The sequence below is a fragment of the Channa argus genome, chromosome 10, assembly GCF_033026475.1.
Source record: "Channa argus isolate prfri chromosome 10, Channa argus male v1.0, whole genome shotgun sequence".
In the NCBI taxonomy this organism is placed as follows: domain Eukaryota; kingdom Metazoa; phylum Chordata; class Actinopteri; order Anabantiformes; family Channidae; genus Channa; species Channa argus.
In genome coordinates, this window is record NC_090206.1 from 2,346,377 (window position 1) to 2,418,465 (window position 72,089).

The following is a 72,089-nucleotide window of genomic DNA, read 5'->3' on the forward strand; positions in this document are numbered from 1 at the left end:
CAGATTATCTTAGGAACGTGAAAAAGTTTCACTTTCAACTAAAGCAGCTGCTCCAAGTTCCCAAACACTTTCAGAGTTTTCTTAAAGAAGAGATGATGCAACACAGTGGTAAACATCCTTCTGTCCAAACGTTCTTTTTTCTCAACATTTGAACATTTTAGGTGTTGTTTTGTCTTCTATTTACAATCAAAGCCATGTTTTGAATGTTGTGCAAATCATCCTATTCTATTTTATTATTTACACAATGTCCAAACATTTTTGGAAAATGGATCGTCCGGTGTATTAAGATAAAACTCAACTGCCAAATCAATTTCTACTGATCATGGTTGGTTCCCAGCAGCTTCCAGGCTGTAGGTGCACAGGGTCCACGGTTCCTCACTGTTGAATCATTTCAGGTCCATATGAAGGACTGGAGATAATGTCAGCTTCATTGGTCTTCATGGGACAAACTTTCAATCTGTTTGTCTCAGAGATAATTTATGGGCGATGTTCCTGTAGGCCTCTGGAGATGGTGAAATGTTTGACCAGAATCCATTTAAAGGACGCCTTCACTGATTTTGAATTTGCTTTTGCTTTTGGCTCTAGTTTAGGTAGAAGATGCAAGTAAATGCCATTAAACATTCCTATATTCAAATATCTCTCTACTATTCTACTCTCTACTTCTATCTGTAAAATGCCTTCAGATGACATCACTTGGAGGAACCTTCACTTGAGATTAAGTCATCTCGCTGCTCATGAATTTGCAATCAACCTGCTTTTCCAGAGCTCCTCCAGATGATATCATCTGAACTACTAATGATGAAAAACTTCTTCGGGTGATGTCATATGGAGGAGTTTTTCAGCTAGAAGCAAAGAAATATTATCTGGTTTCTCATGTTGTCAGAGGAATAAGTCAAAGGGAAGTTTAAAAGCCCTGATGTACATTTACACTCTGAACTAAAGCCATAAAAAGCAGCTTTAAAAATTGATGAAGTTGCCCTTTAATCGTTGACCCAATGAGTGTTGGTGATCAAACTACAGTTATTATTAATACAAATATTTGTGGTTTATTAACTTAAGAATAATTTTTGCTCTTGAGTGCACGTTTCTACAGTCAAATTGAAGTCCACACATGTTTCAGACATTCAATGCACCGAACAAACCATTCTAATATCATGACAAATGGACTTTTCATCCCTTGGTTTAGCCTACTGTCCCTGAAGGTGCTGCTGCTACTGCTGATGTTCTGAAGACGTGGGGTGGGGGGGGCGACCAGAAGGAGGAGGAGGGAGGGATATCACCAGTTAATAACCCCAGCCCCCTCTGCCTGTCAGCATCATGATCGCACAATGTACCGGGACCCCTCCATCCGCGGAGCCGCATCGGGACGACTGTCCGCGGACAGAGTTGCCGCCCGCTGATGTTTGACGTTGCCTCCATCCAGTAGTTGATGCCTCTGAGCGCGGTGTGAAGCTGGAGCCGTGGCACCAAAATCCACTCACGCTGTCCAAAGACTGAACGCCTTCTCCGGCGCGTACTTTGCTCTGACACGTTCCTCCGAGGCTTCTCCTTCCGTTCATCTGGGGATTTGAAACTTAAGGGACTTTACCGTCTTGGACAGAGAACAAAAGGAGGACGCTTGGACGGACGGGGTCGCTCCGGTGAATGTAGCGGCAGGCTGGGAGTCTGTCTGCGGGGCGCACAGCGGTGCAGCTGGACCAGCCGAGAACGCACCAAGTCCCGTCCCACATCCCTGTTTCTACCCTCCCGGTGTCCCGAACACTTCGCATCCAACATGATCCTCGCGGGGACCGTGTTTGTCCTTTTCTTGTCAGGTATGTTCACTTCATTTGACCGTTTTAAGAAAAGTGAGAAATGTTTCATCTTTCTAAAAAAACACGTGAACAGAACATCGGGCTTTGTCTGGGGGTCGGGGGGCAACTTACAGTGAATGAGGACTGAGAGTCACACTCGTCTTCAGAGGAAAGACACTATTGTTGTCTCCTTTCTCCCAGGTGCCGTTTTTTTGGCTCATTTAATCAGTTTCAGGCTCTTGGATTCACACGTTATTCCTCCCAACTTTCAGCACAGAAGACCGTGACGTCATTTGTGGCTGTTAAAATCTATTTAAATGCCCAAATCTAATGAATGTCTGAATTATTCCGGTTTTGTCTGAGCTTGTGTGTCTGACCGAGCAATAAATCTCTTGGCTGTATTTTTTTTTTTTTTTTTTGTCTAAAACGCCACTAGGCTACGCCCTTCTAGCTCCAAGCCCTGAACTGAAACTTTAAAATGATGACTGAAACCGGAAACATGCTGACTGATGGTCATCAAAACCTCAGTGATGCTGCCCATTGTTTGGAGTAAAAGCCTTTTTGCTGCACGGAGACATAGACGCTCCATACAGTTCTGTGATTTTTAAAACTAAAACCAGATGCTCATTTTGCACATGGGCCCAATTTGCAGGTGAAAAAGGCACAAACATTTTAAAAATGTGAATTTTGTGAAGCAGATTTTTCCCAATAAAGTATAAGACGAGCTGAATGTTGGACGGGACGTGTTAAGGTAGATTTTCAAATGTTTTTTGTAGATTAGGATGAATAGAACAAAAACATCACCATGTAAAGACTTGATCTCAATTATATTTAAGCAGCTTGTCTCCAAACAAGCATTGGAAATAATTCAGGCAGATTCAGCATTTTTACAAGTAAAAATCGAGGGAATTTTTAAGGATTTTACGGTTGGGTTTTGTCTTTTGTGCCCACGTTTTAAACACCTTTCAGATCTCTTTCCAGCGGCACTGATGAGTTTTCTTGGTCATGGTGAATATAGAATTGCAATGGAGCATTTCATGCAAATTTCTTTTCTTCATTATAATGTCCTACGGGAAACCATTCCGTTATCCTGCATTAGAGCATTACATTTTTTTTTTTTTTATTATTTCTCATTGATCACTGTCTAATGAGCATTATCTTACTCCAACATTCTGTACAGTTTATGATGTGGGGATGTGGACATGTCTTCCTTGTGCGGAGATATTGCTAATGCTTTTATTACCAATTATTGTGGAAGCTTGGAATCTTCAGTTTGGTTGCTGCATGAATGTTCAAACACACACACAGACACACACACACACACAGAAACTGAACCGAAACTCTCAGTTCTACATGAAAAAGAATAGAAATTCTGTGTTGTCAGATGCATCACTTTACCGTTGGATGTGAGTGTGATACTGTCCTGAGGATGACCTTCTTAAGCGTAATCCTGCTTTTCATTGTGTGCTTTGTATAGAGTTTATGTGGTCAGGAGACTGTGTCTGAGCTCTAAACGCTTGTAAATGAAAAAAATAAATAAATAAAAAATGGCTGAACAGCACCACAAACACACTCTGAGAGAACTTCTCATTGAGTGGTTTATTGCACCATAGTGAGCTGTGGCCAGGGTTTTTCTGAGGTGTTGAGATTCAAAGGGATGTGAATGGAGTCTTACTGAAAAGAGGAGTTGGAGAATTAAAGAATGGTCCGAGGTTATTTATGATATATTTCTTACATGCGTCGGAGGTTGCGTACAGAAATATATTTATCAGAGCTGTACGAAGAAACAAAGGCTGATGTGTTGTTGCCTGGTGTTGGACGTAATCACATTAACCAAAAATGAAGCGCTGCACACACTGATTACAAAAAGTCATAATGGTCATACAGAAAAAAACTTGTTGTGATTAAAACAGTTCTTTTCCAGTAAAGAGGTTATGCAAATCTGATAAATCAGATAAGAGCAGCAGATAAAGAAAAGTGGGTTAACGACAGAAGTGCTTTAATCTTTAAACAGTGTTCAGGTGAAAAGTTCAAAGGAGACAAGCTGATAAATGTAAGAACGTCAATTTTGACCTGAGTTCAAAGTTTCCTTTTCCTGCTTGATGTTGCATTGTGTCAGAGTGTTGTTTGCTAACAGGGCTCCAGCGGGACGCTCCCATATGTGGCTGATGGGTTTAAGCTCCGATACTGTGTGTAGCTTAAAGCAGAGCTTCAGTCGGGTGCAGATACACAAGTTACGTGTGAATAGACGTCATGTTTCAGTGTCTGTATGGGGATTGTTAAAAATGTGATTCATTTAAAAAAATGATCAAAGTTTTTCTTTTAAGTTAAGGCCAGAGTGAGAAGTTATTCCCTAATAAACGTATTAATAAACCAGTTATACATCTCTGCTGCCAGTGCTGTTGAAAAGTCTTTTAAAGACTTTGTGTGTGGATCCTGTCCTCAATCCGGTTGGTTTGTTATCAACAGGCCAAAATTTCGACATTTGTTTATTATGTTTTTATAACTGTAAAAAGCTACAGATGTTCAAATGATTTTTGTAAGTAATAAGTTTACATCTTCTTACATTTCTTACATTAGTTGCACATGGAGTTCCTTGAATTCTGGTTATTTAAGTTTACTCTGCCTGTTGCCGTCACTCTCACTGGTAGAAAGACTGGGGTGTGTCTGACGCAGACACTAACCCAGTTGGATGGCTGCTGTGACATGAAATATATACTGATTGTCATTGCATAGTTGTGTATTTGTTATCCTCCTAAACAAATGGGAATATGTGTTATCAAAGCATCTTTTCAGAGCTAATCAAATTCCATTGTGTTTATGTGAGCGTGGTGTGTACTACAGCATGTACCCGCTGTCTTCATTAGCCATGTTAATGATTGTCCAGCTTGTCGTGACACTGTAATGTTGAGTGACAGCCTCATATATCTCCCTGTCTTTCTGCCTGAGGTTCACCCATGCACCCCCCCCCCCCCCCCCCCCCCCACTTCCCCACCCCTTCTCTCTTTCTCTCCCTCAAGGCTTTCAGGTCGTGTCTGATTTTCCTTTTTTTTTTCAATCTCAATCTAAATTCCCTCTCGGATTCAGCGGTGCGTCAGAATAAATTGTTCAAGTCGTTCAATGAGGAAGTGCAGTCAACCGTCGCCGGTGTGCAAACACATTTGGAGCGGCGGTGGTTGACGTCTTATCGGTTTGCAGGCAGGTGTGCACAGTTGTGTGTATTTTTAGGAGTGGGAACGTGTGTGACAGGGCTCATTTTGTGTAGACACTACTAGTGGGTCTAGACCTATATTGATACCGATACTTTGAGAGTGACGCTGCCACAGGGCATATTTACCTTCTCTTTTTTTTTTTTTTTTACACAGTTTTCCTATTAAGGATCTTAAAAACTTGCTTTCTCAATCTGGTTCTCAGTGAGAGTGATGCAGCCCTACGTAAACACTGTTTTCTGCCAGTTAAAGGCACATTAGATACGTTTTTCAGAGTCAAACACTTAATAAAGCTATTTTCCCAACGCTAGGAAAAATTATTGTTTCTTCTCTATTAATGATTGAGAAACACTTTGTCTAGTCTTTGTACATGTTTAAGGTTAGTGATTTGATACCTACTCTACCCTGTGTCACACAGTATTATTATATGTGTCAACTGGTTCCTTATTTTCATGCATTTCTACAATAATTCTATTGTAGATATCCAGAATATTCTAAAATGACGTTGCGGATATCTGACATGAAAAACCCATTACACGTGACTGGCAAATGCAGCATTAACTGCACTAGGAACAATGTCATTGTGGGTATCTGCAATGTCATTTTTTGGACTAGGAAGAATTCAATTACAGATATCTGCAACAGATATCCAGTCTGGCAAATCACATTAAAACCATTTTTCATATATTTTAAATTAATAGCCCCTGGCGATGTCAATATGACATAATGAGGTTATTTTTCTCCAAAACCTGGGCTGTGTCCATCATCACCCACTGTAAAGGGAACTAAGTAGTTCACTAAATAGTGAGCAGTCAATTGACATTTCGGTTTTCCTCCAGGTTTTCGCTCTATTTTCCTGCATTAATTTTACTCTCTACTTTTACAAACCTTCCAGGACTTGCTGCAGTGAAGCCTCCCCACAGCATGCTGCTGCCACCACCATGCTTCACAGTGGGGAAGGTCAGTTTTTGAGAGTGTGCAGTGATTAGTTTCCACCAAACAAAGTGCTAAATGTGATGATCAAAAAGGTCAACTTCAGTCTCATCAAAGCAAAGAATCTTCTTCCAGTTAAGAAGAGCTTTTCTCAAGAATGACTTTCTCTTTGCCATAAAACTCCAACTGGTGAAGAACCCAGTCAACAGTTGTTGTCTGTACAGTCTCTTCCCTCTCAGCTGCTGAAGCTCGTTACTCCTTCAGAGGAGTCAGAGATGCCTCCCTTACTAGTCTCTATGCACAGTCACTCAGTTTTTGACAGTCTTCTATAAATATTTGTATAGTCACTGTATGTTTGCACAGGCTGGACAACCTTCATCATAGGGAAAATATGGGCAAACAGATGTATTAATATATACTAAGCCATTTAAGACATTATCTCATTTAAACACATCTTCACTCACAGCAGACAAAGATATCAGGTGTTTTAAAGTGTGCGCTATCACACCATCATAACACACCCATCAGTGATGATTCTGCAACACTGTAGGTAGGTGTACTTTGAACAACAGGAAGTCCCTCCAGGACTTTGCGATGTTGCGATGTGTAAACTTTCGGTGCAAACTTTAAAACATCATCAAAGCATTTCAACATGCATCACAGTTTCTTTTGAACCTTTTTTGGAAAAAAATTAAGGCTTCAACAGTTGCAAAAAGGTTCGGCGAAATCCTGGAAGGACTGAACAGGCGTCTATCCAGTAGGCTGAGAAAGAGAGGGAGGAAAAATGTGTTATCTCTATTGATCTCCAGTGACAGACGATGACGTCTATGAAGAGCAATGAGGCCAGAGAAATGAGCATCATAAACCTTCTTTGCTGATAAGTGCAAAAAAAAAAAAGAAGCTGTTTGGAATAGCAGAGGTGATCATCCAGGGTCAGGGAGAGAGAGAGAGAGAGAGAGAGAGAGAGAGAGAGAGAGAGAGAGATGAAGGGAATTAGAAGTGTGTGAGGTGACCGAACTTGGTGAGAGAAGTGAGGAAATCCATCTTCCTTCTTCTGTCACATTTAATGAAAAATGAGCAACTTACCTGGCCTCCATCCACCTGGTTCCATCTAATGTGGGTGCAGAGGTGTGTACATGTGTGTTGTGTGTGGTTAGGAGTGTGAGTGTGTGATAGCGTTCTACTCAAAGGGAATGGTGTATCCAAGGGGGTAGTTTGGAGGTCTTCTGTGTGTTTTGTTGATAACTGGGATTTGGAACTCAAACACAGGCACGGCAGATGGTGTGTTGGCTTCTGCTTCCTTGGCTATGTGTGTGTTTTGTTTGTGTGTGTGTCTGTCAAGTGTGTGTACAAGCATTACACTTTGTTGTGTGTGTGTGTGTGTGTGTGTGTGTGTGTGTGTGTGTGTGTACATTGGTGTGTCCTTATCCAAACTCAATGTGGAACACGAGTCAGCGGTCCCTGAAGGTACCTCTGCTCTCTGTGGTCAGAGCCTGGACTGATCCCAGGTCAGTCGTGGCCTGACCTCAGGCCCATCTGCTATCATGATGACAGATGTGTCAGAGACTGGCTGTAGATCTGACGCTGGACCCACAATTCCCTCATACTGTTTTTGACAGCCCATCCTCCCTGTTGGCAGGAGGACCTCTGCCAGACATTTAGTTAAGTTCCACAAATGCAAAATATATTTGGATACACACATGTTCACATTACAGCCCTTAAGACTCAGTGTTTCTTTAAGTAAGAGCTGATATTTTTTGTGGTGATCGGTCACTTTCCTGCTTATGAAGTCACATGCATCTAGCTCCAGTGGGAACACTGTTGAGGTCCAGTTTGGCTTGAACAGAAGCTTCTGCATTAACGTTAACAATTTACAACTTCCACTGACCCATCTTTCCCACTTCATCATGTCTATCTTCCAACAAATACTGAATTTCACTCTTGTTTTGATGACTTTGTTAAAGTGTACCTGCGTTAAAGGGTTTTGGCTGCTTCGCCACATTAAAGCCTCAAAAGGACAATGTGTTATGAAAGGATAAAACGGTGGGATGAAACGTCATGATACCATCCTTTGTAACTATGTCACACATCTCTCTCCAATGTCACAATGAACATGACAAAAGAAAATCCAGTAACATGTACTTTACACCACTTTTCTCAAAGGCATTCACAGTGTTCAAAGTACTTGAAACATGATTAACATGACTAAATGCTGCGCAAACTCATGAAAATTCATGCAGAACACGTTGTACTGTGGCCAAAAGCCATTGATCTTTTTTTTTTAAGAACATTTTGTCTGCTACTCCAGAATAGAGTATATATGTCTCTGAAAATGAAAAGCCTTTCAGTAAGTGTTGTATCAAAACATCTTGGCTCAGTTCTGGTCATTGGAACCTTTTTTAAAGTTGGGGGCCCCAGGCAACCACTGCGTACCACCTACTCCACTCTCATCTAAGATGGCAACGTCCACCCTCTGATTGACTGAACACACCTGATCCAGGTGATCCAGTCATCAGCATCAGGACTGTTTGAAATTTTATCTACATAAGAAGATGTGTAGATATTAATGAATATATAACATACCATGTTTTTTCTTTGCTTTGAAACAAGGAGATGCAAACCGTCGTACCCAACTGTATATGTGACTTTGTTGCATAAAACATTAATGATTTTTTCCTCAGTTGTCCTCAAACGGTCTGTGATTAATCACGATTAAACGTTTTTTTGCTTCCTCCTCCTCTCAATCAAGCATAGAATGTGCAGTGCTAGACAGCAGCAGTAGCAGCAGCAGCAGCAGGAGCAGCTGTAGCTCTGTTTTTTTTTCCACAAACCCCACTGTCAGTGGTTTAACTCCCAGTCCCTCCTGCTTCCATGTTAAAGAGTCTTTGATCAAAAACTGAACCCCAAGTTGCTCCTGGTGGGTCAGGTGAGCACCTTTCATGGTTGCTCCAGTCAGTATGTGAATTCCAAGCACCATTTTAAAATTCAGACCACTTACCATTTGCACGCTCCTTGGCTCCCGTGTTTGCCGTGTGTTTGAGCGCCACCTGATGCCCCGACATGAGCCAATGCAGCAGTTTCTCTTCGTCGACACTAGTTCTTTCCCATCGGCTCCCTTAATGTCTGAAATCACAATCCCTGCAGTTATCAGCTCCCTTAACACACAGGGACACAGCAGGAGTTCCTTTGCAAAATGTAAAGATAAATGGGTGGCATTCATCACTGTCTGAGACCTTTGCAACCATTCAGACATTATCCATTATTTAGCTCTTTGATCATAATTACACTAATTACACCTCCTCTATTACCTCAGTTTTTCATAAACAAGGAAGTGAGCGAAATGTAGAGGCTTAGTAATTCAGAGTCTCTGAGTGTCTGTGAAATGTGATTAGAAATTTGCAGGTGACACAGTGACTTTTGTACAAATTACTCTGGTTTATTCGGAAGGAAGCAGAGTGCTGGGCTGTGGATGTGAAGCAGCAGGGAGGGGAACCAAAGCTCAGCTTATATTGTTGATTTTCTGCTAAGTGCTCCACATGCTCTTGTTCCCACATTCCTTTTTCTTCTTATTAAATTGGTTGACCTACCCTGGTGCTGCAGAGCTAATTTTACCAATATGATGAAGTTTTGGCTCTGTTAAAAGGTCACTCAGACTCCAATTATTGGCTCTCAACTTAAGCGTTTAGTAAGGAAGCACAGAATGGGGAGTCAGAGTCATGCTGTGATCTCTAGATGTCCTCTAACCACAGGCTGCAAACACAGAAAGTGTTTCTTCTGTTCCGATCTATCTTTCCCGTACGAGACCCTAAACTTAAGCCATCAGCAGTGAATGGACCGTTTTTGTTTAGACATCGGTCAAAGCTGCTCCACTGCTGCATGTTGTAGTTGGTGTTTCCGAGCTGAGATTGAAACTCCGTGACTCTAATGTTGTTAAATACAGTTGAGGTTGCTTGGTACCTGGCTTTTCAAGAGATTATAAGACGAGTAAGTGCTTTTGTTTGAGGTGGCTGTAGCTCAGATGATGAAGGCAGTTGCCTACGGACCAAAGGGTCAGTGGTTCAATCCCTGCTCCTGAGTTGAAACCCCAAGTCGGTCCCGGTGGGTCAGGTGAGCACCTTGCATGGCAGCCACTGCCATCGGTGTGTTAATGGGAATCAACATTGCAAAGTGCTTTGGATAAAAGTGCTATATAAGTGGCCATTTGTTTGCTCTGACTATAGTTAAAAATAATTAATGCTGTCACTTCATTTAGGCAAAGATCATCTATTATGATAATACTACATACAGATGTATGTTGAATCCTCTCCACACATTTGGTTAGCTGACAGGTTGCAACCTCTTTTGTCTCTGAAACCCATATTTATTTATCTTGTCCATCTGTCCCAGTTTCACACTCTCTGCTGTCAGAGTGTTAAAACTCTTAATATTTCTGTCGGTTTTAACTCATCACCATTGATAAGCTGTTTGTCAGGTTTGTCACTGGCTAATTTTTGCAAGTAAAGACGACATGAGATGAGTTAAACCCTGCGTCTTATCTCGTGCATTCATTTATTTTGTGGCATAGAAAACGTCACATTGGCCTTTGGAAACTCCTGCAGGTTGGACTATAACAACTAATCCCCTTAGATCAGAGTAACTCTGAAAGATTCCCCATAAATGGACTACAAATACAGGACTTAGACCAGAACCAGAGCCCGTTGAGTACAGTGTGAGGCTGGTTCTCTCTATGTTTAAACAGAATATCTGATGTTGTGACCACGTGACTGTCTCTTGTCCTCTAACGGCATTCACCTATTTACATCCATTCATGATCCAAACCACTTCCTGGGTTCTTTACGCTCTACTGTAGATCGCTGTCCTTTCTTAGTTTATCCATTCAGCCGTAGGTGCCGATGAGTTATTCCTTTCCATTTTTCTTAAGCGTACCCCAAAATGTGAAACGCATCACTTCCACTTCTCATCACAGTGCTGGAAAAACTTTCACCCAGAGAAATATTTCCTGTCCTATTTCTTCACCACAGCCAGCTCAGAGAGCAGAGTTTTTCTGTGCCAAATGTGAGGGGAAGATGTTTGTACAGGGAGAGAAAGAAGAGCTGATAACGGCCTCATGATAACAGGCAGTGTACAGCGTGTAGGATCCTGATCAGGTAAGTCCCTGAGACTGTGCAGCTGTAATATTAACAGTGGAATCACAGTGTGGATTAGCTGCTGTGCTGCTTGGTGCTAATCCAGCAGCTTTGACATTAAATGCTGTGATTGGAAATAAAGGCCGGGTGGAGCTAACACTGTTTGTTTATGGTAATTATGTTAGCAGCTCACAATTAAGGTAGTAATGACATATTGATGTTTAAATATACATTATGTTGACCTCTGTATGACATTTCGTTACAATAGCCCAGTATTAGATTTGTTTACCTGTCTGTTCATCCGTCCTTCCCACACAGTGGCTCATAATACTGTAAGACACTTTGGGAAATCACTTATATTAAAATAAAATTAACTAAATTCTAAACTAAGCTATTTTAATAAGGTATTTATTCTCAAAATGTGTTCGTACTGAACATAAGTCATTTTCCTCCTTGTATGATGATTGAGACATGTCATGAGACATGGCTGTACAGCTGGACATTTTAAATTATAAGGCAGCCAGCAGCATATTCATAAATGTTGAGTCCTACCCCTCATGTAGCCTGAGATAAGGAGACTTTTTTAACATGTTTAAATCACGGTTGTATTTCTCTTTCCAGTCGGTGTAACTGTGTGTATGTGGAAAGTACCCAGGCTCAGCACCACACCACTTCTGTTACTGTGGTTTCTCTATAATTTAATCAAGTGGACTTACAGTGAACTGAGTTGCCTCTCAAATTAGCTTCTGAGACACCGGCAACACCTTTTTAACCATTTTCACCCATTCTGAATTGTCTAGATACATTTTTCTAGAAACACCCCTAATTACAGCTATAATTGTAGGTAAATATTCTTGCACCCTTATACTTAGATAGATAAGAAGACTGTATCAAGCTGCCTGTAGAGCAAAGACCAGATACGAGGAATCCGCTAACATGGCTTAGACGGAAAATAAAATTATGTATCACCATTTCTATAGACAGATACTCATAGAAAGCAAAAATGTCCATTTTATAAAATGGACTAAGACACATGAGATGTGTGGCACATTCAGACCTGCCACTGTTCACATGCTGAAAGCCGTGGCTGTAGGCTTTATGCATGTGAGTTGTCCATTCATCTCCTTCTTGTCAGCCTGCTATTTAACAATTAGTCCACGGTCATGGTGTCCCTAGGACCTTGGTGTCCCTAGGATTTTGCAAAGTTCACTATAAGCAAATCCTCCCTGGGCAGGAAAATAAAATGTGTAGACCTAATCAAAAATAGCTAATAATAAAAAATTACAGAAGTATTTATGTTTAGCAAATCTGGGCTGATCTGTCACATTATCTCATCTAACATGTTCTATAGAAGGTAAAAAAAAAGATTTCTGTATTTAAATGGAAGAATAGGGCAGAGTATGTATTGACTGGGAGCTGACTTCCTTAAGCTTTAAAGTGATGCTGTTAGGTAGCCACAAAAAAGTTACATACATACATACAGCTATATACACTCACTGGCCACTTTATTAGGTACACCTCTACAATATAATACAATACAGTACAGCAGCTCTGCCATGAATTTTACTCTTACCGTGTTCTAATTTCTCTTAAAGTTTTTAAGTTGAAACTATCAGAAATGTAATAATTGTACTCTCTTAATGATTGAGGTCATGGTGGGTGGCGATGAAAACATTAAACATTCTTTTATGGAGATATTTCTACTCTCTGTTTGGTAACCACCAACAAACAGAGAGTAGAATTATCAGCTTTATCACCTACTCCATTAAAGAATGGATCCACAGCTACCATAAAAGCAAATGGCCGCTCTTATCTGTACAGCTGACGTACAGGTACATCTGTGTAAACGGGAGCACGTGTTTCTCTTGGGCGTGAGTCAGAACAAACGAAACCTGGATTGTTTGTTGAGACACGTGACCTGTGTTTTGTGGATCGAGTCATTGTTAAACCAACAAACTCCGTCTGACTGCTTCCTCAAAGCAGCTCTTCAGACTCTTCTCACGGTGCTGGTGTTCAGCAGATGGCACGCTGGATGTTCATGGTTTTCAATGGGAAAACAATGATAAACTCCACCAGTGCTGATGGAGAGTGCTGTCACCGACTGCAGACACACTGTGGCAACAAAAGTTTAATCCTCCCTTCTGCCGTCTACTGATGACAAAAAGATAAATGTACACGCCTCACTTTTGGTAGAATTTTCAAAACCCCTCGACATGTACTTCTCTTTACTTTCTGGAAAGATAAATTAGTGAAGAGCTTTTATCCTCAAGCTGAACATTTTGGAGTCTGGGAGGAGGAAGGCGTACTGCCAAACTTAGGTTTAGCTAAACAATTCCATTTCCAGGTTTGGCTTTTTTGTAGTCAGCCTGGCACTTGTGGCTTGGCACCGTACACACTACGGCTTGGCTTCCTGTGGGAAATTCTTGAAAAAAATTCTGAAAGAGACTCGTAAAGGCATTAACAAGGCAACAGAGCACTGAGCCTTACTGTGGTTCAGTGGGGGTTCCTGTCACACAGATCTGCAGCCAAAAACCTGAGAAGTGTTGGGTCTAGTTCTCTTTTTCAGGTAGAATATGTTACTTTGTAGTTCACCAGCACTGAGCTGGAAATAAAACCATAGAAAGCATTTTGCCCGTAAATTTAACTCGTTTGAAATAATGCAAACTACTATTTTTACTTAAAGGGTTGTTGTGGTTCACTCTATACCATTTTAGGATAAGAAATGTAAATAAGACGTCTATTTTTAAGTGGCTGATAACCAACAACTTTCCCACAAGCCCAAGACCTCCGTAGATTGAACCTCACCTTCCCGACATGTGCATTCTATCCTTTTCTATGCCAAGTTTCAGATTATATATTAAAAACCGATAACAGATGCTATAATTATAAAGGGAAAAAAAAAAAGAAAAGTTAATTTTATGCTTGGCTGAAGTTGGTGTATTTGGATAAAATTGAATAAATCATGGCACACATGAAGCCTGTGACTTAAGTCCATTTAAACTTCAGGCACATATGAAAACATCAGATTTGCATGGAGTGATGAGGACACTGAAACAAGGAATGGCTTCTACATGGTCTGCCATCATTTCTAGATGTGACTGGAGCACTTCTCACTGTAATTATCTTTTGTAATAACTTTTCCCATCACTGAACCAACCTCTAATAGCTGTAAAATGGTAGATGATAACGATTCACATAGCTCAGCATTTCCTTTGCTTCTCATTCCCTTCGAAAATGACCCATATGTTGCACCTCAACCAGCTGGACAACTCTACAAATCTCTGCTGGAACAAAGAAGCTATGTTTGGCTGTGGTCTGCTATGGTCAAGGCTCAGAGGACTTTGTTAGGGCTGGGTGTGGATTAAAAAGGCTACAATTAATGTTAAAGTCTTCCTGAGTTTTACCACAACTAACCCAAGGTTTGACAATGTCCATTGTCATAATTAAAAGAAGAACATTATTATACATTATTAACATTTAGTACATTGAACACATGTTGTATAGATTATTAAATAAGGAGTCATTTCATTTTTATATTCAGTGTATTTGATCAGATGTCAGTACATTGGTTTCTATTTGTAGCGCGCACATTTAGTTAACTTCTGTACAGTCACACTTTAATTACTTTTGCTTGAGTTATTCATAATTAAGTTACCAGTGCAGGTGGAGCTGCTGTGGGCTTCGGCTGCTGGAGGGACATCTTGTTTAGGTGAGCAAAAAGATGCAGTCCAGGAAGCAGAAGATCTTCATAGAGGAAGAGCCTACTACCTTAAGGGAGGATTGTAATTTCTGTTTTAGCTATTTTATGTCAGTTATTTAATGTAGTTGTATTGTATAATATCTTATTATGGCATTTAGTAGAGTATTGTTATTTTGTTCTGTATAAGGTCATTGTGAGGTTTTGTTTTTGTCTTTAATGGCGTGATCAGCCATTCTAAGTTTCCCTGTGTGTTCAGTCTGTGGGTTAGTTTGTTTAGAGATAATTTTGTTATATTCAGTTGAGTCCAGCTTGGTTTTGTTGGCCCCTTTTATGGGCCCAACTTTTTTGTCAAAAATCACCTGTTTCCTTTTGCCTGCTTGCTTCGCTGCCGCACAATCCACCTTTGTCCAGGTGAGAGTTATAGTTGCAATTATATTCTTAGATTTTTACAGATATTCACCCATCTATCAAATTATCCCAAGTCAGATCACGGTAGTCACCAGGGTAGTCTAGACCCAGTTCCCCTGCAATATTTATTAGCTCAACTACCAGCTAGACAGGCCCAGAAAACCCCAGATGGAAGGACTCTATCCTGGTCATATGCTCAAAGCACCTCAGCTGGATCCTTTCAACACGAAGGGGCAGTACATCTTTGCGTTTTTCACTCTGTACAAAATTTGTAAAGGCAGAAACATGCTTCTACATCGATACGTAAACTTCTAAGCGGACCTAAGTAAGGAAGGGACTTTTGGGTAATTGTAGGTCACGGAGGCTCGCAGAGTTCTCAATGTGCATACCTGCGTGTATGAACGTGCGTTGATGATCTGATTGGTTATTGTCATGGAGTTGGGAGACGGAATTGAAAAGGAAACGAAATGAAAAGAACAAAGCCAATAAAGAAACAGAAGAAAGACAGAGAGAGGTCAGAAGAATTCTTCAAGAAGGAATCTTCAATAAAACATGGTTTGCTAAATGTGAAACTGCATCCCTGTGGCCACGTGCATCTGCCCTGCAAGTTTAACAAATGCATATACAAACGTCTGCAAACGTAACCCGCAGATCTTTGCATATGATTTCTGGCCTAAGGCTTCTTACAAATAAACTTTTTTTGTTTCATATTAATCTTAAAACTATTAGTTCTTCTTTTTGGAATATTGTATCAGATTTATTGCACATACGTTCCCCATAGTGACCCACCAAAAAGACTGTCTCCTCAGGTATTTACTTTGTTCAAAACCCAAAGAAAGACCTTGTTTCCTCACTCCATGCTACTCGGGTGAACTGGAAATCATTCTGCTCTGCTCTCATGAAGGACTCCTTAGTTCTGTTATTTCTCGGAGCAAGGATCAAGGAGGCTCTCTGACAGAGACACAACGTGATTAGGACGTAATTGGACACGACTGATTAGACTGATCTGACGCAGCCAGCCTGTCCTTGGGTTTATTGTCTCTGGGGTTCAATTTCTCTGTAACCCAGTTTCTTATGTTTTCCTTTCTGTGCTAGAAACCAAATTATATATATATATATATATATATATATATATATATATATAGTCTCCTAGGAGTTAAATATACATGATATAATGTGTTAATTAGTGATCTTTAGAGGTGCCGCTAAGAGCAGTTTGTTACCTAATGGGCAACTTCGCTGATTTTCAATGTAAACCTCTATCTGACTTCTCTGTATTAAAATATATCTCTGCTTATAGCTGAAAAATGTCTCCAGATGACATCATCTTAACTCCTGATAACAGAAACTTCTCTTGATGATGTCGTCTGGACAGCATTTTTCAGCTAGAAGCAACGAAATAATTGTAATATTGTGAAACCAGAAGTTTAAAAGCATTAATATACAGTGCATTCAGAAAGTTTTCAGACCCTGTTCATTTAAAACAGATTGTTATTTTGTAGCCTAGATACAATGTAGATACTACAATCGTTCTTTTTTGTCTCATCAATCTACTCTCAGTAGCACATAATGACAAAGTGAAAACAGAATTTCAGAAATGTCTGTAAATGTATTCAAAAGAAAAAACTGAATAAGTACTCAGATACATACATAAATACTCAGACCCTGAGTATATTAGACGCAACAACTCTTCACATTTAACTCAGGTGCCTCCCATTTCTCTTCATTGTTACTAAGTTTGTACACCACCTGTGGTAAATCAAACTGAATATGATTTAGAAAGGCAGACACTTCTCTGTTTAAAGCTGACAAAACATACAGTATCAGAACAAAAAGCATGAGGTCAAAGGAACTGTCTGCAGAGCTCAGCAACAGGTCCAGGCACGGATCTGGGGAAAGCTACAAAAAGTTTTGCTGCACTGCAGGTTACCAAGAGCACAGTGGCCTCCTTAATTCTCAAAAATGGAAAAGGTTTGGCACAACCAAGACCCTTCCAAGAGCTGGTTGCTCGGCCAAACTGAACAATCGGGGTAAAAAGGCCCTGAGTAAAGAGAGGTGACCGAGAACCTGATGGACAAAGTTCCCAAAACACAACCATCACTGCAGCCCTCTACCGATCTGGGCTTTATGGCAGAGTGGCTACATGGAAGCCTACGCTCAGTCCAAACACATGAAAGCCTGCTTGGAGTTTGCAAAAAAGCACCTGAAGGAACTAGGCCCAGCTCAACGCCTGCCCAGTACCATCAATGCAGTCTAGCATGGTGGTGGCAGCATCATGCTGTCTGAGTGTTTTTTCAGAAGCAGGGAAACTGGTCATGGTCAAGGAAAAGCTGAATGGAGTAGGTACAGAGATAACGTAATCATAACAGAGATAATAATGAAAACCTGTTCCACAGTGCTCAGGACCTCAGATCGGGCCTCATACGTGAGGTTGTAAAGGGGTCTGCATACTTATGTACTTATGTGATATTTCAGTTTTTCCTTTTTGATAAATTTACAGAAATTTCAAAAATTCTGCTTTCACTTTATCATTATACAATACTGAGTGTACATTAATGAGAAAAAATTAATTTAAACAGCTTCAGTGTCATGTTGCAACTTATAACACAATAACAAAAAGTGAAGGGGTTCTGAAAAATTTCTTAATGTACTGTATGTATGTATTCCGAAGACTAGAACCATAGAAAGCCAGTTGAAATCCACTTTTAATACGCAGCTGGACCAGCTGTTTAATCTTTAAACTACTCTGCATGTGTACTTTAGGGAGGTAATGATCTTCTGCTAAAGTCTTATGTGGAGATGTTAAGATTTCTCACCTCTGTTCTAAAAGCTAGATTTTCCTTCAACATTTCCCTTTTGCACTGTGTTCAGTTAGACAACCCATTCACAAATGTAATCAGCTGACTTGATTCATCTATCCAAGCAGGCTGATCTCCATTCCAACAATTTTGTCGTTCACTTGACCCCCCCCCCCCCCCCCCGTGGGCTCAGTGGGACTTGGCTCATTCAGACAAACGATTGAACCATGTAAGTGAAAGAACAATTTAGCTTTGTCCGACATTGTGAAGCGGTAGATTGTTTCATTCTGAAGATGACTGAGATGAGCAAACACATAAAAATAAGACCACATGCGGTGCAGAGCTCTGCTCAGCCCTGAGTGTGGAAGAAATACCTGAAACAAAGTCTGTTTGCGCTGCCATGCATGTGCTGGAGTTGTAACATTATGTGTGTGACCTGGGCATGACACGACCCCATAGGGAGCTGCTATCATCAGAGAACATTGTGTGTGTGTGTGTGTCCTGGACACTGCAGGGGGTGGAAAATTAAGACTGGTTGCAGAAGTTTGACGAAGTGACAACTGGTGGTCAGAGAGATGGTTGAGATCAAGAGGCAGGCTGAGCGGTTGGTCTGAAGTGTGTACTGTGCGGGTGGTGCTGGGATGCAGTGCTCACACAAAGGCTGTTTGTTCAACCAACAATGTTTTATGTATGTGGTTAGTCTTTCATCAGCACACTCAGTATTCAATTTACATACTGTCTACTGATCCGGCACTGAATGTTAAGCTGTTTATGCTCTCTCAGCCACTTTATTCTGACACCGAGATGTGTGTGTGTGTGTGTGTGTGTGCATGTCTCAGACAGATTGCTTTGCCCCCTCCGCCCCCTCCCCTGTAGTTGTGCAGTATTGTGTTCTGGTAATAATGATGGGTTCTGTGCCTCCCAGTCTCCCTCCCAGCAGGACATGCACATAAAAGGGTCTTTCTCTGGGCAGCCATGCGTGTGTGTCTATGTGTTGTTTTTTTTGTGATTCTGTAGGCCTGTGTGTGTGTGTGTGTGTGTGTGTGCGTGTGTGCATACGTGTGCATCTTTGTGTGATTCTAAGAACATCATTTTCGGCAGCGCATGCTGATTGTGCCTCATACTGTGCGCGTGTCCAACCCATCAAGGTTCACATTGGTACGCTCGCTCTCGCTCTATCTCTCTCGCTCGCTCCTTTGCTCCCACTGCTCCCTTTTTCCATCTATCTTTCCGTTCCCCTATTTTTCCTCCCCGTATGACATTTCTGCTGTCCTCAGACAACTTCACTGCACTTCCCCTGTGCGTATCAGCTATTGGATTTTACCAGGGGAGCTACTCCTCTTTGCTATTGCAAATTGAAGCAGCCACACTTCACAAAACAATAGTTCCTCTCTGAGAAAACTTTGAGCTCCACACAATCCAAACGCAGTCTGTAATAAATAAAAAAAGAAATAAAAACAAGCCTACAGCATCTTACATGCTGGCTATCTCCGCTTCTAAGGGCATCTACTGTAGTGTACCACACAAGACGATAAGTGGAGTGTGACACTAATGACACTTCCTAAGTTGTCAAGTTTTTTGGCATATTACTCAGACACCTTTGAAATTACTATTGGAAACTCCAGGAGCCATAGGAACAACTTTGTATACAGAAAAACACTAAGTTCTGATCAGAGAAAACAAGCGCTGCGCAGCGCCAAGCAAGGTGCAACTTTGGGTTCAGGGTACTTTGGCAAGAGGGACTGAGAATTGAACCAATGACCCTGTGGTTTGTGGACAAGTGCATTACCAGCTGAGCTACAGTCACAAAGGGCTCCTTGGCATTGATTCTCCAAGTCTTTGGAACTCACATCATTCTTCCTAAAGATATTCCCCAACTTTGTGTTTTGATTATGGTGGTGGACAGTTATGTCTGTCCAAAAACTTTTGAGGTCCATGGACTTATAGCAGCTATAGCATAATTTACATCATTATAATACTTCAGTGACACCTTTACATCATAGGACAGGATTCATTTGTTCAGGTTTTTTATGTAACCTGTCACCTGTCTGTACATACAGTAGTGACTCTGAGTTTAACACAGATGACAATTTATAAAAACAAAGGTAATATAAGCCAATTTCCCATTCTTACAAAATCCACAAAATATGCAAATGAGAAGTTCACATCTAACAGCTTTACCTGATAATACTGATGCAGTGTCAAAGCTTGTGGCATCTCATAAATAGGCAAAAGGTGTAATTTCATGTCAAAATGGGATGAACACGGTTAATCCTTCTCTGATTGGCTGGAAAGATGAGCCTCACACAAAAAGATTTACTAGTCTGTTATAGGACACATCAACAGCACCTCTGTACACTAAGATATTTCTACTGTAAATGTAATCGAAAAAAGTCTGTGTGTGTGTGTATGTGGGCAACAGTGTGTGTGCAGTTCAGGTGAATAATTTACAAAAGCCAAATAATAATGTCCAAGATTGTTCAATATGTTAACAAAATGTAATGTAGATAAACACATTTTATATAACATACAAATCATTTGTTTCTTCTGAACAAGTTTCATTCTGTAATTTTAATTTGACTGGTTGCATCTTCAACACAGTTTGAGCTGAAACTAAAATCTCTTACCACTGTTTTGCACTTTGGTCACTATTATGCTGTAATTGTTCTATGTGGCCATAGTGGCCTCAGCAAAAGTTTCAAAAATGTTATCAGTTTATGATATATAAAAATGTTCCATGTTAGTATTATGAACGCAGCAACATTTCAAGGCAAATTTTTGATAGATTCCAAAATGCTACAATCAATATAAATGTGACTCCTGTTGACTTTATTGGTCTGTGTAGGATTCAGTAACAACAAAATATAGAAAATAACCATTTATCACCATTTATCCATGTAGTTGATCGACCAGTAGGGGTGAAGTAAAATCAGGGACACACAAACACACACACACACACAAAGAAAAAAACAATAGCAGGCCATCTTGACAGTGCTGACCTTTAAGTGGACCGAGAGTCAGAGGATGCTGTAGAGGAAGCTATTGTAGCTTTGCACCATTTGCTTTTATTGAACCTCCTCTGTTGAAGTGAAAACTGCTTCAGAAAGCAGTTTTCCCATCGCAGACAGCTATAAGCCAAAGTACAGATAGATTTTTTTTTTTAGAATAAACTCTTAGCTACTGAGCTGCGTGAAGGAGCATGTCTGCATACTGGCCTTTAGCACGATTGGCAGCTTACAGAGCTCAAAGTTTCCGGCCTCTGTACAGTTTAGCAGTTTGCCAGTCCTGTACTCACCACGACACTGTGAACGTCTTGAACCAACCATTTGTGTAATAAGGCTGATGTATTCCCACTATTTTTACCAGGAAGCTTCTGCTTAGCACCAAATTAATGTTTTACCACAACAAGTGTGCAAAGACTTCATACTACATTCGTGTTATTTCCTTCTATGTGCTCTTCTTTGACCTCTTTCATGTCTCTATGCCCCCGTTTCTCTTGTCTTCTCCCAGGTGTGTTGCCATACTCAGCGCCCATCTACAGCTTCCCTCCCTCCCCCACTGACTGCATTGAAGCTAGTCGGGTGTGCTTGGCAGACCCACGGTGCAAAACGTTGTACTGGGGCTTGGAGAAGTGTGCGGGTGTTGTGGCGGTGTCCCCACTCGGGGAGCAGGCGGTGGACGAGTGCCTGGAAAGACAGGATGCTCTGCTGGCTAAAAACCCTGCTCTGTTGGCCTGCAAGTGTCAGCGTGACTTTCGCAAGGAGGAACAGTGTCTACGCATATACTGGAGGCTTCGCCTGCTGCCAGGTGAGGCGAGACAGAGTGTGGGTGCATGTCCAAAGCTGAGTTTGGAATCGACAGTGTACTAATTCTGACACGACCCCTTAAACCTTTAGGTACTGAAATGTAAAGAGGCTGCAAACATTTTAAACAACTCCGATGTTTAAGCAGAGTTCAGCATTTCAGCACAGCTCTAATACATTTTAGCATTTATGAGTTCGTTATTGTGTTGCTTCAGTCTCACTGCTGATGAATGTGTGAATGACTGGGGGTGTTTGTTTTCTCGTAGGTTTGGAATATGTCTGACGTATGTGATGTTCAGCCTTTTCCTCTCCCAAGTAAAATAAAGCATTAGTTCAGCTGTCACTTCTCACTACGTAGCTGTTCAGCTAAAGTTATGGAGCCACACGTTCAACGATAAAGCTGGTATTATTTGATATTTTTTATTCTCAACAAATTTAATGAAAATGCCAAAGCCAGCAAGGCAGTAGTCTGTCTCAACATTTTCCAACTCCCTTAACCTGACGATTGCTCTGGAAGATTAAAAAAAAAAAGAAAAAGGAATATATATATAGTTCTTTTTTAAAATTTTTTATTAAAGGTGAGGTAATTTCTAAAAATGGATGGTTTTTAACAAACATCACTCAAACAGGAGAAGATAGAACATTTGTTCAGGACTATTTCCAGTGGCAGACAAATACACGTTTGGTGCTCTAGTGAGCAGGAGGAGTGAGTCCAAATAAACCAAAGTATGTGCATGTTAATGCTAATGTGAAGGCACATGTCAGACAGTGTGTCTCTCCGATGTGATTTTAATAGTTTATGGACAATAATACAGCTCTTTGGCACAGAGGAGGAAGATTTATCATGTTTTAGTGCTTGTTCAATGCTTGAGAGACATTTAGTGTTAGTTTGACTCTGCACATGGGAGTTGTTGACAAGAAGGAAAATATGAATAAAATAAATTGTGAGATTCCTTTAAAATAATATGTAAAGTTTTCATAATTTAATACAATACATTTAATACTTTTATGATTTACTGGTGATTTATTGTACTGAGATTTGACTGAGATTAGCCCCATTCATTTATTTATTGCGGAAAATTAATTAATTTTAAGTATTTGTATGGCAAAAGTACGTGAATCTACGCCCAGTGGCTTTCCTAGATCTGAGGACATCCCAGCCAAGAAGGGGGACTTTCCGAGGGTTTATAATTGGCGTACAATATAAGTGGCCCTGGCCTCTTCTGACCCCCCCCCCCCCCCCCCCCCAATGCCTTCAGTAAAGTAAAGGGTGACCCCCTTTGGAGCAATAACTATAAACTAAACATTCCCAATAACTGATTTTAGTACATTGCTTCTTACAGGACAGCATTTCTGTAGCTTATTCCAAATTAGTACATCTAACGGGGGCCTGGTGGCTCAATAAGTAGAGCATTGGGTTTCGGATGCAGAAGTTTGCAAGATCATATCCCACCCTACCAGGTGTAGCCCCGCCCAGCCACCAAGGGCCCCCCTGGTGCTGGTACTGAGCCCAGACAAAATGGGAGGGTTGTAGCAGGAAGGGCATCCAGCGTAAAAATCACACGCCAAATCAATTTGAGGAACACGTTGCATTGTGATGTGGCTACGAGCCGTTGATCTATTCCAAATGATTCCGTCTCTTCTGCTTGAAGCATTTTCTTTTTTTGGTTAGAACCATTGCGGGTTTAGGATGTTTGCCTTGCTGTATGATTCACTTTCTGTTGAGCTTCAGTCCACAAATAAATACCTTGAAATTTTCCTTGCAACAACTCAGAATTCATATCTCCATCATTTATTGCAAAGCAATATGATGCTCTGTCCACCACAATGTTTCACACATGGGCTTTTATAGTTACAGAGATAAAGATTTACAGAGTAAAGATTTTATAGTTCCACAGTATTTTTTTAAGATTTTCCACAATTAATAAATTCATACGTTTACTTGTGTTTATGTGTTTATTGGGTTCCTTTGATTGATTGATTGTTAAAGCGTGTGTCAAAATGTAATTGTGTTTTTTGGTCGTACATATTCAGAAATTGAGAGATTTCCAAAGCATTCACACACTTTCGTGTACCATTGCACATGTAGACAAACATCTACACTCAAATTCACAGCAGATTTACATACTACACTTATTAGTAGCTACTTTGCATCATTCACCTCCATAATTCAAACCTAAAATGGACCCAAATACCTAAGTTTTAACTATGTTTTAACAATAATTCCAAAACAGCTTCATGCAAATGTGAGGTACCGTCAAAAAGACCTCATTCTAAACACACACACACAGAGTAACAGGAGAATATGTGCCATACTGGTGTGATGTGTGCATTAGTAAGTGAGCTAACACTAGCCAGCGGACTCCTCCTCCCCTGTGGCCTATTAGTCAGCGGAGCATTAGTGTAATTACACACCCTTCAGTTCCTAACACTGCTAGGCTGCTCGAGCGTGTCATTACCATAAATATATAGCCTGGAATAGGATTTACATACATAAACACTTTACATGCCATTACATTCTTGATAGAGTTTGTACTTTGGAGTGTATTTAAATAATTTGCAGGAACAAACGGCTCGTCCATTAGTCAATCAAGGACATTCTATTGGGTTTCACATCTGGACAATGGTGACTTCCTATATAATCCTTAGTTTTGTTCACAACTTTTCTCTGTTGTCATGGAGCTGCCCAGCATCTCGAAAATTACATTTCAATAAGAACATAAAATGTTAGCCAAAGATTAATGTAGTGCACCTGAGCAATGAGAGTGGGCATTTATGGCTGTAAGCTACCGACTGATATAAGAGCTGCTAGACTTCACATGGAAAAAACAGGCTGATAGAGCACAAATGCTTGAAGATTCAGCGGAGCTTCAGTCTTTGAAGTGAGAGTGACAAACCTACTTTTAATAGCACTTGTTCTTTTTATTTTATCTAACATTTTCCTCAGTTAGACGAATGTCATACACTCTGTTGCTGATGTAAATGGTCTGCAAGTATAGTGCTTTTCTACCTATTGGTACTCAAAGCACTTTACACTGCTTCTTATTCAGCCATTCACACTCACATATGCAGCCGGCCAACGCACACTAGGAGCAACTAAGTTGGGACACGTTGACATGTGACCGGAGGAGCCGGGGATCGAACCAAAAACTGCAAGTTTGGTGGACATCCAGCGCCACAGTCACCCACATGTCACACGCATTTGTTCCCAAAGGATGAATGACTTTATCGACTTTAAGTACACGTTTCCCGCCGCAGTAGTTGCAGTAGAATGCAGTAGTTTAGTTTGTCCCTAAATACTTGCAAGTGACGATATCATTGCCATCAGCCTTTGCATTGCTAAGCATGACTGTGGAAGTTATATTTACATTGCTGCCTTATGCCCACAGCTACAGAGGCCGTGCACATTTATGCCATATCTACCAAAAATTGATGTGCAACTCCTCAAAATTTGCACAGGCTTCTGTGACTCATGGAGACAAGCAGGATTCATCATCTATCATCTTTGGCTGACTGGGATGTTTTTCCCTTCAACTTTCTGATGTTGTTGGAGGCTTGATAGCGAGGAAAACATCAAGCAAGTTGAAGAAAGGCTCCGTAATCTTTAAAACCATTGCTAGTTCAAAGCTTCAGCTCAACATGGCCGCCACTTTATCATAGTAAATGAAAGAATGGAAATAGGCAGAGGCCTGCTGTTCAGTAATGACACCAAGTGAACATTCCCACGGTCGCCTTGTACCACAAAGTAAATGAAAGAATGCAAACATACTGACTGTGTTATTTGTAATGCAGCGTAATGCAGCCTGACCATGTTGTGTACAGTACAATAGATCCTTCTAATGTGGCTGTGTGGCTATAAAAGCTGAAATCTGATGCTGAGCTATAAATGAAAATGCATTGTGGGTATCTTCATACAAGTTAGCAGACCATGGGGGGGTTGGACTCTTTCTCTTTTTTAATTAGCTTTCGCGAAACAAATGTTAATATAATGTAAATATAATACACAATGTTTCAAATTTACCGAACAAATTTGTACATAGATCATAAACTTTAGAGCAGCATCCTGGTGAGGACAGTTTAACTAATCGTCAAACTTCAACAACAAATCTTGCCTGTTCACAGAATCTGCTCATTGCTTTTGCTTTAAAAACACTGATCTTAACGTAGAGAGGTGCTGTTGACACCTCCTATGACAGATCATTGCATCTCGTGCAGCAGTGCAGACTCGTCTATTAGACCAATCAGAGAAGGTCAAAACTCAGTTTCAGAATGTATCGTAGTTCTCTGCAATGACCTTTATATTGGTGACCTAAAAGTCAATGTGTCATATTCACAAAGCCTCAATCTAAACCATTTCCATTGAGAAACATGATCATCTACTCCTGAATTTATGCTGGTGAAATCATTTACCTCTTTATACTTAGACTGAATCGGCTAATGATGTTAATATCAGCCACACTTCTTCAGCTGCAAGCTCCCTTAGCTCCTTAAAAGAGTGTGTTTACTGTGGTCAGTGGTGGCAGCTCCAACTTTTGCTTTTCCACTTTTCTGATGCATGGAGACGTAATCATTTGTCCTTAGTGAGAAATGATCCATCCTTGTACTCCTGGTCCACTGCTTTGTTCAGTATAGTCTTATCACAATCTCTGTAGTTCCTCCATAGTGTTCTCTAGCACCGTTCTAGACTGGTTCAGAGTTTAAAAATGCCTAGCTCTCTAAGAAAACCTGCTCAAAGATAGAAGTTCTTGTGGTGTGCCCCAAGGCTCAATCCCAGGCCCCATTATTCTCTGGTTAAAAAATATTTTGTTCAAATGAACTGAAAAAAAATGACCTGAAAGTTAGAAGGTAATTCGGACACATTTCTTCAAATCTAGTGTGCAGTTTTTCAAATTGTCACACTCAGAGCAGACATAGCCTTAAGTACAGTAGCAAGTAATATTATTTCTTTTATAGGACAACTGTAAAAACAGTATTCATTTATTCTTTTGGCCTCATTTCCAGGTTACATTGAACCTTTGTTAAGTGCGCTTTAAAGGCAATTTCATTGCTGTATTTCCTATTTTGCTGTCTTTCCTTTAATGTTTCTCTTATCTGCTATGGCTCAGATTGTAAATGATAACTCAATTGTTTGCCAATGTCTGTCTTCATTTTCTCCAGGGGAGCATGAGCTGGAAATTTCTCCCTATGATGACACACAAATTGATACTCGCATGGCCTCCTTAGTGGCAGGTAAAACACACTGGCACACACACACACACACACACACACACACACATGCGCACACACACACACACACACATTTTGTTAATTTGACTTTTCCTCATCTACTCAGCCTCATCTTTCACACAACTGGATGGTGAGAACCAGTGCCTAAGGGCAGCACAGGCCTGCGGCTTGTTTGAGAAGTGTGGCTCACTGCGATCAGAGTATGCCCTGGCCTGCACAAAGCAAGTTCCCGGGTCCAACCGATGCAACCAGCACAAGTGTCACCGGGCTCTCCGGCGGTTCCTGGAGCGGGTGCCTGAGGAGTACAGCCTGGGAGTCCTGTTCTGCCCCTGCACAAACACCCTGTGTGGGGAGAGAAGGAGGAAGACCATTGTTCCTTCCTGTTCCTATGAGGATACGGAGGGACTGCAACCAAACTGCCTCCACCTACAAAGCTTCTGTCGCAGAGACGACCTCTGCAGGTTAGACACACAAATGCCAGGCTGACTGTAAATTTCAGTCCTTCAAATGACTGTAATATTAGAAGGGGTGGTTTATTTACATATTTAACATAGAATTGATAGCAGTTGTATGTAACATTACGTCTATGCTTATGTGTCTATATATACGTTACAGTATTTTGTGTTATTGAATTAGTAATGCCATACCCTTAAATTTCCTTACATCTCACTGGTCGGTTTTATATGAGGGACTTTGGAAGGCTTGGGTGGTTTGTGGTGCTCAGGGAATGTTAACAGTTCTTAGTAACAGTTTTTCTAAAAACTATGTGGCTAATTGATCACCCAAAGAAATGTCCAATAGTTACAATCAATAATTTTCCACAGCATATAAAAGAACAGTGTTGATATGCTATTATTAATAGATATTTAATGTTGTGACAATTATCTAGCCTATGAAAATCTTTAACTATGTTTCATTCAAAATATGTTTCCGATCAGAGTCAGCACAGGTGTAAGAGTAAGTTTGTTCTCACAGTTATTTCATGGGCACACCAGCAAGTACCACAAAAGGATTCATCGGGAAACAGTCCTTATGAAATACTTTAGGTGGGAAGTTTGATGAGGCAGGAGCTATTTGCAGGGCTAGCTGGTGAGTTACTTTAGGGAAGTTGATGTCGCTTTCAGAAAGTCAGCAGAAGGTATGTTGTCCTGTTGTGTGTCAAAAAATAAGTACGTTGAAACAAATGACAAAATTGATTTGCTTTTGTCAGGAGATTTGCAGAAAGCAAATTTTACAGTTTTACAATGCTGGATGTTAAAAATTGTAGAAAGGATTGTCTCGCAAAAATGCAAACCAAGTCCCCAGTCGTGTATAAATGGAAAAAAGCTGTGTAGTAATGATGAAACTACAGAGTAAAGGCAAAATGTACCAAAATGTGTCATATTTGTTGAATTGAAATTTAAATGCACCCAACATACTGTACACACAAACCAAAGTAAGTTTCTGCCTATTTATGAATAATGTGTTATTTGTGTCACCAGGTCCAGACTGGCTGATTTCCTAAATAACTGCCAGCCCTCTCCTCTGACGACCAGCAGCTGTCTCAAAGACTCTGCAGGCCTCTGCCTTCGAGCCTACGCTGGACTCATTGGTAATGGGACAAGGGGAGGGGGAGGAAAAGGTGGAGGAAAAGTTGGGGATGCAAAAATTAGTAGTTGAGTTACATAATAGCAAAAGCCGCATTTTGCTTCCAGACATATCTTCCAGGAGATGTTTTGGCTCACTACGACATTTTAGAAATGCTAATACAGATTTTCCTGAAACCAGGCCCTGGGCGTTTGAACTATGGATTGCAACTTGGCAGACATTTTCACTTTTGATCAAAATCTGAAAACCAGGCATCAAGAAATGTTTTATCTATCAGTCAGGCGAATTCATTCCAAAGTTTGTTGAATTGTAAAGAAAAGAGATTTGTAAACTATATGATATCCAAAGCATATATGTAAGGAGTTCACTTAAATCCAAAACTACTAAAATGAAACATTTTAGAGCAAACAAGGACAGAGTTCAAGTTCAGAAGAAGAGCAAGAGATGACAGGATCATGAACACAGTGCCTGTCGATAGGGCTCCCTTTGCAATGTCAACTCTGACAAAGAGCAGAGCAGCCTCTGCTTACCTCAGAGTAAAGCAGGTCACATTTTACCTAGGTGTATGATGGGTAAAGAGATGAACAAAAATATACTAGTACACTTCCAAGAAATAATAACAACCCACATTTATCTCGGAAATACAGTGGATACCGAAAATGTCCGTCTTGTAATTCTGTAATCGCTCATTCAGCCTATTTCATTTGAGAAAAGTAGTCACTGCTGTTTGGCATTATTATGTGGACCACACTGAACCGGGACCAGAGAAAGCAAAGGAGGTGGAGCTGCTGAAGAGATTAGAAAGAAAAAGTGTAGACGAGCGCGTTACAGGTAAAAGCTACTGGCCATTTCTAAAGAGAGGAAAATTAACCCCGTGTTGAAGAGAACTATAGTGCAAATGGTAGAGAAAGAGCCAAGGACAACTTTTAAAGAGATAAAAGATGAGATCTAAGGTCCACATACATCAGTGTCTTATCACACCATCCATCGCCTTTTACATGACAGTGGACAGGATGGAGAACTTCATTGTTGTAAAGGGCTCAAAGACAGACAGACAGACAGACAGACAGACAGGCAGACAGACTGGGAGAATGTGCTTTAGACAAATGAGGCACAATTGGGGCTATTTGCTAAGTCACATCAGCTCTCTTCTCAAAGATGAAAAATACTTACTGGGAAACAAGAAGGAAGCTCCGTTATATTTTGGGGCTGCTTTGCTGCCTCCGACACCAGAAGTCTTGAATCAATGGAGGTGGGAAGTGAATCTTAGTCTCCCACTTGAAGATCAACGACCAAATGATTAACAGTAACTCCTGCATTGGTAATTCTTACTAGAGTCAGTAGATGACACCTCTTCCGCTGGTTTAGAAGGTAGAAGGCTGCCAACTGAACCATCACTATGGGCTTATAAATACGTGTTTATGTGCCATTGATCACAGTCAGATCACCAGAGTGATTGCTTTCAAGGTGCAACGATATATTAATGTAAAAGCACCAACAAATACCTGGTTTATAACAGATTCCATAATATAATAATAATCTGGAAAATCTAACAGCTAACAATTTAAAGATATTATCTTTGAGATGAGAACATAGTAAAATAACGTAGCTGAGCCATTGTACTAATGCCAGTTGAGCTGATTCACAGTAAATAAGGAATGATGTTGGATCCAGCTTATGGAAATCGGTGTAATAATTCTTCACTTACATAAAAGTCAACACCATATTTTCATATAGATTTATCAAAAGCAAGCATGAAAACTGTCTTTTACAAGATTTTTCTTGGAAATGAATGAAAATTTGGTATGAAAACACCCACTTAAACCACCAACCATCTGCTTATTATGGACAAAACAGTTTGATACAGCAGGGCAGCAGCACCACAGGACGTTTGGAGTAGAACTGTTTGTTGTATTTACGCAGAACGTTTAAAGCTTTTTATTTTCACTTTAATCCCAATTCACTTTTGTCATTAACACACTTCAAAACACGGAGTCCCTACTAAGAGTTGCTCTATGTCACTTGCTGTGCACAGTGGTTGGCATGAAGAGAGCGAGTGAAATGAAAAAGAAGTGACAGAGACAATGGAGTTAAACCTCAAAATGTCACCATAAGTGACAGCTAAATGGCTGATAGACGAAAAAGGGACGTTGCATACGTTGCCCTAAGACTCTTTTAAACAACAAAAAGAAAAATGGAAAAAACAAAAATTGCCCGAACAGACTTCTGTGAGTGGAAAGGATGGATGGTCAGAGCAGGAGATTAATGGGTAGAGAGGCAGAGAGCGTGTGAAGGGGGTGATCAGACAGAACAGCAGTGGAGAGGGAGAAGCAGCGAGAAAGAAAATAAGAAGCCATGACAACTGACAAAAGGTGTGGATAGAGAAGTGCTCGCTCTGATATTAATGGGTGAAGAGTTTTTCCTTTAAGGTCTAAGGCTTTTTTAAAAGCACAGCCTGCTTATTCCATATGTTTATGCCACACTAGTCTGCCAAAGAGAAAAATGGTCAACGACAGCATATTATGTACATTATGTGCCTGTAGCTTTTTGGATTCATTTGGTTGAACGTTCGAGAAGGAATATGAAGCATGTTGCCATTAAAATGTAGCTACAATTTTAAACTGGTTTTTGAGAAAGACAAAAAAGTTTCCATCCACTGCTGTTATGTGAATTGTAGGACTGTGTAGAGTCAGTGCCATTAAACTACTGCAGAAGATGGGTGTACAACAAGACACTGTTAGAGCTCTAGTCAAGTAGTCAAGTTTCCAAAAAATGTGTATAACATGATGGAAATGTGACATTTTGTTTGTGGCATTTAGCAAATGGAATTCACAGCCATTTCCACACAGATGTGTTGAGGTTCGCTGCTATTTTCCACGATCTCTTTAGGCATTTTTCATGTGCATCATGATTAATTCACTTAATTTGTTTCCATTGCACTGTTCCACTCACTATTATTGATAGGCCAACTTTTTAACCTCGGTCATAAGTAAAAATAGAATTTTTGCAATATTAACTGTTTTTTTTTTTTTTATTAAGACATTTCTACTCATGGAGAACAAGGTGATGGAGCTAAAAGGTTCCCGGTTCAAATTTTACCTGCAGGCTGCAGCCTTTGTGTGGTGGTTGCATGGGTTTCCTCTGGTTTTCTCCCACAGTCCAAACACATGCAGATTAGGTTAATTGGTGACTTTCAAGATCCCGTAAGTGTGAATGTGAAATTGAAGGGTTGTCTGTCTGCGAATGTCTCTTTGTGTTGGCCCTGAGATAAACTGGAGACCTGTCCAGGGTGGACCCTGCCTCTCACCCAATGTCTGGGTTAGAATCTAGCCCCTTGTGACCCTGAACTGGATAAGCTGTCTACAATGTAACATGTTTATTAATAACAGATAGATACAGTAGATCCTCAACCAAAGTGTTTTATTTGGTTGAGGATCAGTTAAGTTCAAGATAAGTTGAACTACTCTTGGTCCCAGGTGCAGAGCCACGACCACTTCCTAATGATGCAGGCAGCATTTACAGTGTCTTTCATGACAACACATAATTGGGAAATGCAAATATGTATGATATAAATCTGGCAACACAGTGGTGAAGTGGCCGGCACTGCCGCCTTACAGTAGGAAAGTCCCCAGTTTGATTCTGCTGCAGTCTGTTCAGGTTGTAGAATAAAACCATTTCCCACCAATGTCTTCAGTCCATTTCATTTGTTCCTGGAAACTTTGTTTACCATTCTGACTTACTGTGATTTATTGGGTTTCAAAATATAAGCTGTTGCTTCTTTAAATAACTTTGTCCCCTTTTGATCTGCAGGTACCATTATGACGCCCAACTACATCAGTAACAGCTCCGCTGATGTGGCTCTGTGGTGCAACTGTGAAGGCAGTGGCAACCAGTGGCAGGACTGTCTGAGACTGCAGCGTATGTTCACGCAAAACACCTGCCTGCGTGAGTCCACACATTTCTTTGTCCCTTTGGGCCTCAGACTGAATGGATGCAGTGATCGTATTATTTAGTTTGTATTTTCCTGTCTTTGTATGTCCAAGTCACTGAGTAGATTTTGGTTTAAGTCCCGGCTCCTCCAGTCACATGTAGAATTGTCCTTGAGCAAGACACTGAACCTAGTTGCTTCGTAGGGGATGCAGGCCAGACGCATAGCAGCTCCTCCATCACTGTGTGAGTGTGAGTGGGTGGATGAGAAGCAGTGTAAAATGCTTTGGCTAATGATAAGTATGAGTGTAGACCATTCACACTTTACCTGTAGTAAAGTCTCCACAATAATGGCAAGATGGGGCTTAGAACAATTCACAGAATATTTTTGAAACCTTTACCTATGGTACTTGTTCTGAGTATCTGCCCAGAATAAAAATAAATGATGTGGTAAGTGCGGTAAGGATTCTCATTTAATTTGTTGTTGCATTGGCTAAATTGTTTAGAGCTTGGCAACATTCTCCCTTTTTCAACTTCCACCACTTCGTCCTCTGCTCTACCTTTGTCCTCTTCATCTTTCTCACCACCAGCATCATTTTACACACCACCATCCTGTGTTGTCTCCCCTACCAGTACTTTACATTCACTGATCTCTATCAGATTACTACATCTACAGAAGATGTCGTCCACCTTCTTCTACCTCCACTCTTGTACGTCACCCTATGTTCCTGCCTCTTCTGGAAAAAAGTGTTCACTTCCATCCTCTTTGCTAAGTTTACCACCATCTGTCCTTCTGTGTTCCTGTCCTGAAGACCAAAGCTGCCCATCACATTCTCATCACCTCTGTTCCCTTCACATACATGCCCATTGAAATCTGCACCAATCATGCTCTGCTCTGCATCACTTCATCTAACTCACTCCAAACTTCACCTTCTCTTTTAACTAGAAGTGGGGCGATGCATCGACATAATCGACATAATCTATTAGGTAAATATGTCGACTAACGTAACGTGCTTTGGCGCTTTGTAAATAGGAAGTAAGATGGCTGTATCCGAAATCTGGAATGTTGAGTGCACTGTGTGCCCTCGTGAGTTTGCTGCCCCATACTGTATAAACAATTAAATATGCACAACTCCCATTTACAATGAGCCTGCAAACTATACCTCCCTGACACTGTTATTTCATTGGCTACAACGTTGTGTCATCACAGGTAACGCGCACTATTAGTTGGCTGTAACAGGTGAGACGTTTCCAAAAACCGAATTAAGTTGTGTGTTACTGCCGGGGGCTTTGATTGGTTAATTGGCTCACTGAAGGCCCAATCCTTGTCGTAGATGCTTAGATGTGGGCTTGTTTTGAACCAGAATTCTTGATGTTCCACCTGCTGTGCTACACAACTCTTACAGTTTTTGGTTGCTCCTGCCAAAATTCTTTTGAGATGTGTCGCTGGTAGCGATTTCAAAATGAGCCAATAAAAAAAAAAAAAAAAATCTGTTTCAACATTTAATGTAGTATTTGACTAGTTACGATTAAAAATAAGTGTTGCATTCACTTATTTGCATTTTTTACAGTGTTCCAACATTTTGTAAATTGGGTTTTTAACTGCGTATTGTATAAAAAGTAGGATGAACAGAACATTTACACACTAAACTACTCACAATAAGTTAAGGATATTCAACTTTTAATTAAACCTTTAAAATTCACAATTTAAAATGTTTTGTTTTATCCACACACAAACTCAAAAGTTGACACGTTTAGTTTAAGAGGACCTTCCCTGCTTTCAGTCTTAATGCTAAGCTTAAACAACTCTCAGTGATGAGATCAATATTGACCTTCTTATTCTTTTGCCAATTGTTTTACAAACCATTAAATATTATTCATGGAAAGAAAGCAACCAGAATAATTATATTTTTTTTGCTTGCCTTGTACCTCACTTGTAAGTCCCTTTGGATAAAAAAAAAAAAATCTAATTGACTAAATGTTTCCCAAAATGTTGAACAATAATTTTGGGGTTCCCTCGTTTTGTTGCTTTTGACTTTTATGCAAAATTGGATTAAGGACTTTCTTAGAACCCGACTGCATGTAAGGAATTTATTTGCAGTGACTGCAGATTTTCCAAGGACAGAGCTTAATTTCATTTTGTGCAATATTTCAGTTAAGCTAAAATGGTGTATTACTGTCCCAGGAAGCTCTGCTTTTTCTTTCAGATGCTTTTAAGCCACTTGAACATTTAGAACAGGACCATTTGGGATGTAAATGACTTTCCAAAACTATTTCTATACAAGTTGTTTTATATCTATCTATATATATTTCCGCAAGCCATTTCCAGAATGTGTCTTGTGTGTGGCTCCTGCTGGGATGTTCACAGCATGAACTAAACTCTTACCTCTTTGTTTGCCAGCTACATGCTACAGCCTTAGTGTCCCTAAGAGTCTTACAGTCGGTATCTGCAGCATGAGGCTTCTGCAGGGCTCAGAGTGTGAAAAGAAGAGCCAGAGGGTAAAGCCCTCCAGGTGTCACTCAATCACTGCATCTGTCAATAAGGCTGTCGATACACACTGAGCCTGTATGTCCAAACAATAAACTCTGGATCGATGCATCAATGCACTTGCCATAAAGCTTGGTCATTTATCAAGCTGCCGACAGCTCAAACAATAAAGCTGCCAAATAGATATGTAGGTTCACGCCCACACAGATGCTGGCTGGCCAAGCAAACACACACACACACACACACACACACACAAACACACACTGATGAGGCTGTGTCTCCATGCAGGTAACTCTATCAGTTGGATGGGGAGCCCCGGCTCCCTGCCTGCAGACAACACCCCCCCTCCGGCTCCCAGACCCTCCCCACTGGTTCAGGAAGACGATCTGCTGAACAACAACCACCTGCCTGAATACAACAACAACGTGAGTACAGCTCACCACACTCATTACCTATATATTTGAATTTACTCTCCACATTATGTCCCAGGGCCTTTTCTGTTAGCTTTGGTTTGAGCTAATCACATCACTATCACACAGTGTGCTGATTATTTACTGTATTTATTTTTATCTCTTTTTATCTTTAAAATAAATTTCCCTTTTCCACTTTAATGACTTCTTTTAGCTCCTTTGGGATGTGAAAGCACAAGATAGACTTAGTTTTAACATTTCAAGTTATGTGGATTATATTTATTGCTAGTCATCTGGTTGCTTTTAAGATGATCCATAATCATATTTTCTTTACAGTTTTTGAACGTTTGTTGTATTTTGTTTTTCTCTGACCATTAGTTCAAAAGATCTCAACTCTTGAGACACCAAATTTGACTTAAACTGTGACTTTTCTATGAAATTAGGATGTTTTATTACATAAATATTTCAATTCCAAATATTTCCAAAAAGGTACAACCCTGCTCACACTGCTCTTCCTCACCAGTGCAGTGAAAGTTGAAAAGAAATGTCACATGTACATAAGTATTCAGACCCTTTGCTCATTACTTTGTTGAATCACCTTTGGCAGCAGTTACAGCTTTGAGCCTTTTCAGCTATGATGCAACAAGCTTTTCACTCTTGGAATGAGGAATTTTCTGCCGATCTCTTTGCATATCCTCTCAAGCTCAGTCAGGTTGAATGAGGACCACTGGTTGACAGACATTTTCAGGTATATCCAGAGATGTTAAATCTCTAAATAAGTCAGGGCTCTGGCTGGGCCACTCTAGGACATTTACAGACTTGTCCCTAAGCCGCTCCTGTGTTGTACGGTGAACCTCTAGCCCAGTGTGAGGTCCTGAGCACTGTGGAACAGTTTTTCATTGAGGATATCTCTCTACTTTACTCAATTCTGCTTTTTCTTAAACCTGACCAGTCTCTCAGTCCCTGCTGCTAGAAACACCCCACAGCATGTTGCCACCACCATGCTTCACTGTAGGGATGCTATTGGGCAGGTGATCAGCTGTGCCTGGTTTCCCTCCAACATAACATTAAGAATTCAGCCCAAAGAGTACAATCTTAGTTTCATCAGATCAGATAATCTTGTTCTTCAAAGTCTGAGAGTCCTCCAGGTGCGTTTTTGCAAACTTCAAGTGGGCTTGTGTTTTGCAGGAGGAGAGGCTTCCTTCTAGCCACTCTGCCGTAAAGCCCAGATCGGTTAAGGGCTGCATTGATGTGACTGGCAACTTTGTCCCATGTCCACACAGGATATCACTCAGATTGACCCTTACATTCTTGGTCACCACTCTTACTAAGGCCCTCCTCCCCAAGTTTCACCGTTTGGCCATGTGATTAGGTCTAGGAAAAGTCCTGGTTGTGCCAAACCCCTTCCATTTGAGAATCATGGAGGCAACTGTGCTCTTGGGAACCTGCAGTGCAGCAGAAATTTTTTGTTACCTTCCCAAGATCTGTGCTTTGCAGTAATAATGTTTCTGATCTGCAGACAGTTCATTTGACCTCATTGCTTTTGTTCACATAGTGTGTGTATATTCAGCTTTGAAAACATCTGTAGAGAGAGGTTTGCCTTTCCGAATCATGTCCAATGAATTTAACTTACCAGAGGTGGACTCCAGTTAAAGTGTGTAGAAATATCTCAGCAACCATCAACAGAAGTGGAAGCCACTTGAGTTAAATTTCAAGTGTTTTCAGTTTCCACTTCGTCATTACGAGGTGCTGAGTGTCGATTAATGAGAAAAAAATGAATTTGAACAATTGTAGTATCAGGCTGCAACATAACAAAATTGAAAACAGTTAAGGGGGTCTGAAAACTTTCTGGATGCACTGTAGATATATCAAAATGATTCACCAGCAGTGCATTCACAGATATGGTTACAATGTAGTTGGCAGTAGCTCTGGCCTCTGGCAAGCCGATAGTTTTGAGAGCGTCAAGCTTATAATCGTCATCATTTTCACTGACTGGAGAAATATTTTTCAACATAATGTATCTTGTGTCTCCCACTGCCAAATACACTAAGAATTGTGTCAATTAGTATTTGTAGTTTGTTCTCCTTTTTTTGTCCTACTTACTTACGTTATGTAAAATTGTAACATAACTGATATGACAAGATCACCATCAGCTTTTTCTGTGATTATTAAAAATTCCTTCACTTTGCATAATGAACTGACCCTCTGCTTCAATTTCATCGTTGGGATCCTGGGATCATTGATTGGCTCTGTTTCTTGCACTGCATCCAAGGATGTTTGCATATGCACAGTAACATTGCTGTGTCGGCCTGAGACTACCCTCCCAATATTACTGTAAGGGGGTGAAAACTTAACCCCAAATCTACCATATTAATAATCCACTTTCACTTTGAACTTTGACCACCAAAAGTTCATCCTTGTGTCCTTTGTGCCATGTTTGAGGAAATTCTTTGAAGACATTCCTTTGATTCTCTGTTCCCAAGAAAGGAACAGATGTGAAGCCACAGTGACTTTGCCTTTGACCTCTGACGACCAAATGTATCCAAAGTTCAGTCCACATGGGACATTTATAGCAAATCTAAATAAAGGGAGGTCACTGACCTGACCGACTGACCTGATGCCACGGTGACCTTGACCTTTGAGTCAAAGTGGATTGGGACGGTTTGTTTTAGTCCCCGCAAGGTATATTTATTTAGGTGGATATTGCATTTACAAGAAAGAAAAGGACATGGGGCCACAGTGGCCTTAACCTTTGATCTATGGCCAGCAAAATATAATCAGTTCATCTTTAAGTCTGAGTAGATGTTTGCAGTAAATTTGAAGGAATTCCCTTAAACCATCCCTGAGCTTTTACATTCACAAGAATGGATGGATGTGAGGGCACAGTGACCTTGACCTTTGACCTTTGACATTTGACTCCCAGAGTCAGTTCATCCTTCCGTGGATGTTTGTGTTAATTTTGGAAAAGGCATTAGTGTGATCTTTTTAAGTCCATCCTTGACACTAACTAAGATTTGTGTCACATCTGATAATGTTTCCTCAAAGCATTCCTGATGATTCATATTCATAAAAGAATGAGAGGGAAAGGTGGATGATTTTTTTTTATTTTTAATTTAAATTTATTCAGAATTACTTTCTGAATAATGCCTTAATCACATCAAGAAGCTGCTGACCAGATACCACAGGTCAAACTGTGGTTGTACTGGGCAGCTACTCCAGTACAAGTGTTGCTTTCCATTTGTCCCAACTAGAATAACTCCTGCCTGTCTGGGGACAGAACTGGCTGGCTTCTCTAATAATCAGGAATATTATTTAAAAGAAGCATTATGAGATGTAGCTTTATGAGATGCTGACACCCTTGGGGGTGAAAACAGAATGTAAAACCCACAAGGCTGTAGCAGTACACAAACTCAATCCTCAAGTAAAAATGCAATTACTCGCCTAAAAATACTTCACTACAAGCAGAGGCACGACTTTTCTATGTTTATATTCGTATAGTGAGTACATTCTGAATTGCATCCTGAAGGATGCTGAATACACATCTTTGATAGATGTAGGGATCGCATTAGTCTCAATGCTTGTTATCCTGTTAGCCTGTGGTTAGGCCTCCAGGATCGATGCTGAGAAGTGAAGTCCTTTTGGCATAGTGTCTGCCCATGGTATTCTAACTTCTGCGTTGAATACAGTTGACTCACACTGGCCCAAAGAGGCTTTTTCCCATATAGAATCCTCACAAAATGAGTAGCTGTTAAACAATAAGTACATTTTCTGAAGGTCACAAACTCTGTGGACTGACTTCTTTTTATCATCGGAATTTGATTCACTTGGTCCATAATCATTTAGAAAATGTAGAAGAGTGGTGGGATTGTTTATCCCCATTCATCCTGTGCAGGAAGCAGAGAAGCACAACTAGAGAAAGTGTCTAGTGCACATACTCTAGTGATCCCAGAAACAGTGAAGTGTGAGCATCCAAATTATTAAAGGCTGGAATCCTGAAGATTCGTTTTCTCAAACGAGCATTTTCATAGGAATGAACGGGCACCGTTTTTCCATTCAGACGTCTAATTATGCAGCTTTTAAGTTTAGTTAGATTTGCTGATGCTGCTGTTTAGTTAATAGGCTACTGATGTGTATGTGTTGCACCATGTTCAACAATGCTTCTACATGAAAGACAAAAAGGATTCAATATTATAGTGAACATTAAAGAATAATAACCAGGACAACAATATCAGAATTTACAAGATTAAGATGATTTTGTAAACCAAGATGTCCAAAGTGAATCTGTCCTATATTGTTTATCTTAAAGCAGAAAATTGCAAAGCAGGTACATTTACCAGAAACAATGTGTTTCAATATTTGTACTTTATGAATTTATATGGCAACTGTATAGTGTAATACTGCAAATCATGTGGATTCCTTGTTTCAGGTCTAAATTCGTCATTGAATAGCACAAAAGTTTATAAAGTGCAGGCGTTATTTCACATGGAGCACAATAAGAAATATAAAAATAAAAACAACTTGTAGTTATTCATAAAATATATTGTGTATATGCTTTATATGCACTTTATATCAACTTTTAGCATCATACATGACCCTCAGTGACCTAATTACACTCAGGATACTGAAAGAAAAATCACAAAACCCAAACTTTAGATTCTTTTTAATGAATTAACTTACTGCAATTAGTGTGTGTTCCTGTAAGATAGAAACGTTTTATATAATTGCAGATCATTTCCTTATTTTCTTCAGCTCTGCTCTGCTTCAAGGATGAGGCTCAGCTCACACTTTAAAAACGTGTTGCATCCTGCCACATTTTGTTTTTACGTTTTGTTCTCAGCGGGAATGAAAATGGTCCAAATCTCCAAGAAACGTCCCTTCAGTTCATAATTTAGACAGGTTGTTTAAGTTTGCTCAGCAGGTGGGAGGTGAAAGGATCAAGATTAGACTTAGACTACAAACAAACAAATGTCCAACTCTCCTAACTGTGTCCATTTAATTTCTCTTCCTCAACCAATCAGGCTTCACACAGTCTGTGGCACACAGACAACACTTGGCTGGGAAGCGTTTTGATTCTTGTCCTGTTGGATGATGTGTGGATGGGTTCGGCTCAGTAATATGCCGACAGTAACAGGCACAGACGTGCTGAAATGTGCTGTGAACACATATGTTTTGAGAGCGTTACAGCTCCTGGCTGCCCCAGTCCAACACTGAGCATTAAACACGGTCCAATCCAATCGTGGTCCTGGCTACTGTAACCTTGGCCAGACCACAATCTGCTGTGGCTGTGGCTCCCTGACTCCCAGCATGCCTCACTGCCAGAGATAATCTGGGCTGCCAGACAAGAGGGGATTCCAGCTCTCTCTCTTCCTCGATTGCCCTTGTCTACTCGTTCTCTCTTTCTCTGTCCGTCTGGGTCTCTCTCCTCGTAAGCGGATTCGACGAGGTGTTGGTTGGAAGCAGTGCATCAGTCAGGCTACATTACTATGAATTTATTCATGCCCATATGCCACCCACCCCCACCCCCCCCCCACTCCACCCCCCATCCATACCTGCTCAACATCTCCTCATCCGTCCATCACTCAGCTGCTCTTCTTTTCTTTCCAAGAAGCTTTAGCTTGTTTCTCTGAAATGATTCTCCGTGAATTTGAAAGGTTTCACTTTGAAAAAACAGAGTTGCTGCTACATCAATAGGTAAAAAAAAACCTTAGTTTTAAATGTTGCATTTCCACAAAGAATGCAGTCAATGAGGGAACCCAAAATATAGATAAATCACTTTTATTCTTTTTTCTTTTTTGTAAAGAGACATTTTATTTATAGTTTAAAAAACCATAAACTAGAAAAACATTATGACATAATCTGTAGTATATTAACATTTTCATTTAAAATCCTGTTTCAACCTGATGTCATATTATCAGTATTTTTATATGGCGTGATAAGTACAGTTACACCAAGTATTAAAGGATAAGTTCAGAGTTTTTTCAAATCTGTCTTTAAACAACCATCAGATGCTCAAAACTGGATTTTCTTGCCGTAATCTTTCCTCCTGTTCTTGAGGGCCAACACCCAGAGTCCTTCTGTGCCCAACATATTCAAATGTTTATCTAAAGATAATATGAGGATTCAGCAGTCTGGGTTTATTTAATCGTGTGGTCTTCTTCCAACGTTAAAGTCTTTTTAACATGAAACCCCCTCTTTGTGTTTCACTGTTGAGTTGCGGGGAAAGAAAAGGAACAAAAAGAGGGAGATTTGCACTAAAAAGGTTCCAAATTTGGAAGATACGCATCTTTTAAATGTGACCTATTTGGAAGATTGACGCCTTAACTTGTGTGCAAAGAAATGTTATAATACATGGTTGAAAGAAATGTGGATTTTGGCCCACATTCACTCCCATGAAGCATCTTTTGGAGGAATTTCTTAAAAACCTTTATTTTATTACATTTTTACACAGCATCCCAACTTTTCTGGAAATGGGATTTGTATACAATAAGTACATGTATAAATTCCTTGGACATCTGCTATTACTAGAAAGACCCCAAGTCTGTTCTCTTCACTCCAATTATCTTCAAAGAAATATTAGCAATGTTCTTCGGGCTCTTTCTGTCCCTCACCAATAAGTTATAAAAGCAGCAGATCAAAGGAAAGGTCACAAGACAACCCATGAAATAGTGACTAAGAATAGCTGTGCAGATGTGCTGATGGTTTGCTGGTGAGACTTTGTATTTTTACCATTCCACCTTAAATGACTGTGAAAGACTGTGCACAGCACTTATTATAATCTATTTCACATTATTTTCCCATCAATTCTGCTGTGATCAGGTTGTGCACCCTAAGGGACAGTAAGGTAACGGCCTCGTTTACAGCATCCAGAACTGTCAGACGAGATGATGGAAGATTCAAACTGAGTTAAAAAAAAACACCAAAAAGTCTAAAAAGCATAAAACAAGCAGTTATCAGAGATCAAATGATCGAGCAGAATATCGTTATCAGTAGAAGAATATTCTGTGCACAATAATCTAACATGGCCTCGGGCTCCTCCAGGTGTAGGTGCATATTATTAAGGATGAACATCTGGGTGTCATCAACACTTAGCGCTCGTAACGCTGCACTGGATGATATTCATCAACAGCTTTAAAGTTTCAAATAAAGAATCTCTTGATCAAAGTTCTCACACATAAACTTAAGAGTCATTTACGATCTGTGGAATAGCAAAACAAATATGGTAACATTTAAAAAAATAATTCATATACATGTAATATGACAACAGATCTTTGTACGGCAATTAAAATGTTGTTAAAATGCAGAAAGACCATGACATAATTTTAATAATAAAATCATAATTGTTGCTCTGCCTGTCTCCTTCGTGAAAGTTGGACACGCATAACACATTCCACTTTCACAGTCCCCACCCTGCTTGTCTACCTGGGCCTAATGGACAAGAGATTATTCTGCCATCAGCTTCCTCATTCATGCTTGTCCATTACTGGCTCATTCAGCAGTTGATTAGTGCTGTCTGATCATGTCCCTGCAGGTGTACGCGTCAATATTATAATATATGTAGGGTCTTGGCAGGGAATTTGTGCGCTAATTAACAATTAAGACCCCCAAAGATGGTCATTTTTTTTAAATTATGCTATTTTTTTAAGGATATAGTTAAGTTAAAGACATTGAAGACATTGATCTGTTCTTTAGTTGCAATATTTTTGGTCTTGCTCATTTAATTAAGATATGTTTTTTCCCCAAAAATCACTATTCCTGCAAAGTAATAATTAGATGTTACGTTCAAAACACTGTTCTGATTGCTTTTTTTTATCATAGTAATTTTTTTCTCTGAGTGATTAAAATATTGGGATTAGTGTTTTTTGGGGAAGCAAAACAGTTCTGCTCAGGGTCCCAAAAATACTTTGACCCGCCCTAGAAAACTGATCATCAATTTCTATTGCAACATGAATTTAAGTTCATGTTTATCTATGATGAAGTAATTATCCTTTGTACATCTATTTAGCAGTGTGCTGAGCTGGAGCAAGGAAATTGCAAAATTGCAATAGCAAAACGTCCTGTGCATTTAAAGGATGTGCAGATATGAATTTCTACAATCATACATACTCACTTCTGCTACACAAAACACATTGCTGACTGATTTTTAATTGTCAATAAACAGCCAAATAATTAAGATCTATACATCAATTTAAAGTATGATGGAGTTTTTGTTTTACTATTTTTCATTTCTTTTTTTCTTTATTCTTACAGAATATGGTTATAAATAATACAAAAGTGTCATAAAATACCAACTATCAATAACTAAGTTTACACGATAACTTTGGTCATTTTCTAAATCAACCATATTTTCAAAAATAAAGACAGTAAAACCAACAATGACTTGTCTCTACTTATATTTAATTTATGAATTAATTTATTTGTACATAATCTCTGTAGTAATTATGGTAATTTAGGACATTTGGGGCATTTTTCCCCTCACATATTCATGATTTAATGCAGATTATTGAAGATATAATTACTGAACTTATACTTTAATTTACGTGATGCAAATATGTGACCACAGATTTCAGATGAACCAAACTGGATTTTCACTATTTAATACAATGCAGTGAGATTCATCAGCTTATTTAATTAGTCAAACGTGTCGAATCTGCACCACTTCACGGTTTTCACTCACACCATCTCCTCCCTGTCAGGTGGAGCAGAGCGAGGAAGAACAAGAAGTGACAGAGACGGACGAGGAGCCTGATGGAGGTGGCCAGTTTGATGTCATTCAGCTCTACTCCGAGAAGGCCACCATCTCCAACCTGGGCTCCCCCGGGAATGGGGGGGCTGCGCTCCTCAATGCCAGCTCTCCTAAACCCATACTTCTGCTTCTCCTGCTCCTATCTGCCTGCCTCAGCTGGGGGTAGAGGATATAGTGAAAGCACACACAAACACAAACACATGCACTCACTCACATACAGAATAATGGACCTGCCAACAATCCTGGGCTGACTGCTGTAAAATCACAAGAAACACACTGAAGAAATGGACTTCACCTTTTGTCAGTAGCATCCCCTCAATTCCTCACCCTCCTCGCTTCGGTTTTTTGCCCTCCTTCTTTGAAAATGGCACTTTGGTCAACATGGTCTGACTGCTGCAGTGCTGTATTGATGTGCTGGGGGTACAGAAGACCTCGTGGTGGCAGGGCGTTCGCATGCCGCCATCAGTCACTGAGCATAATAAAGCTGCTCCTGTCATAGGCTCAGAAGTGGTGCGCTCGCTTGTTAGGATGCAAATGGTAGCAAGCCAGGTGTGTTAGCGACTTGTAGGTAATGTTGTGTTCCTGTCATATCACACAGACAGTAAGTGCACCCAGAAAAAAAAAACTGCTGATTTGGGCTTTATTTCTATTTATCTGAAAAACACTAGTCGTGGGAATAATTATCTTGTCTAAATGGTGTTAAGTTATAAGAACACGGCACTATCTTCTTCTTCTCATTCTAATAGCATGACACTCACTAATCACTTCACCATGTCGTTCTCTAGCTTTCAGACAACGGGGCGTTTTAGGGTGCGAACTCCTTCATTTGGCCTGCTGAAACTGATCAACGTTCAACTATAAAACATACAAGTTTAAAGTAAAATGCAAAAAAAATAAAAATAAAAATAAATAATATACATAATATTAAATATTTATAATAAAAAATAATAATAAAATGTAACAAATAAAGCTTGTCTGTTATTTCCACATAAGTTAGTGAGTCCTGGTAAATTTGAATCTTAATTTATTATTTACTTAAGTTTTTTCCTCATATGAAAAATGGACATTGCAGGACTCATTCATTATCTTTTTACATGTGGATGAGTCTGAGAGAAGAAAAGCAGGATGAAGAAGCACCTGCACTTCAGACCCTCCTCTGCAGCGTTCATATTTCAGACACAGGTCATATTTAGGAATAATGATCAACGTGTGTTTCATCATGGTTAAAAAGGATTTTTAATTTGTATAATTTCTTACCATGAATTGGAAGAAGTATTAATTTTAGCTTAAGACGTTAGCTTATCTTTCTCCAGTTTTTTGACAGAGTAGCTAGAGCCATGTAGACACACAGGTCTGATGAAGGTACTTCATAATCAGTGAATGTCCACCTGCTAGGGACAGACAACTCTGCTAACCTGCAGCATGTGTTAGCTAATACAAGTACAGTTAAAAGTTCAAAGAATGAACCTGATGATGAGTCAGGACCTTCCCTAAACACACACGCACAGTTGCAGTCAGACCTTGCTTTTGTCTTTGTTTGTTGTATTTTATTTGTTATTGATGGATGATGATTTGTCCCACTGCATGTGACTTACCTGTCTATGGCTCATAGACAAAGTCTTAACAGTGAGAGAAGAGTGTGTGTGTGTGTGTGTGTGTGCAGGGGACTTGATATACAGTGCATCAGTCAAGCTTTATAACAGTGATGAATGGACAGGTCTTCGGCTCTTTGCAACGGTGAATGACAAATGATGCTTGTCTCTCATTGTTTAATGAACATCACCTTAGAGGTGTGTGTGCGTGTGTGTGTGTGCAGGGATCGTGCAGAGAGGTTGCAAGGAAAATTGGGCAAAGCTTTTCTTTATAATTTATATAAGAGTTTTTCACTTCATCGTTCCTACCCCCGTCAGCACAGCCACAACCAGTGATATCCACACACACACACACACACACACACACACACACACACACTTGCCCACATACCGCCTGCCACGCTTTGAGCCGATGCAGCCCTTTCTTGCTTTATTGCTCCATCCCTGTCCCCCCCTCCCTCTCCCCCAGTGACTCAGGACTGGGACCTGAGCTGCCACAGGCACCGATATGAATAAAGCCATCATAATAAAAACAACACACCAGAAACAATATGAGCTCTAAAACGGCAGAACAAATCAAATAGCTCACCAGCAGGCAAAAAACACACGCTACTTCTGACACCGGTGGAGACAAAATGAAGCGAGTTAGAGAAGAATTGGGTAAGAGAGATGTGAGGAGGGGAAATTAAGAAAAAAATAAGGCCAGGTCCCTGTGTGCTTTTCGTGCGTTTGATGTTTTACTTGTTCTTATTTGGGAGGCTGATAATCAGTCTCTGACAACATCTCTTTATCATCTGACAGGCTCCTGGGATGTGTGTGTGTGTGTGTGTGTTAAGAGGGGTATTAGACAGCAATAGAAATAGTGCAGTATAGTGAAAACCCTGGACCCTGGAGCACAAACACAGCGGAGAGAATCGCCGGCTCTTGATTTTCTATGTCTTATAAATCTTTTGCTGACGCTAATTTTTCCCTCGTTCCTTCCCCATTTCTGAGGAACATGTAAAATTACCTTCCATCTGCACGGGAAGCAGTGACGGTGAAGGAGAAGGAGACAGGAAAAAGGGAAGAGAAAAGGGAAGAAAAATGAAATTGAAAGACAGCAAGAGCAAGAATAAAGCAAGGAAACACTAGTAAGAAAAGTTTTTTAGTAAAGGAAGCAGGAAAGGAAATCAGAGAGGACGGTTAAGGAAAGAAGAAACATATATGAGGGAGAGAGAAAAAGTGGAAGAGGAAAGTAAAGAAGGACAAAGGCAAAGAAGAAGAAAGGAGAGGTGTGGTGCAGAGGAACAGGCGAGAGATAAGAGAGGGAGGAAAAAGGGAAGGTAGCAAGAAAAGGAGGATGAACGAATAAAATAGGAGAGAAGAGGCAGGAGGACAAGAGAAACAGAGAAGAGGATGAGGAAAGGGTAGAAGAGAAAAGGGCTAAAGGAAGCAGACGGTGTGAATGGTGATAAAATAAAGCAAGAAAGGTGAAGAAAAAAATTAAAAAGAAAAAAGAGGAGGAGTAAACAGAAGGTGAGGAAGTGAGGAGGACAAAGAAGATGGAAAGAACATCAAAGAATGAGAGTTGATGAAAAAAGTATGACTAATAAAAAGTGAGGAAGAAGAGGAGTAAAGGATGGAAAAGAGGAGAGAGGAAAAAAGAGATGAGAAGAAAGAACAGAAATAAAGGACAGCGAGCAGGAAAGATGACGAGTGGACAAAAGTATGGAAAAAAACAATAAACAGGGAGAAAGAGGAGAACGATAAAGGTGATAAGAAAATAAACCAGGAGGCAGGAATGAGAAGAAAGCAGGGAAGAGGAGGAGAACGTTTGCTTTGTGAAGCCAAACTACAAAGGATCCTAAGAGAGAGAGAGAGAGAGACAGAACCAGGTGACAGGTCTGCAGTGTACTTTAACCTCTTTCTCTTTCCTCGGGCTCTGCTGCTGCATACAGCTGCTGAGAAACACACACACACACACACACACACACACACAAATCTCAAAGGGCTTTCTGCCTGAACACACCCCTCAGACAAAGCTTCTGTCAATCAGTGAAACAGCGATAAGAAACGGAGTGAAACTCTGTGGGCTCACCTGAAAAAAAAATCAGCAGGCTGAACACTTAATACTGATGTTCTGTGAGGAGAAACCACATCACAGTCATAAACAGCTCTGTGATCTAACACAGGATACCGTCCGCAAGAAAACGCTCATGTCTTCTGGTGACCTGTGGGGCTTTTCATTAAACCCACAAAAGCAACTTTTGGGAAGCAAGCTTGAAAGAAATCCACTCCGCCCACGCTTCCAAGGGTTTAAGAAATTACAGTTGAGTGCAAAACTCTGCAGACCCCTTGATCGAGCTCGATAAACCCTCCGGGTAACTAACTTTAATATGTGGAATCATGGGGCAGCATCAGATTTAGGTCGGGTCAGATGTCAGGCACCTTCTGGAGCTCAACAGAGGAAACATCTGGGTTCAGATGAATTAGGTAAAGGATAGAAGAAGAAAGAGAAGAAAGAGATACATGTTAAACGAGGAAACACACAGAAAGTCGTTTATCGTGGGATTTATTAGAAAAACATACATACACATATGCTTCATGTCATTCATCTTAAATAAGGCAGCCAAAACATTAGAACCACCTCTTCTTATAATGCACTCCAGTACGACTCCACCACCACTTTGACCTCAATAATAAACACAGAGTAGAATTATCATTATCATGATCAAAAATGAGAAATTACAACATTGTAATAGCAGAATTCATAACAGAGCTGCTGTAATGGATTGTATTAGATTGTACAGCTGTACCTAATAAAGTGAGAGGAAATTCATTTTATCAATTAATACTTGTTTCGTTTCTATCATCAATAACATATTTTAAAGCACAAAACAATTTCACCTACTAATCCCACACACACTCTAACAGAACCCATAAAGACGAATGAATGTAAAGATGAATGATGAATGTAATCACAGCTGTTAATAACTGATATTTCTTTGTAGTCGACTATGACTTAACACAGTCAAATAAAATACCAGGTGAATAGTTACAGCTTTAACTACACAGGGATTCATCAGAGAGGCTGATCATGGCAGCTGACAGCTTTGTAAAGGTTACAGAAACACACTGTGCAGCTTGAAAACGTCAAACATCAGCAATTTGGTGTCAAATATAGAAGTTCACCTTCCCTTTATACACTTCTCTGAGGACGAATTTGTCTTATTTGTTATCCATTGTGTGAAAAGACCCAAACCCACAGCGCTGTGTATTATAACCTGATGGACCTTCCTCCTCTGAGCCGCAGAGCCCCATTGTTGCCCATAAACTATTAAAAGGACATCAGTGAGACACACTTTTGCACCGGCTGACATGTTCCTTCATTAGCACAAACACACACTGGAGTTTATTTTGACTCAGTCCAACGTGTATCTTCCAGCTGGCCCAAATATTCACTGGAGCACGAGATGCGGATTAATCCGCCGCTAAAATAGTCCCACCCAAAATCTTCCTGTTTGAGTCCAGTGAGCAGGTTTTGTCTTTAAACGTCCCAATATTAGTATAAGAATCAACGGGCTGAGGTGTCAAAATGACGCCTTTCCAAACACAGCCGCTTAGAAATGTTGCGTTAGATGGATTCTTTAGTACATTGCGAAATACTGTAGAATATGTGAAGACGAAACGTGACTAGAAGTTTGGCTTTGAAAGTGGTTGTTGCATGAAAGGACAACCATGAACACCCCCCACTCCCATAACATCTAACGGTAAACCTGCGAGCCGGACCAGGCAGTCACACGCATCATGGTGAAGTCCGTAAGTCGTCAGTTCTCTCGTCAGTCTCCGCCTGCCATGTCCACCTCCGCACCACTCACCTGCATCTCCGTGTGCAGGATCTGCGAACACCATGTTGTCCCAGTGGGACGTGTTCCCTGCTCGGCTGAACTTGATGCTTCACCATTAGAGCCTTGCACATATCATGCATTGGATTGGCTAAATGAACTAGTTTGCTGAAGGGCAGCGGCAGCGTGTTACTACACTGGCTCCTAAACCGTCTGTAGGTAAATATAAAGTGAGTTCACGGTGTTCAGTAAATCACCTCAAAAGGCATCAAGGAGATTCCTCTGACCTCTGAGTCACTCCCTCCATCCATCGCCCTCTGTGCTACATAGAGCCAGGTCACCCCCTCCCCCGCCCACCCCCACACACATAGTAGGGGTTAATTGAGATCAGCAAAGGGGGGGAGGGCGTGTGATTGACGTGGCCAACGGGGGCCGGAGCGACGGCCTTTCACTGGGCCCCGTTGTTCATTTTAATTGTTGTCTCGGCCGTTCGTCGCCAGGGCCGACATCCGGTGGCAGGGCGACAAGGCGAATGGACAGAGGGAGAGAGAGAGAGAGAGAGCGAGCGAAGGAGTGGACGCCGATGATTTACATTAATATGTACTGAAATAAACAAGCGGAGAAGCCATGCGTTAAATCAACTCAGAGAGAGATAGAGGAAGAAAGCCTCCGGGGTGAGAGAGGAATAGGATGTATATTTGTGTGTGCTTGGAAAGCATTCTTTTTATTGTTCTATTACTGTGCAGTAGATTTACATGCACACAAGTGTGTGCGCGTGCATGCACACACTCACACACACCATGTCAGATTTGAGCATCGAGTGTGTCTGCTTTCTCTTTCCAGTATTTTAGTATTCTAATCCATCATTGGCCTGACATGGGAATGCTGCCTCTCTCCTTTCTCTCTCTATCCGTGTCTCTCTCTCTCCAAGCTACTGCACATACACAGCCTCCGAACGGAAGATAAAGACAGAGCAGGGGGGAAAACAAACTCCATTGCAGGGAGAGCTTTATCCACAGAGATAAAGTGGTGGAATGAAGAGAGATACGCAGGAAGTGGAAGACAAGGGGAGACGGATAAAGGCAGAAAAAGAGGAGGAAAAGGGTAGAAATGGACGTAGGAAAAGCAAGGGAGGACGGAAAAAGGAGGTGGGGGCTAGCTACAGAGAACTGGAGACAGAGAGCGAGATGTGTGTGTGTGTGTGTGTGTGTGTGTGTCTGTGTGTTGCAGTGTGTCCCGGCTGAAGCCTGAACCTCCCTGCTCCATTTCACACTCTGTAGATTCTGACGCATCGACACTCAAAGACACACTCACACAGCCTCTGTCCTTCTTTTTCGATTTCTATTGCGCACACACACACACACACACACACACACTTTCACAGCCATTTCTCAGTCATGCACACAGATATACAAAGATGCACAAACACACAGTCACTAAACTGAAATTCCTGCAGCTCTTGCCCTTGACTCTCTCTCTGCTTCTTGGATCCCTGCTTTCAATTTATTACACTGGGTTCAAGAAATATTAAAGGAAAAGTCCCCTCGAAAACATTGAAATATTATTTTAACCGCTCGGACGATGTCGCATGGTGTATTTACTTTGATACTTTGTTCCCAGAGCTGCCATTCGGCACCAGTGGTCAACTCTGTTGTGAACAAGCTGATCCGACTGAAATGTCAATGACAGGACATCACAATAGAGCAGAGTGTGCTGAGCTGCACGGAGTAATGAGATCTAAAGGGGACGATACAGTGTGACGCGGCTTTTCTTTTAAAGCCCAAATTACATCCAATCACACACACACACACAGTTTAACCTCTGTAAACCTTTTTTTCTGTGGCTCAGACCCAGATATTAATTTCATGTTTGTATGTTGTATTGATGTGTTTGGTCCAGCTTAGTAAAAAATAACAATTGGAAGCAGGGGGAATATTGAGCATAAGTTTACTTGAGGTTAGCTACTTTCCACCCTCCAGTGCTTTGTGCTAAGCTAAACTCAACACCTTTGGACTTTCTGTGACTCTGTATCGATGCCCACCTCCTTATGGTACTGTGGACACGGTGGTCAGTGAGGAGGTTACTTCAGATTATCTACTACCAGATTATCACAAGTGTTCTTTACTTGTCCCACAGCGTTTTCTGGGCAGGTTGTTAAAACCTATGAAACTGGATCACTATCATGAAATGCTCAAAGACTGAAAGCCATAGGCTCCATCCCACGTAGGACAGTCAGTAACAGTTACAGTCAGGCTGATGAGGTTGTAGCAACAAAACCCCAGAGAGAACTGAACTCACCGAGTGTGCAATTTGGTCTCTTTATGGTTTGACTTCATGTGGACAAGGACTTATATGTGTTCTACTTACTTTCAAAATCAAAGTGTCTTTTCAAATCTCTTGAAGTGGGTTTATTCTGGAGGTGGTCCACAGTCGCAAGTGGTTAATGTGTCACTTAATCCAAACTTTGGTCACAAAGTCCTTAACAAGCACAAAACGTCTTTAGTTCCATTTGAATCACACTGCTTTGTATTTTGGATTAAACTGTGTCAAAGTGTGGTTATTAAGGAGACTTAGTAATGTGCAATGTCCAGGGATTTAGTATGTATCCATCCTTTTGTATAACTGTTTGTTGTACTGTATGTCTCCTTCTTGTACACTGTGATTAACTCTGTTCCATTAAATAGTTCATGAATGGTTTTGGTCTAGGACCCCGCGTGTGTCTTCTAATGGATTCCTGGGACTTCATGTACTTTTGGAAAACCACATTCCCACGTTATGTCTGAACTGATGTTTCAGATGTGTTTCTGCAGTGTTTTTGTCTTTTGCAGTTCCACCCCCCCCCCCCAGCAGACACAGATGTACAAGCTCTGTACTGTTGGCATGTGTTGCCATGGTTACCTCGGTCTCACCTAGGTTGCTGCATCCTGGGTGATCCCAAAAGGTAAATGGAGCTGAATGATCTTTGCAAGTCTGATTCTTTTCAATACACTGACACCTGGTGAGGGCGAGGCGGCCATGCTGATGCTTTTTTCCTCCTGCTTGACTGACTGACTCAACCACCTCCTCCCCCACCTCTTATCCCGGCAGGTGCCTGGCTGAATGGGACATCATCGCCATGGAGATTGAGGCAATGACACTCACACGTGCACACACACACACGCACACTGTCATAGACTCAGAAATGAGACTGGCTTTCATGAGCAAGTGGCTGCGCAGTCTGATTCGATGAAAAGTTGTCTCTCCAAAGACGAGACAGCCGCATGGATTGAGCTGTCACTTGAATGGAACTCTGCTCTCCTCTTTCATCCCTCTGTGTGGAAATGGACGGATCTCTCTTTCTCTTCCATTCTGTCAAATGTAAACCTTTCCCTTTAATTCCACACGAGACGAGCAGGCGGACGTAAATGTGCTCCATTGTAAAGAACACTGACCCGAGACTGAGACACTCTCATCACCCCCAAGTGTCCTCCCCCCTGCTTCTTGTCTATAGCATGTTAGTGTACAGTGCCAGGAGGAGGGAGGCACATTAACGCAGGGCTTTCCCCACGCTCTCATTTTAGTGTGTGATCCATCCAATGCTCCTTCGGTTCCGTGCTTTCTGCTGTCGGACTCTTGGTGAAACTTTGTTTCTTAAGCACATGAACTGGGCTCTACTGCACTCAAATTAAAAAACAAACTAAAAAAAGTAACATTGACCCCTGTCAGTAGAGATTGGTGGTTTTAAACAGTGTTGGTGAAAAACTACTGTATGTATCACCAGGGGACATATTACATGTGGCCCCGCATGAAACATTTCTATTTCTGATCATCTGTTGATACTTTTTGCCCTGCTGAATGTGCCCAGGAGGGCACATGAAACACTCCATGCCTCTGCTGTGTTCATGTGTGAATAATAAAATAAATGTACATGCTGACATTTCTGTACCTCGACTTCCAGTTCGTCTCTTCTTCTCTAATGGCTTCCGGGTAATTTTGCAGGTTTACATGTCTGTTTGTTTCTGTTATTTTGGCTCGTTGTAATTTACAGTCAAGTGTTTAGCACTGGATCCTCACACCTACGCCAAGTGAACCAAATGTGTTTTGCCTTGCTTTTTATTATACACAAAGCCCAAGGTTAAAGCTGCAAAGAGTTAAAGCGTATTCATATCCATAATTACAGCTACGGTGATTACTCCCCCCAACAAACACGCTCAAAATACCAAATTAATAAAAACAAAATGTGCACGTTCGCGTTTACATGGTGGAGACCAGGGCAGGTTGTTATCACTGATGAATTCTGACCCGCTGTAGATTCTATAAGAAAACAAAGTAAATCTTTAGTGGAAATCCAGCCAGACAACACACACCATTCTACCAAAGATGGTTTAAGCATAATAAATGTTTTGGTATGACAGAAATGCTGTGGAAGGATCTGAAGCAGGACGTTCCTGCAGGAGAACCAAGCAGGATCCCTGAAGTTGAAGCTGCACTGTAAGATGAATGGGCTATAATTTCTCCAAGCTGATGTACAGGGCCGATAAACTGTACATGGAAATGTTTAGTCGTAGTTATTGCAAAAGGGCGTCGCACACAGTAATTACTGAAGGCTCCCATACTTTTGCCACACACAAATATTCGCTTCTAACCCACCTGTGTCACTTGTTACAGCACTACTGTAAATAATGATCCTATTTAAGTCAGTTTTTAGTGACACAAAATTCGAGTACAGTCATCAAATGTTTAGACCTTCATGTAATGTAACAATAGCCGTCACATAAATAATTGGTTTAACTGTTTTCTACACTTCTCCTGTTGTAACATTACATCACATCTGTACGGTTATATCCTACGGCACCATTTGCACTGTAAGTCGTTTAAGGAGTTAAGCATAAGCTGTTAATTAAACATCAAGACTGATGGATTTTAAGGTCAGGAAATGGTTGTTACAGTGCTGGATGTCATACGCACATATGAGCTCAAACTTCAGGTGAAGACGAAACATGATTAGATCCAGATAACTGAGTGTTGGAGGACAGGACAAACCGCAGACTACAGTTCTTTTATCATCACGTAATTTCCCAGTAGGTGCTCACCATTTCCCATTAGTAACCAAGCTGCTGACCACCCATGCAACCTATGATCATACATGAACCAGTCTTCTACTAATTTACACTACGTACTAGCTTTTTCTGCTTAACGTTGTTATAAGTTCCTAGAGTCTAGTAATTTATGAGTTTAAAGACGTGTAAAAAAGCATTGATTTATACTCTGATTTAGTGCAGTGCTCCACTGAACTGGGATTTATTAGTCCTCACATTATTCTTCCTTTTCAAAACCTCATGGCAGCATAACCAACAATGCTACATATCAGATGCCTGGTGTAAAAAGAAGTAATTTTAAAATCCTAAACTGAATTGTGAAGGTAGCCTTGGAGCTTTCTTTGGGCTGACTTTGGTAACCTGGATGATGAGCTGCAGCCTATGACTTTCCACTTGTTCCACCATGTCTGCTCCTCAAAGCTGTGCACAAACAGAGCTGTATTTCCTTTTCTAGGATGTGAATGTAAACAGCTGAAAGTAAAGTTAAACTGTGCCACTTTAATTTTATTACATGCAGGTGCAGTGGGCATTTCGGGAATCTCCAAAAGAGCAGCCAAGTTAGAAAAATAACAATTAGTGCTGCTTTAAGAAATTGTTTTCTATTAATCACATTAAATAATTAGATTCTAGCTTCTCAAATCACATGACCATATATCTGCAGTGGGCTTGTCTCACATATTATCTGCCAGTATCATAAACAGCTTCATAAACGGATTCATGAAGTAAAACACAGCTCACTGTGTCATTATGAGAGTCTACGATGACAAAGGTTTCTTACCTGGTTGTCATTTGATTTGCAATATCAAGATTTATGTAGCTGCTTACTAAGTTGGTGGTCAGCTAAGTGAGCAAATAACTGATAATACACAAAGTGTTTCCACACTGTGCTGTTTTATATACTACCACATGGAAATCTGCAAAAATTATTATTTATTTACCTTGTAAATCTGATACAATAACTGCCTTTACTATAAAGTTACTTTGAACCGACTTTGCACCACACGTAGAATCATTAGGACAAATATTTGATGCACAAAGTTCCTCCATTATCCTCAAAAAACATTCTAGCCAACCATCTGCATAGTACGTAGCTACATAAACTTTGATATGCACATCAAATTACATCTGCTCATGCTGTGTCTCCTGTTTGGGGTCGCAGCAAGTGGCTGCCTGAGACTCAAATGATCCCATCTGCTTGGCAGCAGAGAATCAACCAGCTGAGCCTGATGTCCAGTCTTTATCTAAAAAGGTAACTAATAACTACAATGGAAAATACATCTGGTGGAGTAAAAAGAACAATATTCTCCAATAAAGTGTGGACTAAAAGTATAGAACAGCACATAAAAGATTAATATTTAGTAGATAAATTCCAACAATAACCATTAATAATATCAAGATTTCAGCCCACCATCCACTGCAGATACAAAGTGCTTAGCTGCATGCACGGCAAGGAGTATTTGTTGGATTATCATGTGACATGACGTCATTACATCAGTGCTCCCGAGTGCTGAATTACCACCTACCAGTGAATTATCACCTCTTTCTGATATGCCCATCAGAACTATTTAAAGTCTTTCAGCTTAGTGGCTGCTTTTTAGGATCGACATTACTGATTTGTTCACCCCAATCATTTCCAGAGGCAGCAGGAAGCTGTAGTTGGAGAAAATGTCTGACTAACCGATGTTCCACCACCTGCTCAGCATTCAGCAGAGGACAGATGCAGAAGATAGCGTCAAATAGTGGAGCATTAAGCAGAAGAGGAGGTGGAGACCAAAAACGAAGCTACAAAGAGTCAAGACTGAATTTTCAATATGATCAAATCAGAAACACTGTTCTAACTGAGTTGTATCTTTTATCAAGATTTTAATGCAGTTTTAGTTTATCTGTTCAAATGAATTTGTTAGCATCAGCATTACTTAAAATTAGCATTGGGAGGCACTACATGTGCAAGATAAACACAATAAAAATAATTTATTAATAATTCATTTTTTTCTATTATTTGTATTTTATTATACAAATAATTTTAGATTTATTTGTATTTTATTTTAGAAATTCTACATAAATATACTATAACTATCTAAAGTAACCTAATCAAATATTGCTTCTTGATTGTACAACAACAACATGCCACCTGATGGACACCACTTGATGCCACTAAATCTTACACACTATTCACATGATATTGACTAAATAAAAGTATAGTATTATTGGGTGAATTTGAAAAGCTTAAATGTCCTATTTGTGGTTATTTTAAATGCTTTCATACACAGAAAAGGACGGGGTTGTTTTTCCTTTGTTGGAAAGTATTCATTGAATAAAATTCCTCCTAATAATCAGCTGTTTTCCCTTCTGTAAAATTTGAGTGAACAACTGTGATGAACAACACCTGCATGTTGTGACTGACAGCCATGTTAACTGTTGCTGTGAACTCAGACGTAGTACTGTACATACAGATGGACAATAAGGAGTCAATGCATCTGCAAGTCAGCATTGATCAATCACCCGAATGGCAGAGTGATGTTCAATCCCTATGAGCAGCGTTTGCTGGAGCATATGGCCACAGTAATAAGCATGCACATACATAATGACGCACATGTACTACATACAGAGATCGCTGTAATTTGAATTGACTTTACAGGCAGATTGATTTTTCCTTCAGGCAGTAGTTTTAAGTACAGGACAGATTGCACCCCACAAAAACGGCCTGATACAGCAGGACCCAAGTCTCAGTGACACCACCTCCATTTCCACATTTAACTCTTCTGCTTCTCACAAACTAAGAAAACACCACCGAGCTCCTTTTTGCAGGTTCAGTCCAATGCTGGGAATTATTTGGGCTGTTGATTTTATTTAGCAGCTCAAGACCTGCATGCTGTACAGGCCATATGTAGTAAATAAATCAAGTTCAATAAAACTACATTCAAATTGCATTTATGTTAACTCCTGTCTGCTCTTCATCTCATCATCCTGCTTGCCATGGGAATTACTCCTGTCAAACTGTGATGAGAATGAGTCCAAGGGTGTTTTTAATAGAGCCTGTCAGTGTGGGACTGATGAAAACACACTGATATCTAAAAACTCATTTGATGTTGGCACAACGGAAAACAAGCATGCACACGCACACGCACGCACACACGCACATGCACACGCACACACACACAAAGACAAACACATGCAGACACTTGCAGATACGGTTGTATTGCTACACACATTGCAAAGGCACATACGCTGCCTTAGGCCTGAACTACTTTGCATCTTGAAGACTGTTAAGTTCGAAGAGGAAATGGCAAATTCTTCTTCTTTCAATTGAAAACCTAAATTCATAAGGAATTAAACATACTTTTGCTCACTTGAATACACTCAGGGGTTTTGTTACTACAGCCTCAGTTGGTTTGGTAGGATTACTCTGTACACCTGCTCCTGTCTTTGTTGTTGTGAAACACCTTCTGATGCTGGTGAGGGGAGATCATCACCTGTAGTCACCTGTTCTTTGAGTGTTTTAGACATTATCCATCTTTATTGAGGTGACCTGGCTGGAGTCTCCAGCCTCAGCTTTTGATATTGTTTCCTGTTGACTAGAGTTCTGTCCTGTTGATCCAGAGGGGGCTCAAGTTTGGAGTTCATGTCATTTGTGCCAACAGGTTATTAGGACCATAATAACATACTCTATTAAAGCCAGTGGCTGTATTTGTTTTGATGAGTGGCTCAGTTAACCTTTTTGGTCATCTATAGTAGGCAGCTACTGAATGGGAAGGTCTCCCAATCACTCAATGTACAAGATGGGGTGGGGGGATAAGGGTAAGTTACATTAGTGTATTGATGAGGAGACAGATACAGGTCTCCCCGCTGGAAGCCCAAGTGGGGTGGAGTGGAGTGATAGTGCATCTACGAAAGCCTTCATGCTAATTTTCTACAGTAATGTAAGTTGAACAATGCTACTAAATAAACTTTAATTTAGTCATAATACTGTGAATATATAGTTTCACATGTTGTTGTAGCATTAATTTTCTGCTTTCTGCAAAAAACATTAGATAAAATAAAACCAGTCTCCACACCACCATGCAATTCACCATGAAACTGCTGTGTCCAGAATGTAGTTGTACAATATGTTTTGTGGTATTATTGTCATAGAATTTTAGTTGTCTGGGTTTTTTTAGCACTAGCAGTATCACCCTGTTGGGTTATGGTTTAAGAATTCTAATCATTTTATTTTATTTATTTGTATGTATTTACATTTATACCTAGATAATCTTTCTGCCTAAATCAGGTCCACATTTTCTTCCACTTACTGTCAAGGCATGTTGAACTTTACACATCGTGAGCAGTACACCTCTTCAACATAGCTATCAAATGCAGATTACTTTGAGACACCACACTTGTAAGCCTTACTTTCCAGTGTCAATATTCAATGAGCTGGTTGTTCTGCGACAAGCTGCAAGGACAAACAATGAGTTTAATTTACTCTCAACAATAATGTAGTGAAATTGGGGCATGAACCTTTAATGAGGAAATAGTGTTGGACTTCAGAGCAACACTAGGCAATGCTACTGAGGGGCTAAGGGGGAGGCTAAGGGCTGTTTCTCATTCTACACAAGCTACATGGATGCAGTTGTAAACACAAGGGAGATGCAAGTATTTTATCTACACAGAGAATACACATCAGTTGCTGTCACTGACACGCCGACCACCTCTCTATGAACTGATTTGGATGCCCCGGGAATGAGAACACCGGGGTGTAGTTATGTAGGGTGTAGGTTCAAGTACGGTATGGCACCAACCTAACGGAGCTTGAGAAGCCAATATGACTTCCTTGCCTAGTAGTTGCCTGATTGGCATCTAGCAGCAGCTGATCCCCGGCATATTTCAAAAGATTAGGATCTGGCAAAATAAAGCTGCTTTATTTCAAATGGTTTTGTACTGTTCATTATTTGAGTGGATTTAATGTAATCATGACTTACTTCCTGCATGATCCCTGAATCTCTCTTTTTATTGATGTCTCCTTTCATCATAAATTAGAAACATCAACTCTGTGAGGAAATTGGCTAAAGTGTTTTAGTAGCAGGTGTACTCAGCCTAAAATAGTTTGTGAAGGAAGAGTCTCCACTGTTGTATAATCACTGACTAAGTGATAATGGGATTAATGTACATAAATAGACACAGTACATAAAAAACGTGAGTCTGGATGATAGAAAAAGGCCCTCGAGTCTATTCTTAGACAGGGGTTCTGCATTCTGAGAGTGAAGGGCACAAGATAAAGTATGAGGTTTAAGGAGATCAGACAAGTGTAAAGGAGAACTGCTATTTAGAATTTTATATGTCATTAGAAGCATCTTAAAGTCTGTTCTGACATGAATTGGGACCCAATGAAAAGCAGCTAAGATAGGTGTGATGTGGTGAGAAAGTCCATGAACTTAGTTAAAATTCGTGCCTCTGCCTAATGAACCATTCAAGGACTTTTACTACCTGCACATCCAGTCTGGGTGACACCTGGTGTGGTGTGAATTAGCAGGATCTTTGCATCTATCATAAAAAGAAAAGTCCTAATTTCAGCTATATTGTGTAGGTGAAAGAAATTAAAGAAATCAAATGATCAAATGACACAACTCTCGATGTTTGAGCTAACAGTGTTACCTGTTAGCTGACCAGACTGCTGTCTGTGTTGGGTCGGGCCAATGACCAAGCATCATTCTGTGAGATTCAGCTTGTCCAAGCAGGAGAGGAGAGGAATACAAATTAGAAATCTGAGAAAGGTCGTCTGCCTTTACACGCACACACAGGTAAGTATCATCAGCATAGCATTAGAAATTATTCCATGGCTGAATATGCTTTGCCAACAGGTGAAACATAAAGCATAAAGCTTTGAACACAGCCCAGGAGGGTCACTTGTTTCCATTCTATGGGTAAAAAGTAGTCTAAGAGGGACTGATTTTAGCACTGTTGTACATGAAGATCTATCTGTAATATTTAGGGGGAGGATGTGGTGAATTCTTTCTCTAATAGTTATAATGTTATTCATAAATCTATATTAAGTAGAAGATATTTAAACACTTTTGTGAGTGCAGTTTTTCTATGAAGGGACAGGCCCTGAAAGGAGATTGAAAAGGTCCAAAAATAATATTTATGTGACATGTGACAGCAGCTGAGACACTTTTCTTTTTCTGTGTGTGTTTGGCAAACAGTGTAAGGTTAGAGACTGAGTAATAATTAATTAGCACTTAGTTTATATCATCTCTATGCAGTGTACAAATCACTCACAAACCTTCCCTGGCATTAGAAGTATTCATTAAATAGGTATTATTAGCCCATACAATATGTCTAGTCGTTGTATTTTAAAGATTACCAAACTGAAAATACATAGCATATCAGGGTTTGTCAGTCTGGATCAAGTTAATGTACTTTTTTTAAAACTTTCATTTTTTAAAAAGGGGGATGGGTTAAATGCAGAGAATTACTTTCATTTTTAAGTAAAAAGCTTCTTTTTCTTCTAAAGCGTTGATGAAAATCTGACACCTACAGTCAAAGTAAAGGCATCATGGCCAAACAAAATCAAGCTGCCGCTCACATTAGTGAGTAAGAGAAAAAACACACAGCAAGCTGAGGATGGTATTGATCATACCACTGTTCACTGTTTGTTTTCTGCTTAACAGCATTATGTTAGACACCTGCAGTGAAGACGGCCCGGACTCTTGCTTTTAACCTACAGACTTACGCTTGCTTTGGTTATGATGCATCAGCAAAACAAAGCAATGTCACTGTCAGAAACACACTGCTTTTTCTGCAGCAAGCTAACAAAGGGTAAAGTAGCACTTAACATTATTAATGGATCAACTTAATACGCACATGCACAAGAAGGTAATGTTGTATGCAGCTTTTTTTACAGGGACCTATGCAGTAACATGTCCGGGCAGCTCAACGTGGGAAAAGGTCACACTGGCCATGGTCCACAGCTGTCAGGGCCTATGCTGACATACCACATCATGAACGCCACCATGTGGCTGTAATCAATCTGTCAACTTAGGTCAATTGGATCTAGAAGAAACAGTTAGATGCTATAGAACATTTGTTATCCAAATTCAAGAATAAAAAACAAAACAAAAAAACAAGAATAACTGGATGATGGGAAACAGGTGTGTTGACCGGTGCCAGCGGAGGAAGGGAAGGCCAAGAGGGACTGGAGACAGACTGAGGTGGAATTGAATAGTGGGAAGCCTCAGCTGGTGGGGAGGAGAATTCGGGGAGACATATGTAAACCGGAAGTGAGTCCAGCAGGGCATTCAGTTGCGTTGGAGGGACTGGTCAGTATTGGGACCCCTTAACTGAAAAGTGGGCTGAGCAGCCATCATCTAACTCTCTGCCTGGTGGGTTACTTGTGGCAAACTGCTATGTAACTTTACCAACAAAACCTTGGTAGTTGCAATGGAAAACAGACAGACCAGGTTCTAGTGTTGAACTCAAGTCTGATTTTGGTGACTCCCCTCTCTCGGCTGATTGGAGGGAGAGAGTGATGCAAAAGTTGAGTTCCATGGCTGAGGTGTTTGCTCATCATGATCTTGATCTTGGTCACATTACTCAGGTCAAACATCACATCAAGCTCCAAGATCAGGCCCCCTTCAAGCAAAGGGCCCGACCAATCCATCCTCAGGATGTTGATGCAGTTCAAAAGCATCTACGAGAGCTACTTGACACTGGTGTGATTCGTAAATCAAAGTCTTCTTTGCATCCACCATAGTAGTGGTGCGAAAGCGTGAGAATTCTGTCCGTCTTTGCATTGACCACCGCAAATTGAACTCACAAACAATCAAAGATGCTTATAGCCTTCCTAATTTAGAAAGAGGTCTTCTCTGTCTTAACTGGGTCAAAGTGGTTTTCAGTTTTAGACTTAATGTCTGGCTATTACCAGATTGAGATGGAGGAGGCAGATAAAGAGAAGACAGCTTTTGTGTGCCCTCTGGGGTTCAATGAGTTCAATAGGATGCCTCAAGGGGTCACCAATGCACCCAGTACTTTCCAGCGGCTCATGGAGCACTGCATGGGTGATCTAAATCTGAAGGAAGTGTTAGTTTTCATAGATGATCTCCTCATCTATGAAAGAGCATGATACCTTGAAAGAGCACGAGAGTCACCTGCTTCGGGTTCTAACTCGCTTGAGGGGACTATGGCCTTAAGCTTTCCTTTGAGAAGTGCAAGTTTTTTTCCAGACTTCTGTTTGACATTTGGGCCATAGAGTCTCACAAAATGGAGTTAAATAAACCCTGAAAAGATTGAAACCCTCAAAATCTTGCCAAAGCCAAAGAATTTGAAAGACTTGAATTCATTCCTTGGTTTTTGCAGGTACTACCCCAGATTTATTTGAGACTTCTCCCGGGTTGTGAGGCCACTGAATGAATTGACTTCCGGTTATCCCCCAAGTTGGAAAAGGGCATTGAAATCTGCTCAGTATCATGATCCCAAGGAAATGTTTGGTGAACTTTGGACTGCTCACTGTCAGGAAGCATTTGATGGAATAATTGAGAAACTCACCTCAGCACCTGCGTTAGGTTTTGCAGACCCAAAATTCCCTTAGCTGCTTCATACAGATACCACTACTATAGGACTGGGTGCTGTCTTGTACCAGCATAGGGCTGGTGAACTGAGGCCTCTAGCAAGTAGGGGATTGACCAAGAGTGAGGCTAGATATCCTGCCCACAGAGTTTCTAGCCCTTAAAAGGGCTGTCACAGAAAAGTTGAATGACTACATTGACAGGGCCAGTTTTACCGTAGTCACTAAACATGATACCACTAGCTATAGATGGCTGTCAGCCTTTTCCGGTTACCTCCGGTTACCTTGTCTCACGAAAGGAGTCTGCGCAAAACACCTCTCTGATGTTGAAGCCTCAGAGGTAGCTGTAGTGGAGCCCGATGTGATTGGAGCAATTTGTGAAAGGCATGAGGTTTAATCGACAAATGAGCAGTCTGATCCCATTGACCATCCCATGGCATTAACTGAGTCAGTTACATTCTCTCCTGAGGTGCTGCCCTCTGGTTCCAAGAAGACCAAGAAAATGGATCTCCAGTTATTCCCTCTCTCTCACTTGCTGAAATATCAGAACAGCTGACCCTAGCATTTGGGAAATACTGACTCAGATGCAAACTGGTGAATCACCCCCACCTCTAATGAGAAATCAGCTTCCTGAGCTTGTTTTGTTGTTCAGAGAGTGGAACCGGTTAGAGCTCTGGGATGTTTTTTTTTATACTGGAAAAGTCTAAGTGGTAAAGGTAACCTATCAACTCGTGTTACCAAGAGACCTTAGAGACATAGTGCTGACAAGTTTGCATAATGACATGGTTCATCTTGGGGTTGAGCGCACATTGGACATGGTGAGGGTTAGGTTTTATTGGACTAAAATGTCTTCAACAGTTGAGCAAAAGATCAGGACTTGTGAACATTGTGTGCGGAGGAAAGCCCCCTCCTCTAACTTCTATAAATACCCGCAGGCCATTGGAGCTGGTTTGCATGGACTTTCTGAGCGTAGAACCTGATAGGAGCAACACAAAGGACATATTGGCAATAACAGATCATTTCACTAAGTGTGCCCTTGCCTTGCCAACATCAAACCAGAAAGCTCACGCTGTAGCAAAGTGTTTGTGGGACCATTTCATAGTACATTACGGTTTCCCCGAGAGGCTTCATAGTGATCAAGGTCCTGACTTCGAGTCACACATCATCAGAGAGCTCTGTCAAATGCCAGGGGTGCGGAAGACCAGGATGAAGCCATACCATCCAAGAGGAAACCCTGTTGAGCGTTTTAACAGGACGCTATTACAAATGTTAGGCACTATAAAAAACAAAGATACACGCCTACAACTGCACTAAGCATGAAGCCACAGGGTTTACTCCTCTCTCACTATGTGCAGGGCCTGAAGAATCGTTTGAAAGAGAGTTATGAGCTTTCCAGTCAAAATGCTGAGAAGTCTGCCAAGTGAAATAAAGCCAGGTTTGACAGAAAGGTCACGGTCTGTTAGTAAGGAATGTGCGACTCAGAGGGAAGCATAAACTAGCAGACAAATGGGAGGCAGAGGTGTATTTGGTTGTTTAACGGGCCGATGATCGCCCTGAGACCAGGGATGGTCCCTTGCCCACGTTGCACAGAGATCTCTTATTACCCTGTGGTTTTCTGCCAGTTAGTCCTCCTGTTGACCCAAAGCCACTTCCAGCGAAGAGACGGAGAACTCGTCAAAACCCAAGCAAAGCAAATGGGAATGATGAAGATGTGGTTTCAGATGATGGTGATGATGAGGTTGAGTTGTAGCCCTTGAGGTTTATTACTGCAAAACCAGCTAAGACTTGGGAGGTGCCTGGTCCCCCATCTCCTGATAGTGCACAGGGACCTGGTGAGGAGCCTATTGTCCACTTCAATAAAGATCTAATCTCTGAACCAATTACAAGGTAAACTGAGGCCGAGGGAGAGAGTTGAGAGAAACCCAGATGAGAGTTTTCATCTGGGTTTGAAGATGAAGTTTTAACAGTGAACTCAATACTTGGTGTATCAAACACTGAAAAAATTGAATATAGATTACAGTGACATAAACAACTCTCAAATGAAGGAAGGGGAAGGGGCAGGGTGTAACCCTGTCAACATAAAGGGCCACTGAAAAGGTCTGAAATTGTAAATTTCTGAAGGCGACACTTCTCAGGGTGTATTTTATTGTGTTTGGTTTGAGTAATGACAATTAGGGTTGTCGTTGCCACCTAGACAGGTGCAGTGTGGAGTAACTTGCCCCCCTCCCCCCACCCCGTGCCTGTATAGTGCAGAGTGGATGCAGACAAGGAATGAGGAGGAGAGAAATAGTTGATTATGATTATGATTTTAGCATTAGTCTCTGTGTGTATGCACATGGCATAAGTGGTGAAAAGATCGATGCACTCATAACGGTTCTTTGGCTGTAGCTGGTCCTTGGTGCCGTGTTGCTGCCCTTGTGAGGCCCCAAAGGAGTTCTGTATCTTGGTCTCTTTGGGAAGAGAGACAAGTCATTAGTGTTGATGGATTTTTTTTTCTGATGTATCAATGATTCTTTCTGACTGTGTTATACAGGTCATTTTTTTTTTTTTTTTTAAATTATGTTTTTGTGAGGACTTCATCCTAGGATGGTGAGCCAATTGTACCAGGATCTCTAGTGATGGACACAGAGGTGGAGAGCATTTGATTTGCCTTGGATGGACAGTGAACTGAGGAAATCCTGCTTGAGTGGTAGGATAACTTCTGATTATACCTGCTCTTCAGCACATGCTGCAAGGAGTGTGAGGAACTCTGGGATTAAACCCTTACGTTCATTGGTGTGAGCGTATAACCTGCCGGGAATTTTTCTTTTTTATTATTTTGTCCGTTGCATCTCTTAGCTTGGGCCCTATGTCTATACATGTATGTGTATGTTGTTTTTTTTTCATTTCTGCTTTATATCTTTACTATTTGGATAAACTGATGTCCTCTAATGAGAGATAAACAAATTGTTATTGAAATTAAAATAATACCTTGTTGTTAAGTTAATGCTAAGTGTCTGGTCCAAATCTCCCAGTGGGTTCCCCAAAAGTTAGCTCCGATTACTTAAACATTCTTTTGAGTCGGGTCTGACACGTACAAACACAAGATGAAAAAACAAAAGACACAGGAGCAAATTAATAGCTGCTGACAGTTTCAAGTACATTGATACTGAACACATCAATAAAATGTATTTTTCTATCTAAATCTCCGATCTTGTAGCAAAGTGTCTCGTTTGGTTTTTTCCTGTAATATGTGGTCCTGCAGCCCAACGTCCAGTTTGTTTGACTACCCCATTATTAAAGCATTTTAAAGTTGTGATGAGGCAGGTAGAGGAGCTGGTTAGGGTCCGAGGAAGTTTGAGGGCTGGTGTAACACATTATTTCCTTTACAGACATCCCCAATCTTTCTTTAGCCCTAACATCAGTGGTTTTCATGCCTGAACCTAACCAAACAGTCAGGAACCGATCTCAGGTCTCTGGCTTGACAGTTCTGTGGTTTGAACATTCACCACCCTCCCCAACCACCTCCTTGCAACTCACTTTTGCTTTATAAAAGTGTGTGTCATTCACAAAATATGCTCCATCGGAACATAATAAATAGCCCAATATGTTTGCTACAAAAATGTAATCGCATTTGCAATTTGACATATTTTGTGTATTTTTGTAGGAGCCAGGGTTGGTTTGTTGAGAGTCGGGACAGGCCCTGGACAGGTCTCCAGTCTATTTTAGGGCAGACACACAGACATAAACCATTATTCAAACTCACAATCACACCTATCGGCAATTTAGAGTCGCCAATTAACCGGAGTACCTGGAAGAAACCCACCGACATTTTTACAAAAAATGTTTAGCTCTAGGGAAAACTTGACAATGCTATTTTGTCAGTAGAGGTTCTCAGTCATCCAGATGTGGTTATCTGGAAGTTGAGTCATATCAAATGGATCCATCTTCTCCACTTAACCAACCTCATAATGTGTAGACACTGTACTGACATCCAATCAAGCAAAATATGAGTGTGAGAGCCACAGCGTGTTGCTGACTAATCAAACCTTATGCTGTACTAGACCAAAATATGCAATTTGATTTTAGTTAGACTAAAAACATATCCAGCAAGTAATGCATGGAGCACAGAGATAGTAACCTCATCCTCCTAGTTGCTACATTTAGAAGTGGCTTTCTAACAACTTGAGCATGACGAGAAAATAATCTGCCTCATCAAAAGATTAAGATTAAAGTGCCAAGGCCAGTCTGCACGTCCGTCTGCTTAAGGACAGTCAGTGGTTTCCAACTCCACTCTGCTCCCTTAGAATCCTGCTCTTACTGAGAAGAAAAAGAGGAGATGTGATCGGTCATCACTGCACCAGCCATTAACGTATTCTGACCAGTTCCATGCTGTTTGCAGTTCTGCTGCACATCCTGTGCTCCTGAGCAGTGACTCGCAATGATAGAACCCCAGGTGTTTGGAGGAGCAAATATAAAAGCTTTTCATAATGGTGGGTTTGGTTGAATCACTATTGTGCAGGAGCAATTTGTTTCAAAAACCATAAAAGTGAGCGTTTATTTATACGTTCTGGGTTATTAACTTAACTTTAAAGCCTAAAGCTTTGGAATGTGAGGCTAATAAGTTGTCATTGCATGGGTCTAGATCGTGGATGGTTTGCACAAGTACCTCACACACACACACACACACAGCTCCCCGTGGGGTCCATTGTAAGCCTATTAAATAATCAGAGGAGTTTCTCCCCCACTGGCAAAAATCAGAAGCAGTTGGGTGGCTCTTCATCAAACTGCTGTGTGTGTGTTATATGTCTGTGTGTGGCAGAAAGAGAGATAGCCTGAACATGAACACAGGCAAGATCATTTATATGTTAGTGTGTAGGTGTGTATGCACAAATTCAGATGTCTAATGTTGGTTTTGTGTGTGTGTGTGTGTGTGTGTGTGTGTGTGTGTGTCGTGTCTTCTCCAGTTCTGCCATTCAGTCTCTGATGAGCGTTTCCAGAATTAGCGCAGAGTATTTTCAGCAGCCTCCATGGCTCATCTCTCACCAATGACCCTGTTTGAATACAGGCCTCAGCTTCTCTTTACCTCCAAATCCACCCCCGTCCCTTTGATCTTATACGACAATCCCCCCCCCCCCCTCCCACACACACACACAAACAAACACACACAAACACACACCTTTTGCTATCTCTCTATACACTGTGGAGCTCGCTCAGTCACTCCTCCCGTTTCACCTAAGTTCGACTCTCTCTTCACACACTTCCCCTTCTCCTAAAGTTCACTTGGAAGAATAATTTTATTACTTCTTTTATGATACTGTAAATAGCTTTGATTCGTATATGAAAAATACCCCAAACAAAATGCTGGAAATGATGAATGAAATCAGCTGGAGCATTAGAAGGAGCACTGTGGATACCATTCTTCACCTTCGTGAATTTACAGCAGAGCTCACAGAAATGAGTTGGTCCCCAGCTCGTGTGTGGATATACAGTCAGTTATCCAAAGCTCAAGGTATCACATGAATCCCCACAAAACACTTCCAAGGTTACTGTCATAACTAATGTTAGTAAAAAGACACAACGTGAGGGCTGGAAACTTTGGACTCTGACATGAATGTCAACTGCATGAAGGCAGTTTACACCAATTTAAATGGCAAGACTTTTAACACGGAGCATAGTACCAGCCTCCATAGCCTTGTCCTGGCTGCATCTCACTACCTTCCTTCTCTGTTCCACTTTCTCTTTCTCAATTCAAGATTCAAGATTCAAACAACTTTATTGATCCAGTAGGGAAATTGCCTTGTTACAACTGATTGAACGAAAAGTAGAGAAGAAAGGAAAAAAACTTCCACCAAACCAAGACAATAGACAAGTACAAGCACAAACTACTGATCAATAAGTAACAAAACACCCGGCCAGCTAATCTACCCGTGGCTGCGTCCTTTCTGCTTGGAGTCTCTGGCCATTCACATTCTCGAGGTATCAAAAAGCACCGCTTCGTCCGGTCCCTTTGAGTTACATGCTGACACTCATGGTACTTGGAGCTTTCAGCGCAGTACACTGGAAACCCTGATGCTTCGATATGTGAGGCCTAAAGCAATGACAACAAGACAATGACTATATAAAATAAAAAAGTCTCGAAGGGAGGTGAATCGATTGGTGGATGGTACAAGACACAGAACTTTTTCACTGGAGACCGGGGTCTCCTGATCCAGTCCAAGCACACGCATGTTAGGTTAATTGGTCACGCTAAATTGCCTTTAGTTGTGAATATGAGTGTGACAAGTTGTCTGTCTGTGTATGTCTCTCTGTGTTGACCCTGAGATAGACCGAGATAAACCTTTCAGGGTGGACCACACCTTTCGGCCAATAAGCAGTTACAAATGTTGGCTGTATTACATGTTCACAGACAACATTCTTTTCCATCAGAATATCTGATCTCTGTCAAATATTCATTATCCGGAGGTTCAGACTAAGCACACACAGGCCTCAGTGTCTCCGGTGTGGCATTGATGTGCTGTGTACACCCACCATTCACCTCGGTTTCAGTTAATAAAGTCACCTCTTAAATCACTGAAAACTTATGAATGTATGTGCTGCAGTTCATCTAGTGATTGTGTTTCCTGTGAAACTGAACTGCGCTTTCAGTTTGGTTGTAAAGAAGATTATTGTAACATCTATCCCATGAGTACCACCACCACCAGTACCTTTGCTAACAATACTTAAAAATACCTTTATTTGTGCAGTGGTATACGCTAAGATTTCCCAAAAATCTTTCTAAAAATGATGCAGCTTTTTTCTGACCTTCAAGAAAATTACTTAGTAGGCTGTATAACACATGTTTGTACCTCTTTTGTCCCTAGACTATTACTCTTCTTTCCAATCTATTCTTTGCTTCCATCATCTTACCTAAACAAAAGTGATTCTCCAGAGCCCCGACGGACGCATGTAGAGACAGGGATGATGCTGAGCGAGGGGAGGATAAATAGTAGGCGGAGGAAACAAAGTAAAGCTTTTAATCTGTAAATGGAGAAGGGTAATGGTCATTTAGGCATTAAGATATCCCCTCTGTCCGTCTGCTCCGTTTGCGTCTCCTTAATGCTCCTTAAACATTTATGAAGGCTGATAACAAAGAAAGGCCGCAGCTACGCAGAGTAATCAAATCACTGCTGGTTATAGGGCTCTACTCGGAAGAGGGAGGAAAAGTGAGAACGGGGGGGGAGGAGAAGCCGGGAATTAAGGAGGGAACGCAGAGTGACAGTGTGAGAAATAGAGACGGAAAGGAGAGAAGACAAAGAAAAATATATTGGCTCTTAAAATAGTCATCTTGCAATGTGCAAATAAACTGCAGCGTGTTGCTGTCAAAGAGAATATACCACAATGTATATTACACTTTCCCTAAACACATCTCTCTGTCTCTCTGAAGGCCTCCCTCCTAAAACACCATATCTTCATTTTACAGAGTGTGTTTGCTGAAATTCATGACTCGTTGCTTTCACAGCTGAAAATATTGGGATTTTACCATCCAAGCTTTGAGGTAGTTATTAGGTTGGAAAGGTTTTATACTGTTATATGTTTTGGCAAGATTTTCATATGATTGTGTCAGATCAGTGTTGTTCCATCATGTGCCATCAAGGAAAAAAAGACGTTCACAGACCCAATAAAACAGTCAAATTTGCAGATGGAAACATCCTTTTTTGTTTTTTTTATTCTTTATATGCAATTTAATGCTGATTTACAACTCTTTATAAAGCCTCAGGGTTGATATTACCAGTAAGAAATGCACATTGTCTGATTTATTTAACAATGAATTATAAAAATAGTGATATGATGGTTTCCATACACATGGAAAGTACCTGCAAAAAAAATGTATGAACTAATTTTATTCTTGACATCAAGAAAAAAGTGAACAACACAGTTTTAATCATTTTGGCTCTGTAGACCACAAAGTTTCTAAATACAAAAACAATTCAGACACGCTAACATTTGTGATTGTGGGCTTTAAGGGTTTCTCAACTATTTTGTACTTTGTTTAAAAAAAGAGTAGCTCTGGAACATCAAAAGTCCCAGATGACTACGGAAAACCACTGTCGTGGATGACAGACGAATCCTTTCCCTGGTGAAGAAAAACTCCTCCACAACAGTCGGTATCCAGGATTTTCAACCAGGTAAAGCTGACATTTTAATTAATATTTATTTTGGTTTAAAAGTGAAGTGACAGTTTACTTTCAAAATATATATTAGTACCTGACTGCTTCTGTTCCCTGTTCAACGTGTTGGCCAAATAGTATTTGTGACTGTACATCATAAACCTTTTTAGCAAATAGAACTTGCTCAGTTGTCTGCTTCCTGTATACAGCACCATCATGCACCATCCACCTTGAATAATATCACACCTTTCAGTGGTCATTATCTGCCATTATCACCATTATACATATGGGACAGTATGTCCAAGCTGCTCATGGTAGTAGGCTGATCTTATATTATGTGTCACAATGTCATTTGGTTTACATACATAGCTATAGTTTGGTTTAGGGACAAAAACACAAAAATGAATAGGTGAGCAAATGACTGGGGGGTAAAGTAGATGCATAAGGAAAACCACAGTGACTAACACTTTGAAATGGGCTCGGACTTCCTTCCCACAAGGACCCACTCACAGACTACCTCTCCTGCTCCTGTCATATTTTGGATGGCTGCTGTTGCCATTTTACTACAAGTCTCAATGATTTTGAGATTGCTGATAGTTAATAGGTGACCTGCTGATAAAATAACCATGGGGAACGATAACAACTAATAAGTCTCCATCCAATCGCACGGTAACCCTCAAATCAGATGCTTGTCATTGTGAGTACAATGGTCTGGTCAGTTCCACAAAGGGACAGGGCTGTTTCTTTGTCTTTGGATGTGTGTATGTGCAACACAG

The 72,089-nt window shown here is 40.7% G+C and overlaps 1 protein-coding gene across 2 annotated transcripts; it reads left to right on the forward strand.

Moving 5' to 3' along the window:
* The first annotated feature begins 1,258 nt into the window (after positions 1–1,258).
* gfra3 (GDNF family receptor alpha 3) lies at positions 1,259–53,497 on the forward strand. 2 transcript variants are annotated; one of them, XR_010915405.1, is made up of 9 exons: positions 1,259–1,814; positions 21,478–21,774; positions 26,928–26,999; positions 27,103–27,457; positions 28,478–28,587; positions 32,394–32,528; positions 35,287–35,423; positions 44,102–52,508; positions 52,655–53,497. XR_010915405.1 is itself a non-coding variant. In XM_067518772.1 (8 exons), the coding sequence occupies exons 1-8, from the start codon at positions 1,775–1,777 to the stop codon at positions 44,315–44,317; spliced, it is 1,362 nt and encodes a 453-aa protein (XP_067374873.1). In that variant the 5' UTR covers positions 1,259–1,774; the 3' UTR covers positions 44,318–53,497. The 2 variants fall into 2 exon arrangements, 1 of the variants encoding a protein (XP_067374873.1); XM_067518772.1 differs by having other exon boundaries at positions 44,102–53,497.
* The last annotated feature ends 18,592 nt before the right edge of the window (positions 53,498–72,089 follow it).

Excerpts from the sequence above, each read along its gene's own strand:
- gfra3 (XM_067518772.1), top strand. The coding sequence starts at position 1,775 with ATGATCCTCGCGGGGACCGTGTTTGTCCTTTTCTTGTCAG. Across the intron at positions 32,529-35,286 it reads CACGCAAAACACCTGCCTGC|GTAACTCTATCAGTTGGATG; the intron begins GTGAGTCCACAC and ends GTCTCCATGCAG. Across the intron at positions 35,424-44,101 it reads TGCCTGAATACAACAACAAC|GTGGAGCAGAGCGAGGAAGA; the intron begins GTGAGTACAGCT and ends CCTCCCTGTCAG.